This window comes from Sorghum bicolor, chromosome 1, assembly GCF_000003195.3.
Source record: "Sorghum bicolor cultivar BTx623 chromosome 1, Sorghum_bicolor_NCBIv3, whole genome shotgun sequence".
NCBI classification, from domain to species: domain Eukaryota; kingdom Viridiplantae; phylum Streptophyta; class Magnoliopsida; order Poales; family Poaceae; genus Sorghum; species Sorghum bicolor.
In genome coordinates, this window is record NC_012870.2 from 18,677,486 (window position 1) to 18,749,574 (window position 72,089).

The 72,089-nt window shown below is 42.1% G+C and overlaps 4 protein-coding genes across 4 annotated transcripts; 2 read left to right on the forward strand and 2 right to left on the reverse strand.

Moving 5' to 3' along the window:
• Positions 5,473-9,820, forward strand: LOC8065796. Its single transcript, XM_002464382.2, has 2 exons — positions 5,473-5,742; positions 8,931-9,820. The coding sequence occupies exons 1-2, from the start codon at positions 5,533-5,535 to the stop codon at positions 9,327-9,329; spliced, it is 609 nt and encodes a 202-aa protein (XP_002464427.1). The 5' UTR covers positions 5,473-5,532; the 3' UTR covers positions 9,330-9,820.
• LOC8065798 (CBS domain-containing protein CBSX5) lies at positions 24,848-27,096 on the reverse strand. Its single transcript, XM_002466953.2, has 2 exons — positions 26,608-27,096; positions 24,848-25,876 (listed from the first exon to the last, which is right to left on the reverse strand). Exons 1-2 carry the CDS (start codon positions 26,928-26,930, stop codon positions 25,054-25,056), a joined length of 1,146 nt encoding a protein of 381 aa, XP_002466998.2. The 5' UTR covers positions 26,931-27,096; the 3' UTR covers positions 24,848-25,053.
• Positions 46,042-48,388, forward strand: LOC8065799 (microtubule-associated protein RP/EB family member 1C). Its single transcript, XM_002464383.2, has 6 exons — positions 46,042-46,250; positions 46,441-46,596; positions 47,077-47,183; positions 47,353-47,584; positions 47,679-47,792; positions 47,900-48,388. Exons 1-6 carry the CDS (start codon positions 46,140-46,142, stop codon positions 48,131-48,133), a joined length of 954 nt encoding a protein of 317 aa, XP_002464428.1. The 5' UTR covers positions 46,042-46,139; the 3' UTR covers positions 48,134-48,388.
• LOC8067094 (trafficking protein particle complex subunit 13) lies at positions 49,720-55,930 on the reverse strand. The gene is made up of 12 exons (XM_002466954.2): positions 55,477-55,930; positions 55,293-55,377; positions 54,282-54,412; positions 54,085-54,187; positions 53,952-53,966; positions 53,107-53,252; positions 52,471-52,666; positions 52,237-52,311; positions 51,137-51,253; positions 50,634-50,678; positions 50,309-50,407; positions 49,720-50,119 (listed from the first exon to the last, which is right to left on the reverse strand). Exons 1-12 carry the CDS (start codon positions 55,827-55,829, stop codon positions 50,099-50,101), a joined length of 1,386 nt encoding a protein of 461 aa, XP_002466999.1. The 5' UTR covers positions 55,830-55,930; the 3' UTR covers positions 49,720-50,098.

The following is a 72,089-nucleotide window of genomic DNA, read 5'->3' on the forward strand; positions in this document are numbered from 1 at the left end:
CCGGTTGCAAGATTGGAAGCAATTAGGATCTTGTTGGCCTATGCTTGTGCTCATAACACCAAGTTATACCAAATGGATGTTAAAAGTGCATTTCTCAATGGCTATATCAATGAAGAAGTATATGTTGAGCAACCACCCGATTTTGAAGATGACAAGAAACCCAACCATGTTTACAAGCTAAGAAAGACATTGTATGGTTTGAAGCAAGCTTAGAGCATGGTATGAGAGATTGAGAGATTTCTTACTCTCTAAAGGTTTCAAGATGGGCAAGGTTGACACCACTCTCTTCACCAAGAAGATTGGCAAGGATTTGTTTGTGTTGCAAATCTATGTTGATGATATCATATTTGGATCAACCAATCAAGAATTTCATGAGGAGTTTGGAAACATGATGGGTAATGAGTTTGAGATGTCAATGATTGGAGATCTTAGTTACTTCCTTGGTCTTCAAATCAAGCAATTGAAGAATGGCACATTTGTGAGTCAAGGCAAGTACATAAAAGACATGCTCAAGAAGTTTGGTATGGATAATGCAAAATCAATTAGCACACCAATGGGAACAAATGGAAGCCTAGATAGTGATACAAGTGGAAATATGGTGGATCAAAAGTTGTATCGGTCTATGATTGGAAGCCTAATCTATGTGACCGCATCAAGACCGGGTGTCATGTTTAGTGTATGCATGTGTGCAAGATTCCAAGCCTCAACAAGAGAAAGTCATTTGAAAGCAACAAAGAGAATATTGAGGTACTTGTAGCATACACAAAATGTTGGTTTGTGGTATCCCAAAGGTGCAAAGTTTGAACTTGTTGGATATTCCGATTTAGACTATGCGGGATGCAAAGTTGAGAGAAGAAGCACATCGGGCACATGTCAACTATTGGGAAGATCACTTGTCTCATGGTCATCCAAGAAACAAAATAGTGTTGCACTATCAACCGCCGAAGCGGAGTACATTGTACATTGTGGCCGGTAGTTGTTGTGCACAAATCCTATGGATGAAGGCAACTTTGAAGGATTTTGGAATCAACTTCAAGCATGTGCCATTGCTATGTGACAATGAAAGTGCCGTGAAGCTCACCAACAATCCGGTTCAACATTCAAGAACAAAGCATATAGTTGTCCGCCATCACTTCATAAGAGATCACCAACAAAAAGGGGACATTTGCATTGAGAGTATAGGCACCGATGATCAACTTGCCGATATATTCACCAAGCCACTTGATGAGAAGAGGTTTTGCAAGGTAAGGAATGAATTGAACATACTTGACTTCTCAAATATGTGTTGATGCACCACCACTATATGACATGTCTCTCCTTCGAGCAAAGCAAGGTAAAATTGTTTGACATGTCATCCATCCTATGCTAAGGACTTGATTAGTGCATCTAGTCATTCCTCCCATGTCTTAGGCTCATTCATGAAAATCAAATGAATTTGATGCTTGTATGGTACCACTATTGCTTCTATGCTTGACTTGATCTAGTGGTAGCATATAACATGTTTGTGGGCTTGCAATCCTAGTGTTTGATCTAGAATATGAGCTATAAGTGTTTAACTCAACATGGTACAAGATAACCCTTATTTGGAGGTGTGAAGAAGCTTGTCCTTGGATCAAACCGAGTTAAATATCTTACGCAAGTAATCTAGATTAGACCAATTTTGGGAAAATGATCTCACTTCACATGGTTTCACACTAACCTATCTAAAATTTGAGCTCACCTTTTGTGGTCTTTGATGACAAAGGGGGAGAGAATTTCTCAAAGATTTGCTAAGATTTGCTTAAGGGGGAGAGAAATCACAAAGAAATACAAAGATAGGGAGTAACATGGTAAAAGAAGGGGATCAATTAAAATTTTGAATTTTGAAGCACACAAGTAGGGGAGCAAGCTCATAAACTTGTTTGTTGCATTTGAATGTGCATCACATATGTTTGCTTGCATTTTCATTAGCTTTAGAAACTTTCTCTCCCATACCTTGCTAGTTATAGGTTTGATTGATGAAATGAAGAACTAGCATGCATAGATAGTGTAACTAGACCTTTATTTGCTTCACAAGTGGTACTAGAACCTTGTTTATAATGTTGTTTTCACGGGATGTTCTAGTTTTGTGAATGTCTAGTTACTAATGGTGCTAAGGATGAGAAGGAGGTAGAGTTTGAAGGGTAGAGAGAGGATGGGTTCCTCTCTCCTTCCCGCCGAACTTGCAAGGCGAGATTCGGTGCTTTTTGAGAAAATGAAATGTATATTTTCTATTGCGCCGGTGGGAAATTTGGAGAAGTCGCGAGAGTGTTCACCGGACGTTGGCCCAGAAGCACCGGACGCTGTGTCTGTGCGTCCGGTGTGCAGGCTGCCTAGCTCAGCTAGGGTTAGGCACCGGACGCAGGCTGGAGTGTCCAGTGTTCTGAGTCCGGTGTCCGCGCGTTTTGCATTGCTCCCTGGGTCTAAGTCCGGTGAGCACCGGACGGTCCGGTGCTCAGCGTCCGGTGATCGTGCGAGTTTGCAGACCTCCCTGAGTTTTAGTCCGATGTGCATCGGACGCGTCCGGTGCCAACTTAGGAGCGTCCGGTGCTCTACAGGTTACCGTTAGACTCTGACGCGTGAAATTCAAAAGCTGACACGTGGCTGACTTTGGAGCACCGGACGCAGGTTTTGAGCGTCCGGTGCCCCCTGAAGAGCGTCCGGTGACTCCGAGTTTTGCCTAGTGAGAGAGCTAATGGCTCTATTTGTTTGAGGGGTCTATAAATACGTGTTGGCCGGCTTAGGGCTCATACTCTTGACATTCTTGACTACTAGACATCCTTATGAGCCTAAGCAAACTCCTCCCACTCATCTCCTTCATAGATTAAACATATTTGTGAGATTGCGAGTGATTCCAAGTGCATTTGCTTGAGTGATTGCATCTAGTGGCACTTGGGGATCGTTCTAGCTGCGGTTTTCTTGTTACTCTTGGTGGTTGCCGCCACCTAGACGGTTTGGAGCAGCGGAGGAGCATTGACACGAGTTGGTGAATGTTCATGGCCATCTTCCGGTGATTGTGAGGGGTCTTATACCTTCCCCGGCGGAGAGCCGAAAGGTAACTCTAGTAAAGTGCTCGTGTCATTGAGCTACCTCACTTGTGGGTAGGTTCTTGTGGTGTCCTAGTGAGGACAAGGTTCGTGCTACACCTCTTAGCCACCGAACCACCAAGTGTTGGTCGACACAACGGGGACGTAGCGTGCCGGCAAGCACGTGAACCTCGGGAGAAAAATTGGTGTCTCAATTGTATTTGATTGGCATTCTCCCGTTGCTTGATTGTTTATATTGGTGATTGGTTCATCCCCTATACGGCGGTATAAATATCTCATCCTATCTTTACTTACGCAAACTAGTGTAATTAGTTTAGTTGCTTACTTTGCCTTGTGTAGCATATTTCGCTAGTGTAACTTGTAGAGACTTAGTTCTTGTGTGCATAGTAATTGTAGCAACTAGAATTGTTGGGTAGGTGGCTTGCAAACACTCCTTTAGAGCTAGAGCAAAAAGCTTCGCTTTGTTTCTTACTAACCACTTGCTCTAGTGAGTTCGTAGATGTTTTTTAAATAGGCTATTCACCCCCCTCTAGCCATATTAGGACCTTTCACGTTCATTTGTCGATTGTTCATTTATAGAAGTTGTTCTTTTATTCAGTTTCAGTTCTGTTTTTTAGGGTCAGTGGATTAATATTTATGTTATTTAGAAAGCTTGCTTTATCGGAGTTAAATAACTTGTTACCTAGTACCACCGCCATTTATTTTTCGAGTGTAGTCTTTTGTGTTATCTTTTAAATTTGTCTTGTAGATTTTAGTTGGATGGTTCCATTAACTTGTAGTTTATTTTATGCAGAGGGCAAGTTTTTGGTAATCTGATTCCATTCGTTACTAGTTTTGTCAACAGTTGAGTTTCAAAAGTTGTTTTTTTTTGTTTAGGTCTTGTTTACTTCCACCCAAAAATCCAAAATTTTTCAAGATTTCCTGTCGCATCGAATCTTTAGACGCATGCATGAAGTTTTAAATATAGATGAAAATAAAAACTAATTGCACAGTTTGATCGGAATTGACGAGACGAATCTTTTGAGCCTAGTTAGTCCATGGTTAGATAATAATTACCACAAATAAACGAAAATGCTACAGTATCACGAAATTTTTTTGCTTTAGGAACTAAACAAGGCCTTAGTCAAGTTATTTGTTCAATTCACTTCAATGAGTTTTAAGATTTAGTGTTTCTTTTTATTTTTCATTTTCACTTTTATTTTTATTTTTGATGGGGAGCAGAGGTTTAGCTCTGGGAAGGATCCAACGCCCAACTTATGTAGTTGCCAAGGCAAGAGCTGCAACCCCCTTTGGTCCTTCTATTCCCTCCTCTTCTCTCATCTACTAGAGGCAGACGAAGATGTTGTATTCTTCTATGTTTTATTTTCTTCATCCGAGGTGTTTTTTTAAAAAAAATTAAGAACATGCGACGTCTTTGCAGAAAAGATTAAGGCAAGACTTGCCCCAATAAATCCAATTCATCCTCTAAGTAGAAAAGAAGTTGAGAAGGATGGCATTGATGTTATCAGCGAGGTTTTTTTTCTCTCCTTGTTTTTATTGGTTAGTTCAACCTAATTTAACCTTTTTAAAGTTCTGTGCATTTATCCTAGTTGTTCGGACTTTGAGAAAATTGATTTCATTTTGAATGGTTTGATAATTTATTTGGCTTCATATTGTGTTTATCTTTTAAAAAAATTCTTAGGTTATTCAAAATAACCCCATATATGCACCTGTGAAATATGCTAACAAAATTCTTGGTGGTTTGGATTCTGCTAAATCATTTGTAAGGGTAAGTATAATTTTTAATTTGTTTTGCTTTCAACTATTCTTAATCCTTAAAAGTTTTGTCTTAGTTTTCTTGTTTCATCATTTTTTTCTTGGCGGTCAAGTTGATTTTTTATGTTTCACATGAGGATGTGAGGTGTCTCTTTCCTCTCTCTAAAGTGAATGGATCACATCTTGTGGAGATCGGTAGTAGGATGTGATCTCATTGTTTGAGATCTGGTTGTCAGCGGTTTGTTTTTCAATCACGTTTTTTTACTGTGCTTGGTTGGTTAATTTCTGGTTGTTTTATTGTCCCATATCTTCTACTCCTTCCATTTCAAATTGTAAGTCGTTTGACTTTTTTTACCCCAAGTTTGACTACTCGTCTTATTCAAAAAATTTGTGCAAATATAGTCAAATTTAAGTCATTCTTGAAGAACTTTTATTAATAAACCAATACACAAAAAAAAAGTGATATTTTGTACAAAACTTTGAATAAGACGAGTGGTCAAACTTGATATTAAAAAAGTCAAACGACTTATAATTTGGGATGGATTGAGTAGATTTTATATCAGTTTGATTTGTGACGTGTCAGTCTTTGGTTGGTTGAAAATCTGGTTGATTTAATAAAATAAAATCAACTGAAAGTTGTGTAGTCACTCCCTTAAAAAACCTCAAAACTTAAACCCTAGCCACCGTCCGAAGCGAGAGATTCTTCCCCTCGATGGCATTCGCCGGCAGCGGCGACGACTCGGCGCAGGACTATTCCGCGAAGGCCACCGCGGTGCCCTTCGACCCGCCGCTCCCTCTCCTCCGCGCGCCCGTCCGCTTCCCGGCACCGAGCGGCGAGGACCCCGTCCTTGCCTTCCGCGACGCCGCCAGCTGGCGAGCTGCCTGGGAGGCCGCCGAGGCTAGCCTCGTCTCTCAGTGTGAGGTAAATCCTCCAATCCCCGTCTTTTCACGTCCCCAATCCTACCTGTGTTGGCAACGCGATGGAATTTTTGGGACGCGTGGGAGCAATGCGAGGTCAGGAGTGGCCTAAGAATGCAGCCACGCGAGTAGCATAGGTATAGATCCAGCGTGTAGCTTAGATTGTATTGTAGATTGCTCCAGTGTCTGAGCGTGTCAGCAAGTATGAATGCTGGCCACCGTCTGCCAATTGTGATCATGTTTCGTTCTTGCAGCTGGCCGAGGTGACTCGCGGTAGTCATGCGAGGCAGTAAGTTTTGCAGCTGAAAATATCAAAGAGGGCAAACTATTTCCTGGCTACTGGAGTTTAGTGGTTAGCGCTGACAATGCCCCATAATCATTGGATTATGTTTGCTTTGCTTATGATTTTTACTTTGTGATGGTGCATTCTTTGAGGAATGCAGAATGGTAGTATGGATTCAGTAAAGGAAAGCTAGTTGGGCATTTAAGCTTATTCAGATAGGCTGGCTTTATTCTCTCATGCCCCATTTGTGTTTATCCTTCAATATTGCATTTATATTTGTTTTCTTTCAAATGTGGTTTTCAGTTTTTCCCAGTTGTCAGAGAACAAACCACCTCCTGGCATTTGGAGTTCAGTGGTCGGGGTGGACCATGCTATGTAACATTGGGCTATGTTTTACTTGTGGTTTGTTTGTGATGCTTTCTTTGTGGAGTGACGGTTATGGAGTCAGTAAACCTAGATCAGTCGAGTGCTTTAGCTTATTCAGGTGTCTGATTTTCCATTCTTCCATGCCTATTTGTATTAGTTTTCTTTCAATGTAGTTTTTACTTTATCCCAGCTGTCTTAACTATCATGCTTTTACATGCTGAGCCAAACCACAATCGATTTTGTCTGACGATGATTAGTTGTTAGCTGATAACTGGATGCTAGTGCTCTGTCTTTTGGAAAAACAGCCTCCCCTACATTTTTCTCCACAACCTTAACTATAATACACAAAAAAAAATATATAACTTTTAATCAGCTGAGTTATGTTCTCTTCAATGTAGCTTCCCAAGAATGTGAACTTATGTTCTCTTCTTCTAGTGAAAATCTACTTTTACTTATGTTCTATCTCAAATGCTATTGATCATTGATTTTGTCACCGAGACAGATCCCCCATCCCTTCTTTTTTTTTTCTCTTGTCCTCTCTTACTTTTCCTACCTAAAGTGCAAAGGGTTTGATCTCAAGTGTGCCAGTCAGTAAGTATAGCAGCTGCATACATTAAAGAGGGCAAACCAGCTCATGGCTACTTAACTTTAGTTGGTGTGGTTGACACTGCTCCACAGTACATGTCAAATCCACTTCTTGTATCAATATCTGCATCTAATATTATTTATTCGTATCAAGGCTGAAACAGAGTGTGGTTGACAAGTGGCAAGCACAGTTCACACTAACAATATGTTTTATAGGATTTAGTGATCCTTCTCTATGATATTAGACATCAAAGAGGGCAAACTAGATCCTGGCTACTAGAGTTGAGTGGTGGGGGTTGACAATGTCCCATTACAGCGGACTATGTTTGTTTTGCTTGTGGTTTCTTACTTTGCGATCATGCGTTCTTTCTGGAATGTCGGTTATGGAATCAGTAAAAGAATGCCAATTGGGGACTTGAGCTTTTTTGTCCTTCCATTCCCCATTTCTGTTTGTTTTTGTGCATTGTGAATTTGTGTTTCTCTTTCAATGTGATTTTCAGTTTATCCCAGATTTCCAGTTGACAAAGAGAGCAAACCATCTCCTGGCATCTCAAAGTCAGTGGTTGGGGTTGAAGTTGTCCATAACATCAGGCTATATGTTTCACCTTGTTTGTTTGTTTTTTTTTAAGTTTTGAATTTTGATGCTTTCTTTGTGGAATGTCGATTATGGAGTCAGTAAATATAGATCAGTTGAATGGTTTGGTTTATTCTGATGGACTTCCTTTCATGCCCCCCAATTGTTTCTGTTTTCTCTCAATATACTTTTCTGTTTATCCCATGTCTCAGCTATGATGCTTTTACACACTGTGCCAAATCACTTTCTAGTCTTATCTGACAGTGATTAGTTAGCTTATTAATCAAACGCCGGCGCCCTGTCTTCTGGGAAAACATCCTGCGATTTTTTAGACAACATTAGCTAGAATCTAATATGCATGCTTTTACATACAAAAATATTTTTTTTTAGATGAGCTATGTTTTCTATTATTATTCAGTACATTTTGTCAATTATTTTCTTAATTGAAAACCTATGTTCACATCTGTTTTGTCTGGAATACTATTCATCATTGGTTTCACTACTGAGGCAGAGGAGTTTATTGTCTTTTTTTCCCCTTCTTATCTCCTACCTGAAGTGCAAGGGATTTATTTATATGTTATTGCAGCTGGCCGAGTTGCCTGGCTCAAGTTCTGCCAGTCAGTAAGTAAAACAGCTGCATACATTAAAGAGGGCAAACCAGCTCATGGCTACTTAGCTTTAGTTGTTGTGGTTGACAACTGCTCCATACTACACATGACAAAGCTGCTTCTTGTATTGATAGTCATCTAATAACAATATAACATCAAGGCTAAACCAAGAATTTGTGATTATATGTTCTCTTAATATAATGATTATAATGATATGCAGCTTTCCTGCGTGTTTGAGAAAAAAGAACTTGTTGTACAGGATTTAGCTATCTTCTGTATGATATCAGCCTTTATAAAATATGATTGTGCTTTTGTTGTGTGTTGTTGTTGTTGTTGTTGTCAAATTTGATGTGGTCTTATGAAGAGCAGCGAGGAAAGTTTGTCAAAGTTCATGGCTTACTGTTGCTTTTTCTAAGAGCTATGCATGTCAATAAATGATCTCAGAAGTAAATTCAATTTCTCCCAAATCTATTTATTATGGCACACCGAACTGGTCTGGTTTGAACTGTGATTTCGGGTTTTTCACTGGTTCTTGCTCAATTTGTTTCAGCATCTTTTCAGCTCCTTTTGAAAGATCAGACTGTATTTCCTGTTATATGTTACTTCCTGCAGACCTGAAAGATTGAGCTTGCCATATTTCATTTGTATTGCATATTATACCATTAACATTTGACACATGCATTTGTGCACTGTACTTAGTATTAGATTCTGTTTCATAAGAGTTCCTTTGTCCTCCTCAAAATCCAACAGCATGATGGTGATACACTTCTTTGCAGGTTGGTGCACGATCAGGGTGCTCAATCGGTGCATCACGCAAATGCAAGCCTCCCTGGTGGAAAGGCTTATTTGTAGCTGCCCCGACTGATTATGAAGAAAGAGAGAGATGTGAAGAGCGAGAGATGGCTGCTTGTCTCGAAGCAGCAAAGGAGGCTTGCATCAAGTTTGCAAAGGGAAAGTGCACTGGACCATTCGGAGATGCAAGGATTGCCTCTGAGGGTCTCCTGGAAAATACAGACTTTGATGTCTGGGGCGCTGCCGTTGACAAAAGTTCCTCAACGTCAGGGTGTGCTCTGAACAATCGGCAGTCGTTTAGCCCTGATCCCGGTGTGACAAACTACAGAGGAAGTGATGTGCTTGATAGCTTGTCATCAAAAGAAAACAACAGATCTGGATGATGATTGCCAAAGGCGTTGCTATGGTGAAGACATCGCCATGGATTTCAGAATCAGACTGAATAATCAAATAATGACATACATGAGGTCTGATGGTGGTGGTTTTATGTCATGCTTGCAGATCTGTTACCGAAGCAGTCCAGTTATTGGGGAAGGTGAAAGAAATAATTTTTGGGAATGAATACAGAAGATTAATAAAGAGAAGAAAATACTAGAGGCCTGGTGGCCGAGAGCAATCTGGTGCTTTTGGGATTGTTTCAGATCACTGGACGAATCTGGCAATAGTACATTTGTGATGTGCTCAATACAGGAGTATGTACATAACGGTTAGGTTATGAAGGATTGATTTATCTGCAGAGGTTCAGTTCCATAGAACTCGTTGCAGTATTCCTTTCAGAGTTCCAGTGCAATTTGTTAAAAGTGAATGTAAATGAACAGTGATTTTGGGAACAACTAGTGTCTTTCATTGATCTCATAGAATATATACAAGTGAAGGGGGGCATGTCCGTACGGACACAACCGTTCAGTTTACAGAACCACCGAAGGGACATGCCCCTTCGGAGATTACTAACTGCTAATCCACTTCTCTAATCTTGTTGTATCAACGGATGAGATCATTAGTGATAAGGTGTCTATTCACCAACAGACACCGTTTCACAACACTCCCCCTTGATCGAATCTTCCTTTGAGATCAATGTAGCTGTAAGCTTAGATTCCTCAAAAAACCCTGTGGGAAAAATCTGAGGAATATGTATATACGGATATGCTGTAAAACTCCTTTAAACCTTTATAGGAAAACAAGGAGAAGGTAGCATATACTTGTGTGATTTAAACAAACCACTATGTCATTGGCATTCCAATTAAAAACCCCAGTGGGGAAAAATATTGGAGATACGACATAAAGATAACTCCTCTAAAAACCGTTTAGGAAAAATGTGAGGAGCCATATTAAGAGATATGTCGCTAAAACTCCTATAAAAACCCAGTGGGAAAATCAGGAGAAAAATATGACGACATACTATAAGTATTGCCTCTTGAAATAACTCTCATGAAAAACCTTTTTCAGGGAGAAACCCATGGAGAGTTGGGAGGGCAATGTGTGTCTTTGATATTTCCCACAAAAACCCCGGTGGGGAAAATAGAAAATATGACACATGCTTATGTTAATATTACCTCATTAAAAACTTTAACAAGAAACCTTTTTGAGTAAAACTTGTGAAAGAAAAGAGTATAATATGATGCTGGTACAGGTGGCATCTAGGAGATGTCTCCCCCTGATTCTGGCAAATCTCGAAGTCGCCTCATACCAATTCCATGTACCAATTTTTTGAAACACAGAAGTTGGTAAGGACTTAGTAAATAGGTCAGCGAGGTTATCACATGACTTGATTTGCAAGATGTTTATTTCCCCACTTTCTTGTAATTCATGGGGATAAAACAATTTAGGAACAATATGCTTAGTGATATTGCTCTTTATGTAACCTGTTTGCATCTGTGTAACACAAGCGGAATTATCTTCATAGATAATTGTTGGTGATTCAATTGAACCAATACCACATGTCTGTTGTATGTGGTTAATCATTCTGCGAAGCCACACATATTCTCGTGATGCCTCGTATAGAGCAATAATTTCATAATGATTAGTAGAGGTGGCTGTCAGAGTCTGCTTAGAAGACTTCCATGAAATAGCTGTACCTCCATGTAGGAATACAAATCCTGTTTGGGATTTTCCGTTATGAGGATCAGATAAGTAACCAGCATCTGTATAGCCAATCATATTGGAATCATGATTTTTCTTGAAGAATAAACCAAGATCCTTTGTGCCATTAAGGTATCTGAGGATACACTTTGCTCCCGTCCAATGACGGTGAGTCGGGTCCGCACTATGTCTAGCTAGTAAGTTTATTGCAAATGCGATATCAGGCCTGGTGCAATTTGCAAGATACATAAGTGCGCCAATGACACTGAGATATGGGATTTCAGGTTCCAACGTCTTCTCCCCAACGTCCCGTGGTCTAAATGGATCTTTCCCTAATTCTAAGGAACGAACAACCATCGAGGTTTTATTAGGGTATGATTTATCCATATTGAATTTCTCTAATATTTTCTGGATATAGGCTGATTGATGCACTAAAATCCCTAAAGGACGGTGCTCAATTTGTAAGCCTAGGCAATATTTGGTCTTTCCCAAATCCTTCATCTCGAATTCCGTCTTTAGATGTTTGCGTGCTTCTTCTATATCCTTTGGGCTGCCAATGATATTTAAATCATCAACATATACAGATATAATACAAAATCCCGTTTGAGATTTCTTAATGAAAACACATGGGCAATCATCATTATTGGTGTATCCTTTGTTTAAAAGGAATTCACTCAGTCGTTTGTACCACATTCGTCCCGACTGCTTCAAGCCATATAATGACTTTTGTAGTTTTACACAATACATGTTACGATTTGCGTTTGGATTCGGAATTTGGATTCCATCGGGAACCTTCATATATATGTCCGAATCAAGTGACCCATATAAATATGCTGTCACCACATCCATCATCTGCATAGATAGATGATTTTGAACTGCCAATGATATTAAGTATCGGAAAGTAATTCCACTCATTACTGGAGAATAAGTTTCATTATAATCAATGCCGGGTCTCTGCGTGAACCCTTGTGCTACGAGCCTTGCTTTATATCTCACCACCTCATTGTTCTCATTCCGTTTCCGAACGAAAACCCATTTAAAGCCTACAGGAAAGACTTTGGAGGGTGTGGGCATAGCTTTTGTGAATACCCCTCTTTTAGTGAGCGAGGCTATCTCAGCTTGAATTGCTTCTTTCCATTGAGCCCAGTCTGAGCGCTTTTTGCACTCTGCCATGGTCTTAGGATCTGGATCATTGAGAAAGATTTCTGCAATTGCTGCGGAGAAATACATGTCTACAACAGTAGTCTTACGATCGTATGATTCACCAGAATCAATATAATTGATGGAAATTTCTCTCACCCCATTATTTGACTCAACATTTCCCAAAACTATGGAGTCAGGGTGTTCCGATGTCCCAGGATCAGAATTTGGATGCACCGTTGATCCGGGTTGTGGATTAGGTCCTAGTGTTGGACTTTCATCCACTATTGGGTGTCTAGCAACATGAGGTTGGCTTGGATTTACTGATTTGGATGATCTAGTCCTCGGTATCCTCGGACGCTTGCTTTGAGCATTATCCTTCGGTGCGGCCGTACTTCTCCCCCTCTTCTTTGGAAGTGGGAGTTGAATGGTTTTTATTGGTACCTCCACTCTTTCAGGCGCATTGCGAGCAGGATAAGAGGATTTAGTGACACCCTTATAATCAGTAAATGCTTCTGGCAGGTTATTTGCAATATGTTGCAAGTTTATGATTTTCTGAACTTGTTGTTTAGTTTCTTGAGTACGTGGATCTGAGGGGGAATTGCCTTGGGCATTCCAGTTGATTTCCTGGCATTCACTTTGGTACTTGAAATCTCCCCCTAATGCTGGGAAATGGTCCTCATTGAATATGCAGTCAGCATACCGGGCCGTGAATAAGTCCCCTGTAAGAGGCTCGAGGTATTTGATAATCGATGGGGATTGATATCCCACGTAGATACCAAGTTTCCTATGTGGACCCATAGAGGTACGCTTAGGTAGTGAGATCGGTACGTATACAGCGCAACCGAATTTTCGCAGATGGGAAATATTTGGCATATTCCCACGTACTAATTGCAATGGGGAGACAACATGGTATGCAGTTGGACGCAATTGAATTAAGTCAGCAGCGTGTAAGACTGCATGACCCCAACATGAAGTTGGTAGATTGCAATTTTGTAGTAGTGGTCTTGCAATGAGTTTAATTCTTTTAATAAGAGATTCTGCTAAACTATTTTGTGTATGGACATATGGGACAGAGTGCTGAACTTGAATTCCTAAAGCCATACAATAATCATTGAAAGCCTTTGAGGAAAATTCAGCAGCATTGTCCATTCGAATTGATTGAATTTGATGTTCAGGATTATGTGCTCTAAGTTTAATAACTTGAGCAATAATTTTTGCGAAAGCATGATTACGTGTGGACAAAAGACACACATGAGACCATCTAGTAGATGCGTCTATTAGAACCATGAAATACCTGAATGGTCCAGATGTTGGTTGTATAGGGCCACAAATATCTCCTTGAATGCGTTCAAGAAATTTTAGTGGCTCATTTTGGATCTTGACGGGCGATGGACGCAAGATCAATTTTCTTGTAGCGCATGAAGCGCACATAAAATCTGAAGATTTCGGAAATTTAGCAGTATTTAACTCATGACCATTTGAATTGCTGATAATTTTCCGCATCATCCCTATACCAGGATGACCAAGGCGATCATGCCAAGTTTTGAATGCATCAACATTCTGAAAAATTACCTTGTACGCAACATGTGGCACGGGTTTGATGTATGTGTAGTACAATCCGGACGGAAAAGAGGGAATTTTCTCAACAATTTGTTTGCCATATCCATTGTTTTTAGTAACAAGGAGAATTTCCTCATTATTGTCATCAAGGGTTTCTATATGGAAACCATTTTGACGGATATCTCTATAACTTAATAAGGTACGCTTTGAATCGGGATACAATAATGCATCCTCAATTGTAATTTGGGTACCCATAGGGAGTACGATAATGGCACGACCTGAACCAATTATCGTAGCATCGCGCCCAGCGATTGTCAAAACATTTCCTTGTCTTTTAGTAAGAGTTTGGAAATATTTTGTTTCCCTAAGAATGCCGTTGGATGCATATTCCACGATCATATTCCCTGTATCAGCAAGATCCTCGCCTCCTCGTATGATGTTGTTGCTTGGTTCCTCGGGAACTTGTTGCGAACAACCAGCCTCTTCCCTGGTGGTGTCAGGTCGAAGATTGAAATGGGCTTCATACTTCTGTCCTGGTGCAGCTCGTCCACGACCCACAGACTTTAAGTAAAGATCAACTAGATGACTTGGGGTACGACATTTCTTTGTAGTATGGTTATAACAACCACATTTTTGACACACAGGTTTATCATCCCTGTTCTTGGAAATGTTCTTACCCTTTTTGTAAGATTTACCTTTGTTGGAGACACCTTTTTGGGGCTTCTTATTGCGTCTGTGCTTGTTTTTACCCTTCTTGGAGTTTCCTTGTTGATAGTTCTTTTCAGATCTATCGTTAGACATGGGTTTATTCTGAGTATATGCATGTACTTCAGGCAATGGAGCAGACCCAACAGGGCGCTGCTGATTATTCCAAACCATAAGTTCAGAATGTTTTTCGGCCTCAAGTAAAGTTTGGATAAGCTCCGAATAAACCTGGAAACGTCTTTCACGGTATTGTTGTTGAAGAATCCTTTCAAAGGGAAGCATAGTAGACAAAGTCTTTTCTATCTTATCCGCATCAGTAGGTTCTTTCTCGCAGAATTGCAATTTTGAGCAAATCCTATGGACAGCATGATTGTAGTCACTCACAGTTTTGAAATCCTGTAAGCGAAGTTGCGTCCACTCATAGTTGGCCGCGGGCAAGACAAGTGCCTTTTGCTGTTCATAGCGTTGCTTAAGTGAAGTGCATAGATTGTGTGGATTTTCTTCCAACAAATATTCAACCTTAAAATCAGGGTGAATGTGGCTCCTAATAAGGTATAGGGCTGTATAAACGTGTTGATCTTCAAGCGGTGCAACCCCATCTTCGGGTGGTAACACAGCTCGATAAAGTCCACAGGACGAAAGACTAACTTTTATGTCTATAGCCCATGTGGGATAATTGTGGCCGTCTAGAGCTAGTAATTCAAACTCTTTGACAGTCATTGATCCTACATGATATAAAAACCATCGAAACATTTTAAGTTATTAAAATGTTGAGGTGTGTTGTAATTATGGGATGCAAATTAAAAACAAGATAAATCTTGTATCGGTAATGGTGTAAAATTCTTATATGCATAATAAAATAATGGAGGTAGTCACCAAAGAAAAGGGTGTAGACCTCTAATTGGGCATATTATGTGTAAATAATAGATGCCAATTAATTATGCAAGTTGTATAACGCGTCTGAAGGTAGTCATCAAGAATTGATGTAGACCTTAATTTAATTTGCAAACGAATTGGGTACGCACGTTGAGGATAGTCACTAAGTAGTATACTTATTGTAGATCCCACAGTAGCAACAATGGTGCTACCTTGTGTATGGCCAATAGGGATGCAAATTAATGGTAGTCATCTTTGGAAAAAGATGTAGACCAAATGTTCTAAGTGTAATGTTGGGTACGCACGTTGAGAATAGTCACTAAGTATTGCTTAGTGTAGATCCCGCAGCAGCAACTATGGTGCTACCTTGTGGAGTGGCCAACAAAACGACTCTAGAACATGCGTGTTATATAATTGTTAAGAAAATTACACATAAATTGTCGTTAAGAAAATTACACATAAATTGTCGCATCCATTATTTAAGCGCGTAGTGCTTTAAAGTTAAAAGCGTAAAGGAACTTAAATAAAAAAATGATCGATTGCGAAATAAATAAATAATTGCAAGATCATAGTCACAATAACAAGGATATTATTTATTGGATTTGTCATTCATACCAGGACAAACACTTTGAATAATATCACAAACAGACATTTTATAACAATATAAAGTATCACAAGTACAATTATAAATGTCAACGACTAAGCATAATTAGTACTTATATTTTACAGCACATAATTATAGGAGACTAACAGAGTCTTATACGAATTAATGCTGAAAATATAAATTGACAAGAACAGTAAATAGCTTGTTTTGCCAAATTGCAATTCGTTGACATTCTGGATTGGGCCCATGCAGTTCCGTGCGGGCAGGCACAAAGGAAATGGAGGGGATGGTCAGGCTCAGGCTGTAAGCCGGCCCAATTGCAGTCGCAGGCCTTTAAAAGGGGCTCAGCCGGTGGTTAGGGTAACCACTCGCCGCCGTTGCCAACCGAAAGCCGCCGCCGCCGCATATCACCACATCTCCACATTCCTTTGCGCTGCTGCAGCTGCTGTTCTTCAGTTCGAGGAAGACTCCCCCTCATCAGGAGAGTAGAAGCCGCTGCCGTTCACCAACTCGTTGAGGGTCGCCGCATACGGGAGGCCGTGCGTCGCCGGGTTTCGCGATCCTCTGCGGATCCCAGGGCGTCGGTCCTCCACTGCAGCCACGCTGCGACCCAGAAGGCGCCGGATCGACGGAGTTGTTGTGGTTGTGCCTTCGGTCAGAGTTGGGGGCGCCGCCGGGAGAGCCTGCGCAGCCATGCGTGCCGCAGCCTCCGCACGTGTCGCTGGTGGAGGAGGAGCCGAGGGCACCGGAGGTGGAGCCGAGGGCCCGACCCTGTCGAGGAAGAAGTACAGCGAGATGCCGGTCCTCGCAGCGGTGTTGAAGATGTCGTCGAGATTGAAGAGGTTGCCGACGCCGGGCGCAGCCACAACATCGACCTCGTCCTCGACCTTCACTGCATCGAGCGCAGGGGCAGCCTGCGTGTTCAGGAACCACGGATCCAGTGGGGGAACGCCATTGCCTGGCGCCACTGGAGTCGGAGGAGTGGGCGTCGGCATCGAGTAGGCGTACTCGAGCGTGTGCGGGATCGACGTGTACTCCTTGCAGAAGTCGCACCAGTAGCGCGGCAGTGCCGGTACTGGCGACATGGGCTCCATCGGCATGTAGGATGGAGTTGGAGCAGCGGCGGGCATCATCTCCACGGCTTCAGCAAGCGGCATCGGGGCTTCGACGACTGGCGGCGCCGCGACTTCAACAGCGGGCGGCGCCGTGTTGCTGGGGCCGGCACCGTCCGTGCCAAGGCAAGGAGACGGTGGCTGGCTCTGCAGAGGGCGATCTTGCGGCGAAGCGAGGCGGCCACGACGAATCGGGGACCAACGGCGACGGCGAACATCTGCACGGACGTCACGAACAGCGGAGTCGAAGATGCGGCCGTATGGACCATGGCCATGGCCATGGGCAGCAGTGCGGCGGAGACGAGGCCCAAGACGCTCGAAAACACTGCGGCGCTGTCCATGGTGGCCGTGGTGACGGATCGGGCCACGACGGACTCCACCAACGCGACGAAGAGCGAAGAACAATCCACGAGCAACATGTGAAGGTAAATCGACATTGATTCGCGCCATAGGGCTTACCGGTGGTCGGTACAGAGGCATGAATTGCCTCTGTTCGTTGTTCTTCTTCCTCAGTTCCTGAGAGCAACGTGTCTGATAACGTGTTAAAAGTGAATGTAAATGAACAGTGATTTTGGGAACAACTAGTGTCTTTCATTGATCTCATAGAATATATACAAGTGAAGGGGGGCATGTCCGTACGGACACAACCGTTCAGTTTACAGAACCACCGAAGGGACATGCCCCTTCGGAGACTACTAACTGCTAATCCTATAATTAACTGCTAATCCACTTCTCTAATCTTGTTGTATCAACGGATGAAATCATTAGTGATAAGGTGTCTATTCACCAACAGACACCGTTTCGCAACACAATTCATTGATGTCCAGACGAGTACGTACACTGTAAATAGTTTTTTTTATGGCAATGGATGGAGTAATACATTTTAACCGTTTAGGTATAGCAGCCAAAATATACGTGTACATTGTGGTGTTGAACAAGCTTTGCCCACATTGCTGACATAACAAACTGACGGCAGCTGATTTATTTATCTAGAAACAATGCTGTTTCCCTTCTGCAGTTTCCGTGATTTGTACGATGATGATCCTTGGGCTGCTTGACACTCGGTTGATGTAAGGAATGTGGGTGGGATTTGTTTGTCAGTTGCAGTGGAGACGGCGCCCACACGAATGGTCAGCCGGAATGGATGCTGTTGAAAATGGGATTTTTAACTATTTGTCATTCTTATATATAACACTTCTTTATTTGTCAGTTTTATACAGGTTATTATAGATTTGCCACGTGAAATAGTAAACCTCCTATATTTTTGCCACTTTGGCAGATGTAGGGGTCTACCAGTACGTATGGCAACGGACTAGAAGTCTAGTAGTAGTAGTTTTATAAAGTACTCTATCTGCTCTTGCTCGTGTCTTCTCTTCTGGAGTTTTGGACTTCTGGTGCGTGCGTCAGCCGTGATCCGTGAGCGTGAGCACAGACGAGGCCCACGTGACCGCTGTCGCCGGCTGCCAGTGGCTGTGGCCCACGTGCGCGGTCTACTTGCCAGGTAGCAGCTGCCTGTAGGATGAAAATGGTACGGATATTTTCCAACCGTATTCGAGACCGAATTCGTTTAGAGAGGTTGAGATCTGTCCGTATCCGAGTTCGAATGTTTAATATCCGATATCGTATCCGTATCCGAATATTTAAATCGTATATTTATGATGTCGACATCCAATCATATCTTATCCGACATTGTTGATATTATTCGTATTCGAATTCGAATCCAACTAAAAATATGAAAATAAATATGATATCAGTGATATCCGTTCGTATCCGATCCGTTTTTATCCCTACCCCTGCCTGGTGGATGGCTTCAACCTCCTCGTGACAGTCCGCCCCGTGAACGGGCGCGGCAGCAGCTGCAGCTCGGCGACTTGCGCGAGCGTGGCGGGAGGTTTAGGGGTGTTTCAAAATGTTTGGATATATACATGAAGTGCTAAATATAGATTATTTATGAAATTAAAAAACATAGCTAAAGAGTAATTTGTGAGACGGATTTTTTAAATTTAATTAGTCTATGATTGGATAATACTTTTCAAATAAAACAAAAATACTACAATACCTGTTAAACTTTACCAATCCCAACCAAACACCACCTTAGGCCTTGTTTAGTTCCTAAAAAATTTTACAAAATTTTTCAGATTCTCCGTCACATCGAATCTTTAGACGCATGCATGGAGTATGAAATATAGACGAAAATAAAAACTAATTGCACAGTTTGATCGGAATTGACGAGACGAATCTTTTAAGCCTAGTTAGTCCATGATAGGACAATATTTATCAAATACAAACGAAAATGCTACAGTACACATTTTGCAAAAATTTTTGCAACTAAACAAGGCATAGAAGAAACTGACACGTGGGACTTTCATGTTAGGGCCTGTTTAGATTGCGAACGAAAATTTTTTGAGTGTCACATCGGATGTATCGGAAGGATGTCGAGAGGTGTTTTAAGAAACTAATAAAAAAACAAATTACATAGCTCGTCAGGAAACTGCAAGACAAATTTATTAAGCATAATTAATCTGTCATTAGCATATGTGGGTTACTGTAACACTTAAGGCTAATCATGGAGTAACTAGGCTTAAAAGATTCGTCTCGCGATTCTCAAAATTAGTTTATTTTTTTATCTACATTTAATATTCCATGTATGTGTCCAAAGATTCGATGGGATGGATGAAAAATTTTTGGACGGGGAACTAAACAGGGCCTTAGTGAGTAGATGGAGAGAAACAACAGGGGCAAATAGATCTTTTCTCGTATCAAGTTGGGTCTCCCAACAACGCTGTCGTGCTGGCTCGCCAACGTAGCGTGCCACATCAGCCAAAGTGGCAAAAACGTAGGAGGTTTACTGTTTCGTGTGGCAATTCTGTAGGAGCTCATATAAAACTAGCAAATGGAGGAGTATCATCCATAAGGATGGCAAATAGTTAAAATCGCATTGAAAATGGACTAGAATCCAATCCTAAACCCACTACAGCCCAAAAATTCTAAGAAATGGCCCTAATTCAATTCAGCCTGTTCGTTTGTCTTATAAGCCGTATTTTTTTTGCAGTCAACAGTGTTTTACTCTCACAATAAATCAGCAAACAACTACCTAAATCCAATCTCACCCTACACTTACACTTAGCTTATCTGCCGAATTTGCTAGCTAAAATCGGCTAGCTATTCAGCAGTGATTTTCTCTCACAATAAATCAGTGAACATTACTTTCAGTCATGACTTTTCAGCCAACCGAACAGGTTCAACAGTCTAGAAATGGTTCCCAAACGGGATTAGAACCCCAAACGGGATTAGAACCTGGCATGGTTTCAGTGATTCCATGTGTGTCACTCAAACTCGGCCTAGGTGCCATTCCATGAGGTTTAATGCCCGTACATAAAAAGCTAGGTGCCATTCCATGAGGCTCATGCGACCTATTTTAATTTTAAACCTTAACTGAACGACCAAACCTAGCCTGATCTAACTTCGAACCGGGCCATGCCAATCCAGACGAATCAGGCCATATTCCGGAGCATTCTAGGCCAAGACAAACCAGGCCTAAGGGCTCGTTCGTTTTGGCCTGGAAAGACTGGGATCGTGGCCTGATCCACCCGGATCGAATAGGCCCGTTTCAAAACCAGGCCAGATGAAGAATGGTCGTTCGGTTAGAAATGGCGCAGAATACAAACCGGCCAATTTGGGCCTTTTCCCCCCATTTTGGCCCGGAACGGAGACGGGACCTCTTAGGTCCGGAATCTATCCTGGCGACGCGGGCTGACAAAGCTACGAGCAGAAGCGAGCAGCAAGCGACGGCATGGCGCATCCGAGGAACGCGACGGCGACACGACGAATGCTTCCCATAGAAGGTCCTCGCTCTCCGCCACCTTCTCACCGGTAAGGCATCGCCCTTGTCTTCCTCGCTCTCGTCTCTCTCGGTGCTACGGTTCTCGTCAGCGCTAGGGTTCTTTTTTTTGAAAGGGCGCTAGGTTTCTTGTTCTTGAGAAACACCGGAAGTTGGCCCAGGAGCGGGTCTGTGGCGAGGCCGGGATAGCGGTGGCGCAGCTCTATCCCAGATTCGTCTCCTAGCATGATGTCGACGGGCGACGGGATCTGGCATGTGGATGTGGTCGGTGGAACTGCGGCTAGTGCATCCACGGCGCAGCGCAGGCGCACGTCTCCCCTCCCCCAGCACGCACATGGACGGGAGAGACGGTCCAGGGGCAGCCAAGCAGGCATGTCGCACGAGTGCGTTCCTGATTTACACTATGAACATATGTCACTCCTCGCTTGATGTCCACAACAAGGAGGCACGCCGTCTAGCAGCTGCTTACCTTTTGTCAACAGTCTAATGAGCCTAGTTGATAAGACTTCTTTTTAGTTTATCCTAAGCAGAAGCACACTTGAGCTGTGCTGCTCATGATAGCCTATGGAATAACACCACGTGCCTAGGGCCTTTAGTCTTGTTAATGCTCATGGATTTGTGTAAAGTATGAATTACTACTAGTATATAAGCTAGCCTGGCTGATGTCACGTATCTGTTTATAAAATTCAGTGGACAATGGATTCAGTTTCTTGAGCTTTTCTTATTTGGATAATAAGACGCTTTTCTTATTTGGATAATAAGACAATATATGACTGCATTAATGGAAGAGCAAATTGAGTAGTAATATTAAATTTTTAGTCTAATGTTTTTAGTCATTCAGAGAAACTGCTATTTCATTTTCAAATTCACAACCCCAACCAGAGCAATTTCTCCAAGTATCCAACTTTAGAATGACAAGCTGGGTACAAGCTAGCATACGCCATTTATTTTATATATCTAGATTGAGTTTAGATTCAGTGTTCTTAATATTTCTATGCATCTATGCACCTCTATCATAGTTCTCACTTGTTCTCGTACAGTAATGTGGCATATGTTCAGAGTTTTAAACTGTCCATTAGAAATCCAAGACATATTGGGTGCTTTTGTTCTATACCTAAGTTAGCTCTGTACCAACGTATTGGATGCTTGAGATAATTTTTAGGCTTTACAACCATGCTAGCTGATATATATGTCCCAGGGAGTGAGAGGCAGCGATGGGCCTAATGCTCAGTGCAGTCACTATATATTTCTTTTATAAGGCACTGAAGATGTTCTGCAAACTTTTGCAGGTACTGGTACCCACCTGATTATCCATACCAACAGGCAAGCAAGCTAGTCTCCATTTCATCTCCTTGCCTTCAATGTCATTTTTGTTCCTTTTGCAGTAATTGGCATTATGATATGAATTAGTGGCTAAATCACATTGTTTACTTGCCATGATCTGAAACTTCTCATCTTTGAATACATGAAACCTGAAAATGTCTGCATGATAGGGCCTTTGTTTATTGGTCATCAAACTCATCATGCATTTTGTACCATGTAGTACCCTTTCAGATTCTTTTTAGAGAGGTTACATTCCATGTTGATGCTTGGTAAAAAAAATCTCACTCATTTCAAGATTGTTTTCCATTCTGTGACGATTCTCAAGATTTGCTTGGTTTCTGCGCACATAACTTTGATAGTTCTTGAAAGTTATTGTTGGGAGCTGCTATTTTGCTTCATACAATCATGAAGAATGAGTATTTCAACACTGAAATTGTAATGGAAGACTAGAATGTGTTCTTTCTTGATTTTTGTATTCAACGGAGTTTTGATTTGGTTATTGTTATCTTTGGTTTTGTAATTTATGTTTTAGATCTAAGAACCATTTTCATGTTTAAACATGGTATTAGCACTTTGGGTCTGAGTGCCGTGCACTTTTTTTGAAAAAAATGAGTGACCATGCACATGTATGCGCTTTTGAGCTGGTGATCAGACCATGCAATCCCTGGTTTAATTCCGAGTCAAACCGAATGCAGTTTTTGAAGAGGTGGATTGGAGGAAAGGAGTGGATTCAATCCAGAAGTGGTTCCAGTGACTGACCCGGATTCATTGGATCCTGGTCTGGATCGAATGTTGGTCTGGCATCAATACGGTGCTACCGAACGAGGCCTAAATGAAATCAGTATGATTGAAATCCCTCCCATGCACCATGGCCTCCACTCCTACCTAGTGTGTACATAATAAATTATATAGAAAAGGAATTTAAATGAGGACAGAACCTATAGCACATTGAAATTTGAAAGAGTGAGCAGTAATCAGACCTTTAAGGTACAAGATTATAGAATGATTCAGGCATAATGTAACCTCTGAGTTGACTCAATTCCGATAGCTCAAGCTAGAGAAGAATGTGATGATACAAATGTGAAACATAACATGCAACAAACTGAATCACCTTATAAAACCATTTTGGGTAGTGTACAAATTGCAGTGATGCTAAGGAGGGAGCTCAATAGAGAGCCAAATGCTGGCCGTAGATCATGGTCAATCATGTAGAAGCTAATCATGTTAGGAGTAAAAAACAAAAATGATGGCAGCTTACCTCTGAAACCATGGCAACGTTTAATCACAAAATTGGTAACAATGCCTATCAGTATAATGCAGAGTAATGCCGACGTTGAAAATCCAGGTTTTCTTTTTTTGTAAACCACATATTTATATATTGTATCACTGAAATACACATTACATAGAAATTAGTAAAGGAAACTAAATTTGGGTAAATCAGCGCTACTGCTTGAATAGTATGCAATGAATTAGTGGCAGTGCATGATACCTAAGAAATAAAGGATAACGTCACATGGCAGCACAACAGAGAAAGCTGGAGCAGTATTCGAGCAAGGAAAAATAAGAAACAATCTTTGTGCAGCCCAAAAATTAGCAAAACAAAAACGCTAGCATTCATTACTGAAACACAATACTAATCGCAGCAGAATAGGCTCAACACGGTGCAGCGATTGTGCTTAGGCCTTGTTTAGTTCCGAAAACTGAAAAGTTTTCGGAACTGTAGCACTTTCGTTTGTTTGTGGTAAATATTATCCAATCATAGACTAACTAAGGTCAAAAGATTTGTCTCGCGATTTACAGTCAAACTGTGTGATTAGTTTTTATTTTCGTCTATATTTAATGCTTCATGCATGTGCCGCAAGATTCGATGTGACAGGGAATCTTGAAAACTTTTTGGATTTCGGGGTGAACTAAACAATGCCTTACTTATGGGCTTCAAAACCGGACGACAGAGTCAGCTGTACTGTACTAGCGGTGCCAAACTCAAATCTGCTCTATCTTGGCGGACCCAGGCCAATCCACTCAGTCTAGGAAGGATAATTCGAGGAGCTCCCTTAGTTTCTCTTATATTCACTCATGTTCTTCGTTGTACTGTCATATGAGACAGAGCTTTTCTATTGTACCTTGTAGCTCTTTTGAATGAGCTTTGCATGTGAGATGTTTCTAAATTCAGTTTCTTTAAAAAAATTAATTGTGCTTTGTCAAATTTCTAAAGCAGATCACATCACATACACAATTATATGCACTAACCATCCGGCCATTATTTGTAGTGTAGAACGAAGGGGCTGATCATATTGAGCACCTCGTTCAGAAGGCAGAGCCTGTTCGCCATGTGAAGGAACACAACACTCAAGTACTGAACCATGGAATGTTCATGACTAATTTTTTCACTCATCAAGATCCACTTTTAAGCACAATAACCACAAGCATCAATCAAAATGCTGTCTTATTATTAAAGTAAAAGCTAAACCTCACTCGTGTGATTTAGCAACTTCCCTCGCTCGAATATTTTCTACCCGATGAGCGAGCTCACCGAAGCTAGAGAAGATAGTATTAGCGTGATGAAAGGAACCCTAGCATCCGCGGCAGAGTGGTGATCGCGTCCAGCGGCGGTGAGCAGCGGGAGGTGAAAGAAGAACTGTTCAAACAAAAATCGTGTGAAGGCTCACACAGGTGAGCTAGACGGATCCATTATTAAAGCACATCAAGGTCAACCAAGCAAGCAAACACATACTTCAACATGATGAAATCAAAATGTTTCAGAAAACCAAGGCACTTGGTCCATGACAACAGCTCATGCTCTTTCTACATATTTCATTACACCACAAAATGCGAGCGAGGAAACAGCAAACACTCTTCAGATCTCACAGCAGCTGCTCCCGGAACACCCTCAGCACGTCCGCGAACGTGACGATGCCAGCGAGGCGGCAGTCGTTGTCCTCGTCGAGGACCCACACGTAGCTCACCCGGTGCGCGAGGGCCTGCACCATGACGGCCACCAGTGAGCTCGCGGGGCTGCACACCACCGGCTCCTCAGCCGACCGCCGCCCGTAGCTCCCCGACGACGGGCGCCTCAGCTGCGCCCGGCCCGCCGCCTCCTCGTCGGAGGACGAGGACGCGGAGGAGAACGACGACAGCGTCTCGTCCTCGATCAGCGCGAGCATGGCATCGAGGCCCTTGTCCTTCAGCCCGGCCTTGACGGCGCGCAAGATGTGCTCCGGCGGCGACCCGAAGTAGTCGACGTAGGCCATGAGGTCCGCCGCCGAGAGCGTGGCGATGGCTGCGGCCGCCGTCTCGTCGCAGGCCGCGAGAAGGGCCGGGGAGATCTCGCCGACGAGGTGGCCGTCCTCGGTGACCACGGCGACGGCCGTCTCCGTGGCGACGGCGCGGCGGATGAGGGGCACGGCGGACAGGGCCGACTCGCCGGGGCGCACCGAGAGGTAGTCGGTGCGCACGAGTCCCAGGGAGGACACGGAGCGCGCGGCCACATGGTAGAAGAGGCCGATGGAGTTGAGGAAGTAGCGCACGAGGTCCTCCTGCGTGAGCCAGCAGAAGTCGCCGGCGGCGGCGCCACCGCCTCCGCCTCCGCCGCCGCCGCCAACGAGCTGCTTCCTGCGCCCGCCAGCGCGGAGTGGCACGGCGAGCACCTGCGCCCCGCTCAGAACCGCATCAAGCGCCTCCAAGATACTGCAGAAAGAAGAGAAACCTCACACTGGTCAGCTCAAAACGAACCGAATCTATGCCGTGAATCCCGTGATTAAAAATAGGCAAGACGCGAGACACGGAGACAGGATCCCAAAAGAATCACCACTATTTTCAAGAAAGATTCGATTAAGACGCACAATTTTTCGAACCACATGCCGAGATCCTCCTTTCATTCCGAGACTCGATCAAGCGGCGCCGTTTTCTAGCCACAAGCAGGCCCCCCAAAAGAAGCAGCTGATCCTATCCTATCAAGCATCTCGCAAGGAGACATGCATGGGTGCATGTCACAATCTCCGGGCACCCACACCGAGCAGCGCCACAAGATTGTCTCCGCTGAGTCGGACGATCTGACCCGAATGCGGCTTTTTCTTCACCACCACGAGTACTGACAGTCAATTGCTCGAATCGGGTCGCATATTCCAAGCAGGAAAGTAGACATCAAACTCTCCAAGTAACTACGATGAGGATGAACGCTCGTCTGTCTTGACTTGGACCCAAAATATAAAATGACACTAGCCAGCAAACCAATTTATTCTACTAATAACGCTGCCTCATAGAATCATTTTTTTTCGCAGCTTTTATGGGGATTTTTGACCAAAAATCGTGTTTCCTCGTGACGAGCCTTAGCAAACGTCCAATCTTGAAAGAATCCCACGCGTCGTTTGCACAGGAGACCCAAAAGAGAGGAAGAGGGAAAGGGGTTGAGCCTTTACCTGGAGCGGGGATCGACGCGGCGGACCTCTCCGGCGCCGTCCTTGGGCAGGAGGGCGGAGACTGGCTTGGAGAACACGGCGGCGGGGCGCGCGAGCGCCTCGGGGTCGGTGCAGAGGAAGCAGAGCACGTCCGCGAGGCCGACCCGGCCGACGACGGCGCGCGCTGGTCCGGTCACCGCGACGCAGGCTGCGGCGCCAGAGCGGGCCACCCTCCGGAGCGCGGCGGCAAGGTCGCCGGCGGCGGCGGAGAGCGGGAGCGACCTCACGGCCGGCTTGCCGATGCACAGGTCCGACACCTCATTGGCCAGGAAGCTCACTGCCATGCACTTGCGGGGCGAGCCCTGGGCGGTTTCGAGATCGAAACCTCCTTCAAAGATTTCAAGGGGGAGGGGGAGGGGGAGGGGGAGAGGGAGCGGCGAGGAACCGGGAGGCGTTTCTTGGTGGGATTTGGGAGGAAGAAGACGAAGGAGGGGGAGGAGGGGATTTTTGTTTCAACCGCGGCTCGCTGGGAGGAGGGCGCTTATATAGGCTTTGCCGCTTTGGGGGCTGGGGAGAGGGGGTTGCGACGCGGTGTGGGTCGTGGTGTCTCAATGACATGTGGGGTCACTAATTCGTGGGCCCTGGAGAGGTGAGAGCTGGGTTGTTTTGGGGTGAGCTGGTGAAAAACCCCGCCGCGGTTTTACGCGGTGGTGGCGTCGAACGGCTAAGCTGTTTTCAAGCCGGCTATGCTGAGCTGACAGCTGAGTCGAGCCGACTGCTGACCTGAGCTGGTTGCTGACTAGGATTTGGAGATCTGTGGAAAGGGATCCGCTGTTGTGCAGGTTTGCCAGTGGAGCAAAACGTTTCCGGATCCTCTGCTCTAGAGTCTAGAGTAGGAGGAGCGCTGCAAAAAAAACTTTGTATAATAAGGCTAGTCTGAATGTATGTTTTATGAGATTGTCATGCACATTAAATAGGGTGTCACATAAGCAAAATTGTTGACTTAGCAGGGTCATTAAATGAAGAAGTTTTATCAGATGAGAGAGAAGTTTCATCCCCATGAAACTCATGTGGCTCGGTTACCTAGTTTATAGTGTTGCTAACTGTGTTATGAAACTATGCATTGAGGGCCTGTTTAGATGCAGCCAAACAGCCAAAACTTTTGGAGAAATGAGCACTTTTTGGAAGAATGGATCTAAACAGGGGCTTGTAAACTTGGCTGTAAAGATTTGGAATTTGGGACCTTAGAGCCTTAAAACTGTGTAAACTTGCTTGGGTACCCGTGTCATGTGTCTTGCAGACCAAAAAATTTGGGAAGCATCTAAACACCTACTTGAATGTAAAGTTTACAGCCAAAAGTTTTGGGATATAAAAAATTTGGATCTAAACAGGCCTGAGACTAGCCTAATAACCTACACGATTCACGAGACGCTTCTTCGTTCAAAAAAGCATCGGTAATTATAGGACACATGCGCAAAAATTCTTCAATTTCGATAATGTGACAAGCTTTACTTCGTATCAAAGTATATATGATGTATATTAAACGTATATATTTTCTTCAGATTTTTTTATTTGAGTAAGTTTTCAAAAGAAAAGGTAAAAAGATGCAGCTAAACAGTGCTTAGTTGGCATATATTAAACAAATATTAGGTCTACTATATACCATATACAGTGCTTAGTTTGCAAATTAAATGTTCATTATGGTATCGACCATATTAAACAAATATTATTGTACACTAGGATTCATCAATCAAATATGTTCTAAAAAAAGACATAAAATTAGGTTGATGTTTCTGTATTTCTCTCGATGGTACTCATATATCATCTTGAATTTAACTGTTCTAAGTTATATAAGTTATATTTATAGTATTTTATTTTTTTATGTTAAATATATATTACGTGTAGATTTATAAAAAGATCATGTACCAAGAAAAAAAGGCTGTGTTGTTGTTGTGGATGAAATAAATATGATTAATGTCTACTTTTCTTACTTTGATTGAGTTATTTATTTACATAGAAATAAATGTGAGATACTCTTGGCTGGCATGCTGGTCCACTTCGGCGGGCAGCAGTGCAGCGAAGTAGTGGTAGGGGTAACTTTTTGGACTTCCGTTTGACCACCATGTGCGCATCCATCCACAGTGCAGACATTTTGGACATGTGCTGCTTTAGCTGCCTGGCAGTGGGCCAACGTCTTTCTCTTAACCTTTCGTTATCAACTTTTAACCCCGTCATTCCTTTTAGAAAAAAGCGTGTGGATTGGTAAAATGACGACGCTTTACCGTGGCTTCAATTCGCGGCCACACACTCGCACATAAAAAAGAAAAGAAAATGCATATCAATATATCACGCGTTTCGTACGCAAAAAAAAAAACAAAACAAAACCAAAAAAAAATCTCCTCGCGTGATCCATGTTTTGTCTCCGAGATCAACTTGGTCACGTCTGGAGAATTTCCATTCCCGTGCTGGCTATGCCACCGCTCAATCTTGACCGTGGATGCACCATTGCAGATCGAATTGGCATGTGGTTTTCGTATTGCTGTCTAGCTCGTAAGGCACGCATCCATGAGAAAATGAATGCAAGAACGTACAAGAAATCTACTCACATAAGGATCGCATTCACATCATTATAGGGACAAGAGATACGGAAAACTTGGATCAATAATCCTAAAAACTTCATTATGGACAAAAACAGTGACGCACGAGCTGATTAGTGTGTGAAAGTGAAAGAATGTGTTGCCGAAACCAGATTACAGTAGTAGCTGCAAGTAGATCCCAATATTTTTTCTTCTTGAAACATATAATTAACACATGTGCTTACGAATATACAAGTGCACATCATTAGCTAACTTCTCTCCTTGGATGCACTGATTTTAAAAGTCATCTTCAATGATATTGTAACCTCACAGTTTCTCTGTCATTGACGTTGACGACGATGTGCAGTAGCTTGTCGTACGTCCATCTTTTCTCTAGAAAAATACAAATTCCTGAAATATTATTATGAATAAATATATATGAACAACACTACAACAATTAATGCCGTACACTTTAAGGTTTAAACAATTTTTTGTAGAAAAAAAAATGAGCTGTATCCTTGAATCATTCAATGTTAGACCAAGGATCCAGGATTAATTGGTTTGTTATTATTGTAAATGTTATAGTTTGAAAATAGTCCGTTTGGCACAGATAGCTTCATGAGTAACTTTTATGTGAAGTTGAGATATGTTTGGAAAAGTGTTTGGTAAAAACAAGTTTACCAACAGGTTCATACATAGATAAGAAAAAGAAAAAGAGAAAGAGTTGGAATAAGCTGTTGGTGAGTTAAGAAAAAAACAGTTTTACCCATAAACTATTATAAACTTTGTCAAATAGGCTTTAAATTGCTACTATTCATCTATTTAGAAACCGCCATTACAGACCACTTTATACTTCTAACCTGGCTCTAAGCCATATATATATTAAACAATCGATCCCAGTTCGATGGCAATAACTCCCAAAGTTTCTTTTAGTATCACTCAATATTAAACAGTGTAAAAAAGGGATTTGTGCAGCTATTTAACTTATATATATATATATATATATATATATATATATATATATATATAAGTGCTATTCTACACCCTAGGTTATACTGAGCAAAAATTCAGTATCACTCAGTATTCGTGTTTTAGTATTGTTCAATATTTCGTGGTCCTGAGTGTTGGCCAAGTTGATACTGAACACTCTCCAGTACTGCTCAGTATTTTTTCTACTCAGTTGTGACTTGCGGTGTACAATAGCGTTGCCGTATATATATATATATATATATATATATATATATATATATATATATATATATATATATATATACACACACACAAGGATTTGTTTGCATATTGTTTTTCCATATGATGAGGCCCATGCCGTCGTCCCCTTGTCTTCTTCGTTCTTCTCTCCCACGCAATGAATCCTTGCAGTATATATTTATGATAATATAATAATAACAATAATGTAAATAATAGACATAAATAGCACGTGAACCTGAACAATTCGACGACGCCCGCCCTTGTTTACGCTTTTTATCGCAGGGGTGTGGTGTGAAATTAGCCGCCGGGGACAGCGATCTCCAGAAAAGCGACTTCGTGGAACGAGCGCTGGCGACTGGTGTGGTGAAACGGACGGGGCACAAAAAAAGCGAAACGGGAACGGATAAACGTTGCTGGTAAAATCCGTCGCCGTCGCCGGTCTCGTGCGCCGAACCAGAAAAGGCACGCCGGGGCTTAGCCGAGGAGCCGAGCCGAGCCAAGCCGAGACGGAGAGCCGGGGCCGCTTCCGGAAGTGGAAGGCCGAGGACGAGACGTGGAGACAGTCCCCACCACGTGGTAGCTTCTCGGGATCGTCTCTCTCGCTGTACGCGTGGGCCCCAGGGGACGTGGTGGCCGGATGCCCGGATCTTCTACGGCGGACTGGATTCCGCAGATCGGCTCTATATACACTGTCACTGGCGTGCAAGCTAGCCAGCCGGCCACTAGTAATGGTAATCATGCATGCTGGCTCTAATATGTAGGCAAATCCCCAGCTTTTCCTTTGTTGTTGTGGCGAGCCGTATCATTGCAGGCAGCGCACCAGGCAGTACTAGCTTTGTTTGTTGACCCGAGCACGCGTAAATCACGGCGACCAAACCTTATTTGGATTTGTGGAAGAACAATAATTTTGGAGTAGTTTAATTGTCTCTACGTCATCGTGTGCGTGGGTTTTTGTGTACTTGTGTGATCTATCGAGACCGAGATGAACGGAAAAATCACGGCCACACGTAGTACTTCGTTACGTAATTACTAGTGCTCTATGTACTCGTCGCACTGCACATATGGATCGCGATTGCATGCACAGTGCACACGTCCGTCGTCGGTCTTGACCATCATCATCGTCCACTCGAAACGAGGGGTACATTCTCTGTGACACGGCGCAGGCGCGCAGCAGTCAAAGACAGATGGGTCTTGTTTAGTTTCGAAAAGATTTCGGATTAGCATTTTCGTTTGTTTGTGACAAATATTATCCAATTATGGACTAACTAGGTTCAAAAGATTTGTCTCGCGATTTTCAGCTAAATTGTGTAATTAGTTTTTGCTTTCGTCTATATTTAATGGTTCATGCATGTGCCGCAAGATTCGATGAGACGGGGAATTTTGAAAACTTTTTGCTTTTTGGGTGAACTAAACAAGGCCATGATCATACTCTTTCTGTCCGTCCGGTGAGGCCCGCATGATAGCGACCTGTGTGTGTATGCATGGCTGGCTGCGTGCCGTACTGGTGTGTGTGTGTGGGGCCCGCGTGCGTGCATCATCACGCGATGGTACAATCAGCATCAAATTAATTAAAGATTAAAGACAGCGAGCTGCGACTGCGATCGACAAAACCATTACGCCTTGGAGCAGGGTTACCCACCCGGGACCTGGATCGGCCGGTCGCCACGGTCACGCACAGGCACAGACCGAGCGACGAGCCGTTCCGCATCCGCATGCGCGTTTGATCGTGGTTTTGGACGGGCGCGACAGGACAGGGATGCAGGTTACAGCCGCCCGGGCGTCGCTGTCCGCCAGGCCGTCGCGGGTGGGCAACTTGGCATGGCATAGAATACGATACGGGCTGATGAGTGAGTCGGCTCCACCTCAGGTGACCTCGTCGGGTACATACATGTAGTACGGGTACGGCGGTGCGTGAATTCATGGCGCTGAACGGACGTTGGATTCCACTGCGCTCTGGGAGTTTTTGGTTGGACCCGGCCGGTACGAGAATAAATTTCCATGCGTGCCTGGCTGCCTGCATACGCTGCGCGTCTCGATCGGAATCGGAAGCGAGGAAATTCCATGGGCATACCATACCAAAGGGGAGCTACAGCTTTGTCGGATCCGCGAGAAATCAGAGAGTTCTCACCAGGCTCTGCTATTTTGCTACGGGCTACATCACCAACGCAACGCCTCTGTTTTTTTTTTACTTTATTAATTATTACTGATCTATCTATGCTCCATTTTCCCCCTTGCCTTGTGTTCATGCACTTCCGGGCTACTCCTTGGGCAGTTGGGCCGCAGCGATCTTGACAGTATTACTCGAGTGTGTGTTCCTCACGACGGCTATTTGTAGTTTAATTCATTTCCACAAGTCCAGTGTCGTGAGAGGTTTTTGGCGACCTATTACATCGTATTTTTAAGTTAATATAGGACAATGCTCTAGTCTTAGCATTAAGCAAGAAGACACAAGTTCAAATACAGCGTTCAGGTAGAATACACATGTCTAGAAAGTACCAAACGAAAACAGGTACCAGAACCAAAAAAAAAAAAACAGCTAACACTCAACCTTCCGTCCCACAGGAAGCACACGGAGTCAACAAACTAAGGTCATGTTTGGATGTTGTCGGATTCACCTAAATCTACATGTGTTGGAGTGGATTGGGGTAAAATTCAGTTCAAGATCCACTCCAATCTATCCAAACATATGTGGATTGATGCGAATCCGACTATATTCAAACAAGGCTAAAGTTGTGTATTCTACTGCACATTCAAAAAAGAGATGGTGAACTGATTCATTCTCTGTACAAAAGAGACAAGTCTTATCTTTTACTTTCTTTCTATCTCTAGTTAACAATTCATTCCTAGCTAGAGAGTAGCCATAGGGGGGAAAGGGTACTCTAGAGGGATTATTCTTAAGATTTCAAAACTGCTGGCCGTACATGCACAGGAATGATACCAGTTCAGCGTATTACAGTCACCGATGATCTTGTGTCTTTTTCTAAGTTCACGTCTTCACCGATGATCTTGCTTGTTTTACCTTATAATATGGTAGCTCCTTTAATTTCGATGCTACACTACTCGTGAAGAGCATGCATCTGCCCAAACACTTGTGTATTTGGCTTAACAACGGGAAATAGGCATCGTTAACTCTCTACCGTCGCCACCCGGCAGTCCTCATCCTCGCCACCCGGCTGGCTCCTGGGTCCTGGTACTGGTACGTCCTGGCCTCGCAAAGCGTTGGCAGCGCGGCGCCGCACTCTGCTGCGTGGTTCTGTACTCCCCTGTCCTCAAGGCCTGGCTTAGTTAACCCTAAAAATAAAAAAATAAGATTTTCTGTCACATTAAATCTTACGACACATATATATGAAACATTAAATATAAATGAAAACAAAAATTAATTGTACAATTTGCCTGTAAATCGTGAGACGAATCTTTCATCCTAGTTACTCTATGATTAAATAATATTTATTAAATAAAAACGAAAGTATTACAGTGTCAAAATCTAAAAAAAATAGATCTAAACAAAGTTTTCCGATATATAACTTTGGTTAAATATATATTAAAAGTATTAATACATAGGATATATAATTAGTATTATTAAAAAAATCTTTAAATTTAGTTTTTTAATAAATTTATTTGAAGATACAAAAGAGATATATATATATATATATTAAATTAAGTTAAATTTATAACATATATCATCTGCGACAATTATTTAGAGAGCAAGGCTGCAAGAGAGTATAGCAAACAGCTGCTGGCTCCTTCACATCGAGGGCCTATAAAAGAGCAACCTGACGAGACATGGCACATACGAGTACTAGGGTCTTGTTTAGTTCCGTAAAGATTTTGAATTTCGGTACTGTAGTATTTTTGTTTTTATTTAACAAACATTATTCAATCATGAACTAACTAGGCTTAAGATTTATCTCGTGATTTACAAGCAAACTGTGTAATTATATTTTATTTTCATCTATATTTAATGCTTTATGCATGTAGACCAAGATTCGATGTGACAGAGAATCTTGAAAATATTTTGGTTTTAAACTAGTGTATACGGTGTCCCGACAACTCGTGACAACGCCCACTTTACCAAACAGACACTGATGCGCCGGCCCAGTGAGCAGGGGCAGTCTACTTCCTCTTCCTTTATGGCCAAAGGGAGCCTTGCCCCCCACCCCCCGCTGTACAAGCAAACAATTTTTTAAGTAAGGTTTTGTTTAGTTTACCCTAAAAATCAAAAACTTTTTAAAATTCTCCATCACGTTGAATCTTTCGACACGTACACAAAACATTAAAAATAGTTAAAAATAAAAACTAATTATACAGTTTGCCTGTAAATCGTAAAATGAAACTTTTGAGCCCAATTATTTCATAATTGAATAATATTTGCCATAAGCAAACAAAAGTGCTACAGTGGTCGAATTTTTTTTATTTCGCCAACTGAACAAGGCCTAAATATTGAATTCCGCTATCATGCAGTTGACAACAAAATGTTATGTCGTTTGTTTAAGTGTATCTGTCAAATCTATTAATCATTCAGAAATATTTTTCTTTGATAATAAATCAGTAAACGGTAATATTGTTGACTAATTTGTTGTGAGATAAAAACACTATTGAATTTGAATGACTGCCAACAAAGCTTTGGACCACGCATGCATGCATGCATACAGACGGCAACAAGGATGATTTTTGACAAAGCAGTACGAGTATTTAACAGAAGTGTTGTGTTCGACGTCGAAGTTTTCCACAAGTTAATATAAGATTTAGATATCGTTTTGGATAAGGTTTAGATCAAACATTTGGAATATAAATCATCAATAACTTTTAAATTGTTGAGTTTGCAAATATGAAAATTATATGAATAGATTTATCTTAAAAAAATACCTTCATATATATATATCATTTTTTAAATATTTTTATAAAAGAAGGTTAAAATTGTGTTTTGGAGACCGTATTGCTGTCCTAAGTGACATCTAAATCCTATACAGAGGGAGTACTTGTATACACGGGAAGATCTCTGACAGCACAGTATAGTATTAGTGGTGATTTTGTCGACTTCTCCGTGATATATATATACTATGATCTAGTTTCTAGTATTCCATTTCCAAGCACCTTTCATGATACGGACCGAGAGAAAGCGACTGTCACTGGCAATAGCTGGGTACTGCCAAAGTGCCAAACTGTCATCTCCAGCTAACAGACAATGAGCTGGTTGAGTATTTAATTCCTTGTTAGCTAAACCAACACGAAAATTGATTAGTTGGATTTTCAGCAACGCAAATGGATCTACGGAATTAAGGTGATGGCAGGAGGGGCCACTGACGGAGTGCCGGACCCGGCTCACGCGGTGGTCTCCCCTCTCCTACGTACCCGGCCGGCCTCGGCCTCCCAAAACGTTGGCACTTGGCGGCGCCGCGCGCTGTGGACCTGTGGGCTGTGGTGAGTGGTGGCGGTGGGCGACAGCTGCTCCCCGCTGTGTGCGCATGTAGTACAAGTACAGCCACATGGAATGGAACGGGCATGGCAAGAGAAGAGGCGATGGCACGCACGTAGTACCAACACACACGTACAGTAGTATCACTGCCGCGCCGCTGTTGTTGATACACAATACTCTACGCAATGCGTGTCCGCTTCAGCATATATTGTACTGTATTATTACTTAGGGGTGTTTAGTTAAAAAAATATAAAATACAAAATATCAACTACTGTACTTTAGAATGATGAAATACAAAGTTTTTAAGGTTATGTTTAATTTCATCTAAAATACAAAATTTATTACCCTTATAAGGGTCTCCTGTGGCTCTTTTGGGTTTTTTAGCCTCTTCAAGCCAAAATCTAAAATGGAGAATAATCATCTTTTTGTTAAAAAATTTATATGATATTTAGTTCTATTATGCAAAATGATAGACTAAAACTCCCCTTACTTTATTTAGTCCGTAAAAACCTAGCACGCTGGGGTAAGCATGCATGGCAAACCAACACTGAATATTATAGTGTGAGACTCTCTCTTTAGTCCACGTTAATCTCTTATCTTTGGCGCTATTTAATGATTATAAAACTTATGAGCTCGCTCTGCACTGCGCACGATTATGTGCACACGAGATTACCTGATCTTCGCAGTGGCTTGCATACGGTCGAAAAGGACAGTGACAAAAGGGTTACAATAGATGAAACGGATCGATCAATTGGATGGGATCTCTCCGTCTCTGTCTCGCCTCCCACACCTCCTAGTTGTATATACATATATACGGATACTCGTTTTAACTTTTACCAGCGTCATCGGCTGGATCATGGTGGTTCCTCATAGAGTATTTGTGACCTCGCTCTCAGCTGAAGGATCCCGTGTACGTGCATGCAACAGAGTCACACATGGAGCAGACGACAACGCCCGCCGTCGTGCCCATCCGATCCAATGCCGATCCCACGAGTTTGGGCGGGTTCACGCGCGTCCAGCCCTGGCGTACGTCGCGGGTGCCGGATCGGAGACTTCCCGCCGCGGGGTGTAACGTGTACACGCGTGGTTGCATTGGTGACACGTTTTTCATTTTTCATTTTCAGGCACTTGTTAATTTCTACGGCACCAAAGAGGTGGTAGCGCATATCTCAACCAGCGTTGGATTCACCCAACTAAAGTATATATATATATATATATATATATATATATAATCAAAGCTAAACTTTAGCTAGCTACAATTTAACTAGGGTGTTTAGATTCTCTAGCTCATAGGCCTTGTTTAGTTCCGAAAACTGAAAAGTTTTCGGAACTGTAGCACTTTCGTTTGTTTGTGGTAAATATTGTCTAATCATAGACTAACTAGGATCAAAAGATTCGTCTCGTGATTTACAGTCAAACTGTGTGATTAATTTTTATTTTCGTCTATATTTAATGCTTCATGCATGTGCCGCAAGATTCGATGTGATAGGGAATCTTAAAAACTTTTTGGATTTCAGGGTGAACTAAACAAGGCCATAGCCTCGAATAAACTCTTTTTAAGGTCACTTAGCCAAACTCTAGCTAGGGCTAGCTAAGCTGAAGTAGCTCTACAATTTTTGTTTGTTTTTTAGTTTGGCCGTTTGAACACTCAATAGTTAAATTTAGCCGGTTAAAGTTTAGTTGGTGGATCTGAACAGGTCCTAAATATTCTGTCCTTGTCTGAAATTATTCATAGATAGATCGTTAAATCTAGTTTTACAGTAAACTTATTCTACTTTCTAATTTTATTTTTTTTAAATATAGTTGAACTTAAAAATAAAGGTAAAAGCATTTTATAATATTTGTATTTTATAAAAACATAGGGCTCGGCTGCAGGTGACCAATCACATACGATCTGCACCGCGATCACGAGTACTCCTATGAAACAACAGATCTTTGCGAGAGCCATCAAGGCCTTGTTTAGTTCCAAAATATTTTGCAAAATTGACACTGTATCTATTTCGTTTGTATTTGACAAATATTATCCAACCATAGACTAACTAGGCTTAAAAGATTTGTTTCGTCAATTTCGACCAAACTGTGTAATTAGTTTTTATTTTTATTTATATTTAATACTTCATGCATGTGTCTAAAGATTCGATGTGACGGGGAATCTGAAAAATTTTGCAAAATTTTTTGGGAAGTAAACAAGGCCCAATTGGATTGGATCGCGATTGCAACAAAACAAGCTAGGTCTACCTCTGGATGATGAATGGTCACCAGTTGCACATTATGGCACGTTTCGATTTTAATCTATCTGGGCCTTGTATACTTCCACCTAAAAACCTAAAATTTTTCAAGATTTCCCGTCACATCGAATCTTTAGACGTATGCATGGAGTATTTAATATAGACGAAAATAAAAACTAATAGCACAGTTTGGTCGAAATTGACGAGATGAATCTTTTGAACCTAATTAGTCTATGGTTAGACAATAATTACCACAAACAAACGAAAGTACTACAGTGTCGTAAAATATTTTCCTTCGCGAACTAAACAAGACCCTGTTTGCACTTCTCTCTCATGAAGCAGATCAATAATCTGTTTGTCGTATACATGGCCTTGTTTAGTTGCGAAAAATTTTGCAAAATCGACACTGTAGTACTTTCGTTTGTATTTGACAAATATTGTCCAATCATACACTAACTAGGCTCAAAAGATTCGTTTCGTCAATTCCGACCAAACTGTGCAATCTGTTTTTATTTTCGTCTATATTTAATACTCCATGCATGCGTCTAAAGATTCGATGTGACGGGAAATGTGAAAAATTTTGCAAAATTTTCTGGGAACTAAACAAGGCCGCGGGCGTATTAGCGTGACCGCTCACCCACTGAATAATAGTGCGCACACACACGGCCAATCGTTTGCCACAAGAACGCCTAGCTAGCTAGTACTCTCACGAGTCACGAGGACGGGTACTTGGAGATGACGTCGTGGCATCGGATGCCGTGACGTGTCAGCCTGGCAGGAAAAGTCAAGAGGTGGCCTGTGCCTGCCTAGCCATGATGTTGGGTCACGATACACGGTCCCTGAGAAACCAGAGGCGGTCCCGTTCCGTTCCGCCGCTGTCCCTGCCTGCATGGCATGTGGACCACGCATGCATGCAAATGGATCGGAACGAACAAAGGATCCAAAACGTTGGCAGCGCTGTGTGGTGACCCTCGGTGAGCGACGTACAGCTGCTCCCTGCTGTGTGCGCACAGCCACATGGAACGGGACAGGCGACGACGGCACGTACCGACAGACACGACAACGCGACGCACTGTACTGTACTGTACGTGCCGTACCAGTACGTATCACCAACCGCCGGCCATTGCCACATGCCGACTCGGGCTAATTAATCACATTGCTATTGATCTATGAAATCGTAGTATACTCCTACTCAATAATACGCAATGCGTGTCCGCTTTTTTCAACGGTACTCCGTATATGGACGGACGGAGTACGCTGGAGTAGCATGCAAGGCACTATATATATGGCTGGCCAGTGATCGCACTGACTTGTCATGATTATTGGCATCGATTATCAAAGGACGCAATGATATAGTATATGGATGGAGTACGTATACACGAGATTACCGGATCTTCGATTTGTCCTATAGCTTGTTCCAAAACCTAGGTCTTGTTTAGACCTTGTTTAGTTCCGAAAAGATTTCGGATTTCAATACTGTAGCACTTTCGTTTGTTTGTGATAAATATTATCCAATTATGGACTAACTAGGATCAAAACATTCGTCTCACGATTTCCAACTCAACTGTGTAATTAGTTTTTGCTTTCGTCTATATTTAATGTTTCATGCATGTGCCACAAGATTCGATGTGACGGAGAATCTTGAAAACTTTTTGCTTTTTGGGGTGAACTAAACAAGGCCTGTTCGCAAAAATTTTCAAGATTCCCCATCACATCGAATCTTTGGTCGCATGCATGAAACATTAAATATAGACGAAAATAAAAACTAATTGCACAGTTTATCTGTAATTTATGAGATGAATCTTTTAAGCCTAGTTAATCTGTGATTGGACAATGTTTGTCAAATAAAAACGAAAGTGCTACAGTAGCAAAAAAAAAACCAAAATTTTTGCAAACAAGGCTCTAGTATAGTATTACCATGTCAGGCCGCCCAGTGATCGACGCATACCGTCTGTCGAAAAGGACAGTGAGAGCGGTTATGACAGATTCGTTCACGGATCAATTCGACAACATCTCTCTCTCTGTGTCTCTGTCTCGCCTACCACACCTCGTGGATTTATACTTGTTTAACCTTTGCCAGCGTTCATGGGCTGGATCATCATGGAGAGCAATTTGTCATCATCTGTGTCTGTGCATCAGAAGAACGGACCGTACTGCATGCGCCAGAGAAGACAGCCGCCGTCGTCGCGCCCATGCCGCGCCGACTCACGAGCGAGTTTCACGTCGCGGGCTGCGAGAACTTCCTCCCCGCATCGGCCTGGATATCCAAGGCCCATTCCACGCAAGTCCGGATCGGACTGCGACTGCCTGCCGGGGTGTGTACCGTGTACCACATCGAGTCATCGAGAGCTAACGGTACTGCTGGGCCAATGCATCGCAGGCCCATTTCTATTTGGGCCTTTGGAAGACCAACCACTCTTTTTTATTAGTTGTTTCCTTCCACTCAAAAAAAAAAGAAAGCTGTTTCCTGTTCTTTTTTTTTTGTTTCCATTGTTCCTGTCATTTTAATAGATTATAAACAAAAGAACCATTACATTGAATTCAAATTAACAGTGTTACGTATGCTTCGTCCGTCCCACCTTATGTTTTCAAGGAATTTTATAGTACATTCTAATACCACTTATTTTTTTTCAAACAAGTTTTTATTAAAATACATTGCATATCTATATATATACAATGCTTATTACACGTCATGAATATTAATACTTTAGGGAACTTTTATATTTTGGTGCTAAATAACGAATTGCGTCATTTTGTGATGCTAAATAAGGAATCTTCTCAAACAAAAACCTGTTCAACTCGCTCAAATCTCAAAGCTGAATGAAACATGTTTGTCTATTGAATCGTAAAAGAAACTATGGATACACATTTCACCAAGTCATGGTGTATTGTACCAAATCCGATAATGGCAAAACCACACACTAAGGACAACTTCAAATAGTTTCTTAAGAGCTAGATCATAGAATATTTTATTCAATAGGAAGAACAGAATGGTAAGCTAGCTCTTTATGAAGAACTAAGCTCACTTTTTTTTTCTATGATTCATGTGTCAATATATGTTTACATATTTTCTATACAACATATTAAGTTATCTTTATTCTTATATTTTTAAGTCCATACAAATTAAACTACGGTACTGCTAGCGCCCGGACGTCCGGCGCCAGCAGCGCGTCCGGACGTCGAGCTTCCTACGAAAAAAACCGTCAGCTCCCCAACCAACTCGCCCCGTGTAAAGGACCACCTTTCGTCCGCTCTCCGCACAAGGAGCTCATCCCCACCCCAACGAGCACGGGATCCGCCCGCCCCTCACCCCGCCGCACCCTAGCATATCCGTCTGCCGCCAACTCGTTCCCCACCGAAAACGACTCCTGCCCCGCGCCCGCACAGAGAAGAAAGGCGACCCCACGTGCACAGATCTGTCCGCCCACAACCTCGCCAACCCAACACCTCTGACCTAACCACCAGCTCACCACCATAGTCTGTCCTCTAGCTATAAGTATTGCAAACATCGAAAGACATCTAAAATGCAACACAAAGAGAAAACACTGCTAAAACAAACGGAAAAAGCTATTGAAACATTGGAAACCATCTAATGCAACAAAAAAAAACTTCAACATAAAAAAAAGTCTATTGCAACATCGAGGGAAATATACTAAAACATTTTATAAAAACTTATTACAACATCTCAAGCACTACTAATGCAACATTCAAAAAAACGTATGTTGCAACAAAAAATCTACTGCAACAATGAGAAAAAACTATTACAACATCTCAATCACTACTAATGCAACATCGAAAAAGAACACATGTTGCAACAAAAAAAATCTTCTGCAACATCGGAGGAGAATCTGGTGCAACAACAAAAAAACAAAATAAAACATCTTAAGAACTGCTCTGCAACATCAGAGAAATACGTGTTGCAACAACCAAAAAAAGTACCGTTGCAACATTCCACATCATCTGTTGCAACATTGAAAATGAACCATTACAAAACAGCGACGAGATCTAACTCACTGGAACACTAGCTACCACAAAAATCCTTAGATCGAGAAGGGGAAGAAGAGGAGGAGGAGGAGGTGTAGCATAAGGGAGCCAGATCTAGGTCCAGTGGGAGAAAGGAGAGGGAGAGAGACCTCAGATCTAGATCCCTCTCTACCTACCTCGTCGGAGTCACAGCACACGAGGATGCGAGAGCAGGGAGGGAGGGAGGGTGCGCGGCTCACTAGAAGCCACCCGTCGTGGCCCCCACTCTGATGGCCATGGATGTCGCAGGGAAGGAAGAGAGAGAGGCTCATCTTCGGTGGCGTGGAGGTCACATGGAGGAGGGAGGCAGAGATGGTGCGGCTCGCTAGAAGTCGCTGCCATCGCCCTCCTCTTCGTGTGACCTGGAGGTCAGAGGGAGGGAAGAAGGGAGAGGGAACAAGCGAGCTGGATCTGACTGTGTCTCTGTATTAATGAGCAGCAGGGAAGGCAGCGCAAGCAGTGGGCGTCGAATGAATGGATAAGAAGCCAGGGCGCGTCAGGTGGATAAAGAAGCCACGAGGTGCGTCGTGTCCTTTCCCTGGTTCGCTTGGTGGAGTGGATCCGTCCGATGCGGACGGACGCTCGACAAGTAGCATTACCGATTAAACTAGCAAGTTCACTATTGTTTAAGGCGCCCTAACACTTTCAGTTAAAACCACTTGCTGCCCATTCGTAGGCATGGCCACGGATGACCAAACCGCGGCAAGAGGTTGGCCACTGTGTATCGAGCGCCGACACCTCACAAATAAGGATGTTAAAGGTGTACACTACTACCAAAACCCAGAAACCATTTTTGGAGGTGCTGCCCTTTTTGTTTAGAGGCGGCTATATGTCAAGAACTGCCTCTAAAAATAGCTTCTGAACTAGCCCATCTCTAGAAGTCAGACTTTTAGAGGTAGATGGCAAACACACTAAAAATGCCATCTAGTATTTTTTTGCGACGAAAGAATAATTATATTAGATAATAGCTGGATACATGAATACATTACAAGCACTCTAGAATACACAAATATCTAGAAAAAATCATCTAAATTATACCCAAGCTGTGAATAGCTTCAGATCTTAAAATCAAACATGTACGACGCTTTGCATTATGGATGATCGCACAGGCAAACACTCGGCAAAAGGCCTGAGAAGAGATGCCCAACGAACGACGGCAAATATTCATGTAGGCAGAGTTGAGAAACTTCTTCTTTCTGGTGTCTTTCTTCTTCTTCTTTCTACAACCAAAGAATGAGAAAGACTGATCTAAAACTTATTCTCCCTAGTCCTTCATCATGGCTAGATGTAACCACGATAAAACAGACACCATTTCCGTCTTGATGTCGTGGTCCGGAAATAAAAGTATCCATGTTGTCAAATCGATGAGGATGTCGACGTCGTAGTTGTTGCCCACATCTTCAATGGAGCCGCTATGGAGAAAACGGTTCCACCCTACCATCTCTCCGTCGCCGGAGAAGAGAAGGAGGAAATAAATCCCCAAAACTAAGAAACTTGGCATGGAGAGACCCTAACCCTAAAGACTCGATCTAGTGGATAAACTTTTTAAAAACGATGGATCTCCAGTCCCTTCGGCCTCCAGTGATTATCACCGGAGAGGGGAGGGAGGGGGACCAATGTTGATGGAGGTAGGAGCGGCGGCGGCGCTGAGACACACCCTAGTGGCTTTCCCCAATACGAGAGAAAAAACTTTCCATTTGCCTCTAAAAATACTTTTGCCCATGTTTTATTTAGGTGCATCAATTGTGAAAGTGGGTCTTCAGGTCCATAAACTTTTTATGTTATGCATCTCTAGTCCATACCACTTTGTTTCTATTTTTGATCTGACGTGGCTCTAAGAAAAGTTTGTTCTAAGTCAAACTAACCTAAATTTGACCAGGTTAGTATAGAAGAATGTTTACATGTACCACATCAAAGAGGTAAAATGTGAAACTATATTTCATGATGTATTAATGATGCTAACATGTTGTTATAACTATGATTGTTATCTTGTCTGAACTTGGTCAAACTTATGATAGTTCAACTTAGAACAATTTTAAATCCTTTTACAAGGTGGTTGAGTATATTATTTATCAGTAGTAATACAATTATTGTGTTGTGAAACTATTCTCAGTTGTAGATTTAGGACATATAGAGAACCTTAATTACTTATAAAGTACCAATGACAAAAAAAAGTTTGTTTGAAAGCACGGTTGAATGACTTATTCTTCTTTTCAAAATCAGAGCATTTCCTTATTTGACTAGGGGCGAAGGTATATAATGCACCACCTAAAAATATAGAAACAATGGTTATATCTAAAATTGCACCATATATGCATCCTTATGACACATGTCTATGCACACATAAGGTAAACACATGTCCTCTAATTTTCTTTAGCTTCGTTACTGATTTGGCAGTTTAGACTTTTGGCACTGAGTATAAAGTATATACTAGAAGATTAAAATAACATAGATACCCAAGCGTAAAATTGAATGATACAGTCACATATGAGATTGAGAGTGGATAAGTTGGTAAAATCCCATAGCTTCACTTTTATTTAGGAGTACAAAGTAAGAAAAAATGAGCAAGATATTGTATGATATCTAACTTCTACCCAAAACCTTAGAAGCGAATGCAGTCAAAAGCACCGCACTGACCCATCAGGGCTACTCATCAAGGAACATAATAGGGTAATCTAGCAACTTTCCTATTTTGGGAAGAAAATATTTCCATAATCTTTTTAATTTCGGAAGCTACAAAGTTATACACATAACTTTTGTGCATAATATTTTATAGGACACAACTCATAATCACAATTTTGTCAAGATACTTTTTAGTATTTTTAGACAACTTATCATGATAATTTTTCTATGTAATATTTGAAATCCAACTTTTGTTCATAACTATCAATCAAAAAAAAATGTTCATAACAATTTTTCAATATAATTTTTATAGCACGACTTAACATAATAAATTATATGAATAGCATAACTTATACACATCAGTTATTGTTGTCTAACATATCTCGAAAAAATATACACAACTTATCAAGCATAATTTTTCTATGTAATTTCTTTGGAGCTAATTTCTCATATAGAAGAAACAGAAAATAAAAAAGGAAAGAAAAAACAAAAGGAGAAAAAAGAAGTGAGAAAATAAAATACACGTTCCAAGCGTATGGTGAAAGAAATGAAAAGAAAAGAAAGAAAATATCAAGACGCACGAGGTACGGCGGATAAAAAGACACTTCCATACTTGCCACAATCGGAAAATCACTAAACTAGAGTCCGGTATAAATATAGACAAGTGATTTATACCCAGCCATTCACTATGTCTAGATGCTCTAATTTATAAACTATTTTCTTCATTCTAAACTACTATAACACATTTTGTTTTTTAATACGTTATTTTTATTATGCATCTAGACAAAGAATATATCTAAGTGCTAGTAAAAGTTATGAATCTTAAAAAAAATTAAACATCTTATAATTTAGAATGAAATGAAGTGGGTATTTATCATTATATGTTATAAAAAAGGAACATGATAGGTTACTGGCTAATCATCAAGAAACATAAAATCCATGTGGCGGTGGAAGAAGATTCGATTGCAACGAACGTCCGTCCAATTAGAGTTGAGTCTCCCCATTTTCGTTGCTGCAAAAATGGAATCGGAACGCGAATGGTAAAACAAAAAAAAAACTATCACCAGTAATTCGATCCAGCCCACATCGAACTCACTAGAAACCCCATGAGCAACGGGAAAAAAAGAGAATCCCAAAAATTCACACGGTTTTACACTGGCACCAGCTACACTGCCTAGGCCAATGACGGAGATCTCCCCGACGCGCCCGTCCCAACGGTCGACCAGATCCAGCCGTCCACCAGACCCCCGCGCGCCCCATCCCACCGTTCAGATCGCCCTCTCCTGGGCCGCACCGAGGGCAGAATCGTCCGACGCGAAGCCTCGTCTCCCCCATTTAATCACGGCAGGGGCCGCGGGGCGCCGCCCAGTTTGAAATCTCAAATCAAAATCCTCCTCGCGTTTTCGTTTCCCTTCCCCCAAACCGGGTACCCCGCTCCACCCCCACCAACCCCCGGGCCTTCGCGAGCGGCGGCCGGCGATGGCGGCGAGCAACATCGGGATGATGGACGGCGCCTACTTCGTCGGGCGCAACGAGATCCTCGCGTGGATCAACACCACGCTGCAGCTCGGCCTCTCCAAGGTGGAGGAGGTAAGCGGCGCCCGCCCGTGGCCCCTCTTCTCGATCTGTGCTGTTCGCGTTAGTGGTGGATCCGAGGCTTCGCGAATCTGTGGGGAGGATGCCCTGTTCGTGCGGGCTAAGCTAAGCTGCTGGGTTGGGTTCTGTGCGAGTTGTGAGTCACTGAAAGGCTGAAACCAGTGTTCGATGTCGTGTTCTGCAGGCTGCGTCGGGCGCGGTTGCGTGCCAATTGATGGACGCGGCTCATCCTGGTGCCGTGCCGATGCATAAGGTGAACTTCGACGCCAAGACGGAGTACGAGATGATCCAGAACTATAAGGTGCTGCAGGATGTGTTCAACAAACTCAAGATCACTAAGGTGAGACGCGAATGGGTTTCTGGGGATTCCAACCCCCTCCCTCGTTTCGTGCTGTGATTGTTCAGAGCTGGTGAGAGTTTATTCCTATGTGATCCGACATCTGCAAATGTTATGCAGTCGCGTTAGTTTCTGGCCAAGCATTTGTTATGCAGTGGCATTAAGGCATTGTAGGATCCTAATTTGTCTTGTTTCCTTTGCTAATTCGTCAGTTTGATGATGCTGTACTTCTTGTACTTTAATTTATGCACGCCATGGTTTTTGGTTGCTTTAGAATCTGATGAGAACAATGAAACACAATGCAATCTGCATTGCTTTGTTGGTCTCAAGTAGAAAAATATTCAACAAATCATGAGTTAGGCTGTTATACTTTGTAAAAGTAGTTTTCCTTGTTTAGGTTACTACTTACTAGTTGCTGTTATAAATAGGCTTTCACTGCTACTATGATCTTATTTTTGTTGTTTCCTTTGTTAATTGTTGCAGCACATTGAGGTGAACAAACTTATCAAAGCAAGACCCCTTGACAATCTGGAGTTCATGCAATGGCTTAAACGATACTGTGATTCTGTGAATGGTGGCTTCATGACCAAGTAATCACTGACCTGGTTACTGGAATTTTAGACTGTAGCTCAGATAAGGATTTGAGTGATTCTCAGTATTATATTAACTTTATTGCCATCAATTTGTAAGTAAACTGTATTAAAAGAAATTCTCTGAATGCTTACATTTCATTGTCCTGTTCTTTCTTGACATACACAGCTACAATGCTTCTGAGAGAAGGGAAAGCAGCAAAGGGGGAAAGGATACCAACAGAAGGGCATCGGTGCCCTCTCACACCCCGGCCAAGTCTGCAACCACAGGTCACAAGGCTCAAACTTCACATGGTGCTAAGCGGGCAAGTGGGCAGACGGCTAGTGCACCACCACCACGCAGTGCTAAGCCGTCACCTGCCGCCAACTCTGGTGGACCAGCACCAGCTTATGATGAACAAGTGAGCCTTATTAGGCAGTCTGTGTGAATGTTTCTACTAATTTCTTCTCAATTTCCAAAATTATGACGACTTGTGTGAATGCCATGGTTTGCAGATAACTGAGCTGAAGCTCCTTGTTGATAGCCTGGAGAAGGAGAGAGATTTCTACTTCACCAAGCTGCGGGACATTGAGATGCTGTCCCAGAACCCTGAGGTTGAGCACGTTTCGGTGAGTACTTGTCGAGCGGCTACCATCTGAAATCCTTCTGAACAGTACTGTTTTCCATTCTTCAGAGCCGTGTCGTGATGATGATGGTGGTTGCCTTCTTGTCTCAGGTCCAAACTATCCAGAACATACTCTACGCATCAGAGGAGGACGCTCAGCAGCTGCCTCCGGCCCTGAGCCCCATCATGGAGGCGTCCGAGGAGAGGCCGAAGCAAGAGATGGCGAACAAGAGGAAGAGCATCTCGGACCTGGACGAGTTTGGTATGTCATCCAGCTCAAGGCAGAGGCTCTCCGACATCTCGGACGTGCAGCTGTGCGGTTCGCCACTGACGAGTTTCAGCTGAAGGAACTTAACTGTCATTGCTACAAAATGGGGCTTGTCATTGCTGTCATGACTTGGTCCTTCTGAACTTGGGTGTCTCGTCTAGCTTTTGGATTGGTTTGTGGTTTAGTCTTTCATGTGTTGTGTGGTGATGTGTAATGTCGTTTGCGCTTCGCAAGGTATATTGATCCAAGTTACCTGCCACAGAATTTGTGGCCATTTGCTACCCATTCCTGCTACGATGCTCTGTTGGATAGAACTGTTTGTCTGGTGGTGTGATGGTCAGGCCCTGTGCAACTTTCCAAAATTAAGAGCCTGCTCTAGTAATTTCCGCTAGCACCCGCGATCCCCAAACGGCAATGTGCAAGCAAGCATCAAAGTGGGGCACTCCGACGGTTTCCAATTTCTCGAGCTGTGATGCACGTGCCACATTTCTCTCTCTGCATAAAAAACAATGGAAGCTTACACAGCATTTCGTAGTTACACACCAAGTAATTTTGTACTTGACTGAAAATCACGAGGAAAACAAGAAGAGCAACCGGCTACAATCCCTACGAATTTTACACCAAAATTTCGTATGGACTTGCTCTTCCCTTGTGCTTTGCATCGTATACTCTTCTCATCGATTGACGACCCCGAGCTAGTGCCAGAAGCTGAGCCGATGTCTGACAGAGTGACAGCAGCAGTTGTTGCCGACGCTGGGCGAGAGGCCTTAGGCCCTGTTTAGTTCCCCACTAAAAAATTTTTCATCCATCCCATCGAATCTTTGGACACATGCATGGAACATTAAACGTAGATAAAAAAATAAACTAATTACACAGTTTAGTTAAGAATCACGAGACGAATCTTTTAAGCCTAGTTACTCCATGATTAGCCTTAAGTGCTACAGTAACCCACATATGCTAATGACAGATTAATTATGCTTAATAAATTTGTCTTGCAGTTTCCTGACGAGCTATGTAATTTGTTTTTTTATTAGTTTCTAAAAACCCCTCCCGACATCCTTCCGACACATCCGATGTGACACCCAAAAAATTTTCATCCACAATCTAAACAGGCCCTATAGGAGAAACATTTTATCCGTTGCAACTTTTCTATATGCTGAAATATTTTTACAGTGTCCGATAAAGCAATTTGTAACAAACATTATATACTTATATAAAAGATATGATTGAGTTGATCTCCGTGAAAAGGAGTTTTTTTTTTTTGACAATTACCGTGAAAAGGAGTTTGAGATCTCCGTGAAAAGGAGTTGATCTCCGACTTTCAGAGCTACGTGGATCCCTTCTGACGAGTTTCAACTAAGGCTGCGATCGGTTATCCTGGATTTGAGCCAGGAACTATTCCCACTTATCAAAACTATATAATTTAGTGAAGCAAATCCAGATGGAATAATTCCAAAGACTCAATCCACGTCTAACGAACGAGCCCTAAAGGAGTTGTCTTACTAGTTAGACCAAACAAGCTTGAAGCCACAGCCGCTGCCGCTGCTCTTCAGGCCTCTACCAAGTAGAGTAGTTAGAATTGAAAACGCTGCAGCAAACGGGTCAATATTTTCTCACCTCTCCCATCTATACTAGAACATGGAGGTAACCACATGCAAAACAATACAACCAACCAAAACAATCTTACTTTGCGTTTGCATATTGCATATATTTATGTTGCATAAGACCTAATACAGGCAACCTACTGTAGGAAACCAATTACACCCATAGAGGCAGTTAGCAGAATTGGAGGATCATGTAATGCAATGCATGACATGACTAAAACTAAATGTCTGGAAAGAGTACAAGCGAAATCCTGAGGGGATAAGGAACTCTTATATGACATCCGATAGAAGCCAATTTGACATCAATATGCATTTAATTACAATCGCATGTATCAGTTGTTCAGTGAGCAATATTACATCAGCCAGTGCTTTATGTAAACTATGCAGAGCTCCCATGGTAAGGAAAAGGACATAAAGGCGGGTCCCCATTTGGTGTTGCTATTCTGCATCAACAAAAATCTGAAAGGGGACACCCGACACCATGTAAGCAATCACGCAGAAGGGTTTCAGCAGATTCAACGAAGGAGAGGGGGGGGGGGGGGGGGGGGGTGGTGACAACAGGAAGTGAATTCATACTTAACAATTCAAAGTGCTATTGTGTTAATGCTCAACAGAATAAACATGATTTGATGAAAAGCAGACATTTACCTCTATGTCGGGCAAAGGTTCATAGTACTTCTTTTCCTGCACGGCGTACATTGTAATTCCGGAAATCTTTTGCACTCCAAGCTGGGTGGCTACCATGCTCTGCACCAAGGGTATTCCAAAGATGGTAAAAATGGTCACCTAACTGACCTAAATATCTAGACTTCTGAATTTCAGTAAGCACCCAACTGATCCATAAATACCATCAGTTTTCAAACTAATAAACACAGAAATTGTTGAAATACAATGTAACAACGGGCAGACATTTGATTTTGGAAAGCCAGGAGATATGTACAGAACATAAGTTGAGTCCAAATAACTTCCTCACCAGATTAAATTTCATAGACTCAAAAGCCTCCACCAAAGGTAAAATCTGTGCACAGTTAAAGCAGAAATAAGAAAAGATGCTACAAGCATTATGTTCAATATAAAACAGGGAGAAAAATGTCCCCACTCAAGCTAATAGCTGTCATCAGCTGGTAGTGTCCTCTAATATAATGATTGTTTTTGGCTTTTGAGTATTTGTAACAACTTGTGATAAACAAGTTTAATAATGTGAAATAATTATCATCAGCGTTGGGGGGAAACAAGTTATTATACAAGGCGCACCTACTCTGCACTCCTATGTACTCCCTCTGTTCTAAAAGCTATGTATCTAGATATAGCGTAGTATCTAGGTGCATAACAAAAGCTATGTATTCAGAAAAGCCAAAACGACATAATTTGGAAAGGAAGGAGTAAAAAACATTGTGTTCTAATGAGTTCAACCACCACCTAGTCTAGAGTTGTACCAAGATAGGTATAAAATAACATGCAAGTGAAGCTACCAACCAACTTCTGTGGTCCATTGACTAGAACAGCTCTGTCTTCACCCGACATGCTTGGAGCTAGAAATACTTCAAAAGGGCCCACAGTTTTGTCCGTTTGATTTGTAAGGCACAGATTGACCTGAAGATACTCGCGTATATTAGACAACAGCTGTAGAAATATAAAAAACTAAGAATGTATGGACCTGCAGTATTAAGACAATGATCACATATAACGCAAATGCATCTAATCCACTGGGCAGACAATCATGGATATGCAAAAAGGGGACTATTTCAAGTCCCTTCAAATGGCACTGAAAGTCTGGAACCAACAAAGCCAATGTATGGACCTGCAGTAACTATTGCTGGTTGCCAACTTGCCATACAAATCAAACCATAACAAACTCCTAACTGATTCAACAAGACAACAGTAAATACCCAGGGCAAGTGCTAAGGCTGTAATACATATACACACCACTGCACTTCTAACAATATTGCTAGGAAGCAGACAACTGTGGCTTCATCCAGAAAAATAGGAGTAATAGCAAAAACAGGATTGGATCCAGGGACCATGAGGCCGAACACCAACATCAACCTTGTGGTAATGAAAAGGAAATGAGAAGACAATACAAGTAAACTTAAAAGTGGGATGAATTGAAAGGGGCAAAATAGCGAAGGAAAAGAATTCTTGATGTCCTACTGCATAGCTTGCCTGCTGGAAGGTAAAGTATGGTACAGTGGCAATTAATTGTGAAAATATTAACGTGAAAATTTATTCAGATCGGATTAACTATATAACAAGAAGCTGGATAACAGGATAAGCTAAGAGCATAAGAGGATCTAGCTAGTAGCTACATTAGAACAGGAGGACAAGAAAGGAATTCAGGCGTCACTGACCTATCCACCTAATATTTTCTTGAAAACACTGGACAAGAGAATACAAAAACAGATATCTTCCAATTTAGTTCTTAAAGAACACAAGAATCTGAAAAGGACCCCCTCAGTAAAGGAAAATAAATCGTTGCCAAAGTAAATTTATCATGCATGAAATTGCATGAGATGACTATCTCAGCAATAGTAATAGTATGCCCAATCTTAGAAGAAATACCAATCAGGATTGTTTACCATGAATGCTCTTTCCACATATATGATAGGTGGAACTTTCACAGCACGGAGATCAACATCTTTGCTTGCAGTCGGCTGCCAGAAAAAAGACTTGCAAATATTAAATGCAATGGAAGCAATTCAATAATAAGGGAGCAAAAAGATAACCTTAGGCTCAATATCACAGTAATTAAGAACAGAAAAGTTCAACACAAAATATAAGATAATTAAATCAGAAGCAGGAATGTCACTAACAGTGCTATGAATGTTCTGAGTCTGCAAACGGCCTGGTTCACCCAGGTTCGTACGCCATGTTATCTGAAATTTACCAAGTATACTGCTTCCCTCGGACTTTGTTTGACCGGCTTCATCAGATGATGATCTTAGCTGATAAAGGTAATTGTATATTCCTCCCCCCGCTCTGATGAGGATCGGTTGTTTACAGAGGTCCCTGCATGAGAATGGAACCCAGACCAGATATTTGGCATAGTCAACCATCCATTTCATTCACATATTAAATTGCAACAGATAAAATGCCAGTATATTAGGGACATATGTGCCACTCAGCATGCTCGCATAACCAAAGAGTGTTCTTATAAAAATCAAATGTACTCCCTCCGGTCCATTTTATCTGGCGCACACGTATATCAAGATTCAAACTTTAAAAACTTTGACCAATAATTAGGCTAATAATTTTTAACTATTATAATACAAACTTTATATGATTAGATTTGTAGGGAATTATACTATCCAATGATTATAAGTTTATAAGCATAAACAATATAATATAAAGTAAATGAATGGTCAAAGTGTAATCTAGGAGACCGTGCCATTCTAAGTTGCGCTAGATAAAATGGACTAGAGGGAGTAGTCTTTAAGCGCTTGAATTACCCTATTGCAGACTTCACTGCTGAGGGATGTTCATCAGCCTCCAATCTTGTAGCACTCCATTGTTGGGCAGGCTCAAAATCAACTTGATCCATGTAAAGATTAGATTTTGTATGGTTCTCTATGCAGGCTTCCAGATATGTGATGTCCTGTCAGCATGGGCTAACTATATAGAGTTGAAGACTTCCATGGTGAATCAACAGGTGTGCAACAAGTGAATAAACAACAACCACTACATGTTTTTTGAAATATATCTGCTTTCTTGATGGAAACTATAATTTGTTAAAAACAGAATGCAGATAAACTAAAGTTGAAATGAGGCTTCTGCATTTGTTAAGAAATTCAAGTTGGCTAAGGCAAATGTGAAGATTCATTATATGAAAAGCCTAAAGCACTGTATTGACAACTACAGAAGCACAACAAATGGGATGGTAAGAAAAAAAAACTAGATCAACCTAGGAGGATATAGGTGGCTTTTATATTAAGAAGAAAACAGGCACCCAAAGTCGCCTCGATGAGGACTTGAACCTGGGTGATCTGAGTGTGCATCCACACCCTTAATCACTGAGTTAGCTCAGCTTCCATGGGATGGCAAGAAATACTAAAGAAAATCTTGGTAAATATTATTAAGAAAAAAATAGGAGAGCTGTTAGTTCATACAACAAAACATAAGCATCTATATGAAACACAAAAACTACTTACCTAATCACAAATCATTTTTTAAGTTATAATTGTCAATCTATAATGACCTTGAATATACACCTGTTAAGATTTCTAAAGATGGCATCTACAACTAACCAAAGAACCAACAATTGTTGTTTACACTTGCACATCAACAGGTGACCTACCTTGATGGTGCGAACCTGAAAAAGAAAAGGATGTACACAAATTATGATAAGACTTCTGTATAATCTTGGTCCGCTTCTTCTATCAACTACGAGATTAGATTAGAAGGTAGAAAGTAGAATGAAAACTGGTTACCTTTGTCCTAACAGATAATGGGTTTGAAACAGAGAACTTAAAGAACTGGGGAAGATATTTACGCTCTCCATCACCATCATTATATAAAGCAGTACATACAAGCCTGGATTCAATTACTAAATGAGCAAATCAACAAAAAGGATTGTTTTTAGCAAAGGAATAATATATGAATAATATTAAAATGAAAAGGAACATACGTATGTGCTCCTAGTTCTTTGACATCATGCTCCACGATGAAATCATATCTACCCCCTGATCTAATTGACTCGACAGGGGACTTTGATGTATCCAGAAGAAGTATTCTCTGTCTCTCTGTTTGTATTTCCGCCTAGTGTAAGTAAGGTACCAGTCAAACTTTATGTTGAAATAAGCAGCAGTAAATGCATCTAGCATTAGATATTTAAAAAGAGGGAGAATACATACATTTTTCTAGTCTATCCACACTGAGAAAAAACATTATGGATATTGATGAAAGTAAGGAACTAAGGATTTGGCTGCAATGATTATATCAATGCAAATTATTTTATTTCAAATATGTCCACAAATTATCATTGAAAAAACATATAGAACTTTATAGTTTACAAGCATCCATAAATAGCATAAAGTAATAATTTATGAATCAAACAAGGTGAGATATGCTTAAAAAGGATTCTTGATCATAAGGGGCATGAAATTGCACAAATATTAGTTTCCCATGTATCCATCAGATGGTTGATTGCTTTACTAGCTCACGACTCATATGTATACAAAAATGTTGCCCTACTGAATCCAGTTATAGCTTGTAAACCTCAAGGTAACTGTGTACCACAAGTTTTGACATATAGAGAAACTTGCCAATGCATCATCAGAACTATACTTATTCCAGCAGAAAATGAATAGACCATCTGGAATAAATTCTTAACTAAATTTCTTACTGAATTTATAATCATTTCAACTGATTGTACTTACCAAGTGCACTGACTAATCTAGTGACTGATGATCCAAACTTTGGCTCATGACATAATGACAACAAGCACCAGTGCAGCACCACTCATATTGGATCCAACACTAGAACAAATGCAGTAACCTAGACGTTTAATCAGCTGTAATCGCACTTATCAGTTATCACTAATCACTAACGAATTTAATCCAGTTTGCCAGAATGACCCAAGAGTTCAAATGCATTTTTAAATTTGTCAGATAAAAAGAGGTTTCGCTCGATAGAACACCTTGATGACGACGTCCCTGGCCTCAAAGCTGGAGCTATTGTTGATGCTGATGTAACTGCAGAAGGTCTCGCCCAAATAGATCGCACTAGCCACGCACACACAAGAACAACACCAAAATCAGCGATCGCTGCACTGGAGCAGGACAGGACACCGGAATCATGATTTGGGAGGGGGAGAAGCGAACCCGAACGACTGGGGCAGGACGAGGAGGCCCGGCAGAGCGAGTGCGTCGGCTGGGTCGCGGAGGAGGAAGCGGTCGCGGAAGGTGAAGTCTCCAGGGACGGCGGTGGCGGAGTCCGAAGGGTGGAGAAGACCGTCGAGGAAGTTGGCGGCGGCGGACGGGTCGGAGCCGGTGAGCGCGTCCTCAGGGAGGAAGACGTCGCGTGGGTCGAAGCGGAGCAGCGCGGCCAGGTCTGGCTGGAGTGAGGGGCGAGACAGCCGCATCACGCGGAACGCCAGAGAGTGGTTCTGCTGCTGCTGCTGCACCGCCGCAGCGGGAGAAGGAGGCTGCACGCCGCCGGCGTAAGGCGAAGCCATCGCCGGAGCTGGGTGAGAGGAGAGATCTGGAGTTCTGGACCCTGCTTGGTCTCGTTCGGTCCGGGAGTCTGCGCGCTCGCGGCAGCCGAGCTGAACCTCGAAGTGTTAATAAAATGGACGGCTCTGATTCGATCGCTCTCAAATTGGAGCGTGATGAACTCTTTGGGCATCCTATTTAGATGTGCCAAGTAGTTAAATCTCTACATAGTTTTGATCGCCGGAAAACTGACGAAGAGCCTTCCGCAAGAATGAATTCCAAAAATCAGTTCATTTTTCACAGAAAAAATTCTTGTATTTCAAAAAGACCGAAGCCATATACACAACTGGACTTTTACTTATGATGTCTCAAAAGTATCTATAGCAGGCTACTAACAGCTACAAGGCTTGCAAATGAAGCGTGTCTACAGTTATGCAACGAGAAGCGCAAAATTCCTCGGATGGAGTCGTTGTCATTTCATACATCTTATTACAAGCCTTTTTCTTTTTCTAGTTCGAAAATGGCAATGACAATTTATCATGAAGTGCAAACCAAATTAATTTTCTCAAAATCCTTCCAAGGGAGTACGCTCCTATCTCTCACAAATCTGCATGATGTTTCTAGAGGTACAGAAGGGTGCCTATGCTGACTAATAACCATATTCCATGATTTGCCTTCAGCTAGAAGATGCTCTCACAGAATCCCTAATCAAAGTTCCATTGAGCCACAGGCATGTGCTGAAACTTCCATGAAAAATAATAATGACATGTGCAAAGTATAAATTGCTATGTAAAAAACATGGCATGGAAATTCTCTGTAAAGGACCACAGGTGTATGAACAATGTGGTGCTACATAATAAAGTGGCGGATCTATAGGGTATGCCGCTACGAGCCCAAAAAACCTTACTGTATCCGTACATATTTTTGAAAAAAGAAAAAGAAAAATATTACCTGAACGCTCGCCCATTGGTCGCTGGCTCGCTCGCAATATGTCCCCACGGCCCGAGTGGGAGGCCATGACCGCGTGATGGGAGGCCCACGCGGCCCAATGCGGGCACAACTACATTCATGTCTTGCCATTATGGTTCTACAAGTCAGTCAATATGTTACCCACGTGGCCACGACATATCGTTGCGTTGCCTGATGTGGCAGAACCTCCTGAATTAAGTGGCCCACATGCACACATCATTGTCCCAAAGACTTCTGATCGACGTGCACGAGTTCCAAATGACTCAAGAAGTCTGTCGGGTGTCCTCGGGAAACCCGAATCATCCACGTAACATTCTTTTCAGGAATTCCCTCATCAAGCATCACAGTATTACAACATTTCATAGATAAGAGAAATCAGAGTAAAAGCGGAAAGGTTACATAACGTAGATTGAAACTTAAGTTCATAGTTTACAAACCATAAGTATTTGATACATAAAAGCTTCGGAACTTTATATTACATAAACCATAGATCACACAACGAATTTTACTTGCCCAAAGTCACTCATCAAATTCATCATCATCATAACTCTCCTCCACAAGAGTAAAGTAACCATGACCATCAAAAGGATTATCAAAGGGTTCACCTGCAACAGGGGTTAATAAACCCTGAGTACAAAAGTACTCAACAAGACTTAACCGACTAATAAAGAGGTGGAGACTCAGGTATGCAGGCTATAGGGGTTTAAGGTAAAGCTTTATCAAGATCAAGTATTTCTTTTGCATAAAAGCTTACTAAGAGTAAAGCCTACTTTCAAATTTTAACTCAAGATTATCACTTATAACTAGCCAAGATCATTATCCAACTTTCATAAACAAATCACCTCTTTCTTATACCAAAGATTCACTTATTACTACGATGATGGGGTGAGGATTGAGGCTCCATATCCGAGGAAACACGGCGATTCGAATCGATTAAACCCAGCTGGGGATTCAGTACCACACGACATATGTAGAACTTAATCTTGCATATGTCAACCTTTTCTATAGATCCTCCCATACAAGAACGGGTCCAGCGTCACCCGAGAGTACAGTACACCACCATCCTACAGTCAATCTAGATGTTTCCCGGTCATCTCAGATCCGTAAGGTGGGTACACGCTACTCTCGCCATCTCTCCACTCCCAGTACGCGGTTAGCCGTTCTCAAGTATTGGAATAGCTATAGGTAAGGCTTACCAGCGCATGTGGGCTGTACTCAAAGGTCTCAATCACAACAGGCCAACAACGGTACGGTCCTTAATCGACACAGTTGGAGACACTACTTTAAGACTCCATTCTTAAAGCAAGTCCACCAACCGGTCTCAAATTGAAACATTATTGACCATAAAAGTATGCCACAACAACCCTTCAAACTTTCTCATTTGAAAACCTATCTAATAAGCAGGGCTAAGCATACTAAGCATTTTCATAAAGCAAGTACCAAGGTTAATATTGAAATCATCAAGGTAGATAATGCAGCAAATAGGATTCACTCAACTCCTATTCACCTAATGCATCATATTAACTCAAGTGATATAAATAACTTTATGAAAATACAAGGATAGGGTTTAATGTCCGGGGCTTGCCTTGACCGGAAGGGACGTTCGACAATTCAGCAAAACCCGCAGGATCCACAAACTCGGAAGCAACCCACTGAGGATCAGATTCTTCCGGAGTGTATTCTATACGTAAAAGTGCATATGCATGATTATGATACACTCATGGCATGATAAAGACAGGTTACATGTTCTTGGATGACAACAACAAACATGACTACCTCGAGTACAATTTACCTTCATGGTAAAGAAATGAACTAATCTAGCTATCAAAGCATGGGTTATTATTAAATCAATTTTATTATTTTTATTAAACAATGTTGTGAATCCATCATACCACAAAGATCATTTATATGAAAATAAACCATAACCAGGGAGTATATTATGTTAAGTAACCACTGGTTGTCAATCAATCCAAAATATCACACAAAGCCTAAAGGAATAATTATTTCTATTTCTTTTATAATTATTTTAAATAGCTTTATTAAGAGACAGAGCATACTTTATCAAACAGAGTTGAAATTATTCTTGAAGCTAGATAATAGTAACATAAAATCACATATTAAATTTCATGATTTTTGGATATACCCATAATTTACTAAAAATCATGGAAGGTTTATTCATTAATAAACAGAGGCAATTTATGTATACCTGAAAATTACCAGAAAACAAAACCTAACATTTTTATTATGCTCTATCCATTTTATGGAAGCTATACAAAAATTTTCACAATTTTTGAACCAGCACATGATTTAATACATAAAATCAAACATAACTCAAAAACTGCAGAAAAAGAAAAAGAAAACGCTACTGTGCCACTGCGGCCCAGAAGCTCGGCCCAGGCTCACGCGAAGACTTGGCCCAGCCGGCCTCCCCCCGCGCGCGCTGACGGTTTAGCAGAAAAGCCCTCGGCTTTCTTTGAAACCAACCCGCAGACCAGCCAACTATTCACATGAGTCTACGGCTTTGCAAACAAACCCCTCCCCTTTCTCATCTTTACAACCACGAGGTCCCCGACGCCCCGGCCGTCCAGAACGCGACACCGCGCGGCGGCGCGGCTTACGCCGGCCAACTCCGGCCACCCCGAACCAAACGGAGGCGAGCACAAGCACCAGCAAGCAACCCGCAACCGAAAGAGCCAGAAAACCCTAACTCTACTGTTCTAGCGAACTCTGGCCACGAGCGGCGGCAGACATGGCCGCGGCGGTGCCCACCCGATGGCTCTAGACCGGTAGAGATAGGAATAAGAGGTCAGGAAGCATCGGCGTCTCACCCTGGGTGTGCTGACACAGATAGAAGGAGCGGAGAACAACCGGGTGATACTCGCCCACGCGACCAGTGACTCCGGCGGCGAGCTCCGACGAAGAAGAAGATGTCCCGGTGACAGCTGCGAAGCAAAGGAGAAAAGAGCGAGCCGATGAGCATCACAAGGTCATGACGAAGCAAAGACGAGAGAAAGAGAGAGCAGAAAGTTGCCCGGATGGGCTGACCACGACGAGCTTGACCACGGTGGCGCTCTGTCGCCGGCGGAAAGGAGAATGGTGAATTCCGGTGCTCTGGTGCGAATGAGGAAAGAAGGGTGGGTTCTGGAGATGCGCAAGGAAGTAACGAAGATATGCCCACGGTGAATTTAGATATGGATCAACCGTGGCGGTGAATTTTGGATTGGAGTGGAAAGCTGTCTGTCGGTGCTCCGGTGGCAATCGACGTCGGTGAGCGCGAAAGGAAAGGACACGTCGCGCTCCACTTCGCCAGCAGCTGCTTCACCTTGCCACGGACGCGAGCACGTGCTTGGACGAGGTGAAACGGTGGTTCACGCGCTGGCAAACGCCGATCAACGCTCGGCTGTCCACCGCCATGAACAGGGCTAGAACTTATCCCCCCCTTCCCCATTTACCCCTTTCTGTCTTTTTGCAAAAATCGACCAAAAGTTGAACTGAAGTCAAATTTTCACCAAAAAGAAACTTGTGCAAAATTTTGTGAGCTACAAAACATATTTAGGTGTCCCAAGCTGATTCTGAGTGGAAACTAGCCAATTTGGCCAAACAGTTTTGAAATTCAAACTCAATTCAAAGAAATTCTAAATTTTTGAATTGGGGCAAATCAGAAATTCCAAAATTACTTTTGATTTTTCATAACAACTTGAAAAACTACCAACATGAAAGTTGTTCAACTTTTCAAGCTCTACAACTTTCATGTTGACCACTTTTCAAAATTCCAAATAAATTTTGAATTGGAGATTCAATTTAGAAAAGGGGACACTTTCCGGAAATCTGTATTTTCAAAATTACTTTGAATTTGGTACTGAAACTTTGAAAACTCAAAACATCAAAGTTGTACATCTTGACCAGATCTACAACTTTGCTTTTGGACTCAACTTCAAATTGTGCTTGGTTTTTGAATTGCACAAAAAGGGGCAAATCTAGGGTTTTTAAACTAGGGTTTCCCCCCTAAGCTTCTCGGAAAACTTCCACCCAAGGTTTTTAAACTCCAAAACAAGCATCCAAACATAAATTAAACACACTTTAAATTCCTAAACACATTCATCCAAATTAAACTTATTTTAAGTTAATGCATCAGGGTTTACTTAACAATAAACTATGCAATGCTCATGATGACATGTCATGTTTTAGTTCACTTAACACGAGAGTGTTACAGCTCTTTCCCCCTTAAAGAAATCTCGTCCCGAGATTTGACTTGAAGGCTAACTAATGGAAAAGGAAGTTTATCAAGCACTTCCAAAACCACCTTTACAAAAACAGGGGTAGATCATAACACTATAGATTACAAGGATAAGACAGAAGAAAGAAACTCAGGAAAACTTTCTAAGAGAAACTCTTCGGACTCCCACGTGGCTTCATCTTCGGTATGTTGATTCCATTGCACCTTGTAGTATTTGATAGTTCTTCTACGAGTGACTCGATCTTTTTGATCCAGAATTTTGATAGGATACTCTGAATATGTCAGATCAGGCTTTAACTCAATTTCTTCAACATGAATGATATGATCAGGCACTTGAAGACATTTCTTTAATTGAGAGACATGGAACACATTGTGAACTAATAACAACTGTGGTGGTAAATCTAGACGATATGCCACTTTTCCACACCTTTCAAGGATTTGATATGGACCTATATATCGAGGTGCCAATTTTCCTTTTACTCCAAAACGAGTGACTCCTTTCATAGGTGACACTTTGAGGTATACATAATCACCAACCTCAAAGCTAAGAGATCGACGTCTCTTATCAGCATAACTCTTTTGCCTGGACTGCGCTATCTTCATGTTATCTCGAATGAGCCTGACTTTCTCTTCGGCTTCTTTGACTAAGTCAACCCCGAAGAGACTATGTTCTCCAGGTTCGGACCAATTCAAAGGTGTCCTGCACCTTCTGCCATATAGAGCTTCGAATGGTGCCATCTTAATGCTTTCTTGATAACTATTATTGTAAGAGAATTCTGCTAGTGGCAAACATTCATCCCATTTCTCTGAATAACTGAGCACACAAGATCTTAACATATCTTCTAAGATCTGATTGACTCTTTCAGTCTGACCTCCAGTCTGTGGATGATAAGCTGTACTATGCAAAAGTTTAGTACCCAAGGACTTATGTAGGTGCTTCCAGAAAGCATTTACAAACTGTGTCCCTCTATCAGATACGATAGTCTTTGGAATACCATGTAAACTTACAATTCTGTTAAAGTATATCTTAGCATAGATGGAAGCTCGATACTTCTTTCTTACGGGAATGAAATGAGCTGATTTGGTCAGACGATCAACAATGACCCATATGGAATCAAACCCTTTCAATGTTCTGGGTAAACCCACTATGAAATCCATACTGATGTCATCCCACTTCCAAGATGGAATTGGCAATGGTTGCAATTCTCCAGCAGACCTAAGATGAACTGCTTTCACTTTTTGACAAGTATCACACCTAGCCACATAACTAGCAATTTCAAGCTTCATCTTAGTCCACCAGAATCTTTGTTTTAGATCATGATACATCTTATTACTACCTAGATGGATTGAAAGTCTTGTTGCATGAGCTTCATCAAGAATTTGTTTTCTGAGTTCAGGGACTTTTGGAACTACTAAACGATCCTTGAACCAAATCACTCCAGCTTCATCTATTCTGAATTTGGAATTTGGTTCAGACTGAACCTTTCTTTTCAAAAAGATTATACCCTTATTTTCTTGCTGGGCTGTAATAATCTGATCTTTGATAGATGACTGAACTGTCATATTTGTCAAACTCCCTTGTGGAATCATCTCAAGACCTAACTTTTCAAATTCATAACATAAGGTAAGGTCTATAGGCTTGACTTCTAGACAATTGCAATGACTCTTTCGACTGAGTGCATCTGCCACTACATTGGCTTTGCCTGGGTGATAGTGTACTTCAATATCATAATCTTTTATCAGTTCTAACCACCTTCTCTGACGCATATTCAACTCTGACTGAGTAAAGATGTATTTCAAACTCTTATGATCAGTATATATGTGACAAGTATTGCCCAATAGATAATGTCGCCAGACCTTCAGAGCATGGACTACAGCTGCCAACTCTAGATCATGGGTTGGATAATGCTCTTCATGACGCTTAAGTTGTCGTGAAGCATATGCAATGACTCTGCCTTCTTGCATTAGTACACACCCAATGCCTTTGCCTGAAGCATCACAATACACATCAAAAGATTTTTCAATATCAGGTTGAGCTAGCACTGGTGCAGTGGTCAACAACTTTTTCAAAGTCCGAAAAGCTTCTTCACACTCGGATGACCACACAAACTTGGTATCATTCTTCAGCAGTGTTGTCATTGGTTTAGAGATCTTGGAGAAGTCAGGGATAAACCTGCGATAATACCCCGCTAATCCTAAGAAACTCCGAACTTGATGTACTGAAGTTGGTGACTTCCAGTCAAGAACTTCCTGAACTTTGCTTGGATCTACTGCAACACCTTCAGCTGACAGGACATGACCCAAAAATTGAACTTCATCTATCCAGAATTCAGACTTGCTAAACTTAGCATATAACTGATGTTCTCTCAGGCGAGTCAACACTATCCTGAGATGCTCTTTATGTTCTTCTTTAGTTTTGGAATAGATGAGAATGTCATCAATGAATACCACCACGAATTTATCTAACTCTGGCATGAACACTGAATTCATCAAGTACATAAAATGTGCTGGGGCATTTGTCAGACCAAAAGACATGACCAGATATTCATACAGACCATATCGGGTAGTGAATGCTGTTTTCGGAACATCTTTTGGCTTGATCTTAATTTGATGATACCCAGATCTCAAGTCTATCTTCGAAAATACTTTAGCACCAGTTAGTTGATCAAAGAGAAGGTCAATACGGGGCAAAGGATACTTATTTTTGATTGTTACTTCATTCAAAGGACGATAGTCCACACATAACTTCAAGGTATTGTCCTTTTTCTTCACAAAGATTGCCGGACAACCCCATGGTGATGAACTAGGTCGAATGAAACCTTTATCCATCAATTCTTGCAACTGAGTTTTTAGTTCTGCTAATTCTTTTGGTGGCATTCTATAAGCTCTTCTGGATATTGGTGCTGTCCCTGGCTTGAGCTCTATTTCAAACTCCACATCACGATCAGGTGGCAGACCAGGTAAATCCTCTGGAAACACATCAGGAAACTCACAGACCACTGGAATATCCTTGATTTCCTTAACAGAGATAGCACACACTTGCTCAACTGTTCTCTTAAGGGTAGGAAGATGGATAAGAAGTTGAGACTTGCTATTAGGTAAGCTGACCTTGATGGTTCTATTTAAGGTGTCTATAACTGCACCTCTCTGACTCATCCAGTTCATACCCAAGATCACATCTATACTCGGATCTTTTAACACTATCATGGATGTTGGAAATATATATCCACCCAAGTCTGTTGGCACCTGATGTACCATTTCCTTAGTGCATAGTCGACCCCCAGGTGACTGTATAAAGAACTCATCTTTGGTTGCACCAATAGGTATATTATACTTTTCCGCAAATGTTCTATTCATGAAAGTATGTGATGCACCAGAATCAAAAAGTGTAAGTGCTGGGTGTTGGGCAACAGGGAACATACCAAGCATCACTGGCTCTCCCTCAGGTATAGCTTCAACTTGAGTATGGAAAACCCTTCCTGTTTTCTGAGTACCCTTACCCTTCTGCTGATTCTGGGCATTACCTTTGTTTTGATTTGCTTGCTGATTTCCAACTGGTCTTGGTGCATTGACATTTGGAACATTTTGTCTTGGATATGGACATTCACGAGCAAAATGTCCACTCTTCCCACAATTGTAACAAGGGTTGCTGGCAACTTGTGGCACTGGCGGACGAATGGCAGGAGCATTCGGTTGACGCTGAGCATTGAATGGCATTGTCGGCTTTGCAAAATTCCTCTGCATATTCTGCTGCTGAGGCGGCTGATAAGAAGGACGATAAGATGGGCGGAACTGCTGAGCTGGATGATATACGAGTCTCTGGCGCTTCTTGTTGCCGCCAGATGATCCAGACCCTGAGACAAACCCCTTCTTCTTCTTAGCCTCCTTATGTTTGCGGTTCTTTTCTTCACTGGAAATAGCGATGTTCACTGCCTCATGATAAGATATATTGCCACATGCTGCCATCATTAGCTGGAGCTTCGTATTTAAGCCTCTCATGAAACATTCCTTCTTCTTTTCATCAGTGTTGACTTGCTCAATTGCATATTGGGACAGATGATTAAACTTTCCAATATACTGCATAACTGGTTCATCCCCCTGACGGAGAGCTAAGAACTCTTCGAGCTTCATTTTCATAACTCCCTTGGGAATGTAATGAGCCCTGAAGGCTTCCTTGAACTCTCCCCAAGTGATTCGGTGGCGGGCTGGTTGAACAGCCAGTAAGTTTTCCCACCAAACCCCTGCTGCTCCTCTCAGCTGCTGAGCGGCGAAAGCTGGCTTCTAGGTTTCAGTACAGTTGATGAGACTGAACTTTTGCTCTATAGTACGAAGCCAATCCTCAGCTTCAAGAGGTTCATCAGCTTTTGTGAATACTGGGGGACGGGTATCGGTGAAGTCAACATATGTGGTTTCTTCTCGATTATTGCGACCACGGCCACGCTGACCAACATTCTGGTTTTGTGCTAACAGAGTTGTTGCATTGACCAATGCTGCAATTGCATCAGCCAAAGAGGGTGGAACTGGTGGTGCATTAGGAAAATCATCCCCACCCTGGGAAGAACTAGCTCCATGGTTGTTAGCAGACATCTGTTTAAAAACACATCACACTTCGATTAACATACTTACTTAAACATCATACATCATGACTTATATAGCACAAACACGTTCATCTTATTTATCATACAAGTCCGCTCCTGGGCAGGACTACCGAAACCACTATCTTACACACTTCCCATACTAGAGGTTTTCTGACTAACTAAGTTACAAAGTCAGAAGATCACACTAGGTCATACTTCTTGCCTTCTCAACACCTAGTCGTCATCCATATCCGACTCACTGGTGGTAACATCCTCATCTGGAGTGGGGGTTCCTGGTTCTTCTGCTTCATCCTCAGAAGTATCACTATCCACTTGGATGACAACTGGTCCTTCCTCTGCTGCTTCAGGAGCCTCGGGTGGGTTGAGAGCATCTTGCAGCTGGTGCACTTCCTCATGGAGGATGTTGGTATAGGCCTCCAGATTGACCACATACCCCGCCATATGGTACAGCTGAATTTCCATATTGATGTTGTCAGTGAGCATCAGGCGCATATCATTCTTCATAAGCCTGTAGGTCCTTGGCGAAGGAGGACCTCCGCTAGTGTCACTCCCGTTTCCATCGCTGGAGTTGTCAGTGCTACTGTCGCTGCTGTCGGAGGGTGGCGGATCCCTTGATGCCAACTGGTGCCTTGGGACACGACCTCCGGTGGACTTGCGAGCGGTTAGGCGGGTACGAGCCATCTGCCAAAATATTTTTATTTTGAATATTAGAACTATATATGTTCCAAGGTTAAAGGATAGAGTTTTACAATTAGATAGACATATTACCTCTAATTATAACAACTTTAAGGAGGAATAGTTAATTACATGTTATCAATAATGATGCATGAAACGTACTTACGAACAAAGCATACATCAAACAATTAATTAGCTTTAAATTAGTCACTTAACATAAAAGTGCATAAACTTTCTTTTCATAATTAGGGCAATATTATAAGCAGTGTTCCTTGTATATAAATATCACCATAATTATACTAAAAACATATCCATTTAGAGAGAAGGATAAGTCTAAAGAATGAATTGAGACAAGTTAGAAGCATACGACAAGCTTAGAAGCAATTTGGACTCAAACTAATTTGAAATTTAGTTTGACTCAAAAGCTTTTGAAGTTTCCAAAATCGAATATTGCTATACTTTCTAAGGGAAACCTGCTCTGATACCAGTTGTGGCAGAACCTCCTGAATTAAGTGGCCCACATGCACACATCATTGTCCCAAAGACTTCTGATCGACGTGCACGAGTTTCAAATGACTCAAGAAGTCTGTCGGGTGTCCTCGGGAAACCCGAATCATCCACGTAACATTTTTTTCAGGAATTCCCTCATCAAGCATCACAGTATTACAACATTTCATAGATAAGAGAAATCAGAGTAAAAGCGGAAAGGTTACATAACGTAGATTGAAACTTAAGTTCATAGTTTACAAACCATAAGTATTTGATACATAAAAGCTTCGGAACTTTATATTACATAAACCATAGATCACACAACAAATTTTACTTGCCCAAAGTCACTCATCAGATTCATCATCATCATAACTCTCCTCCACAAGAGTAAAGTAACCATGACCATCAAAAGGATTATCAAAGGGTTCACCTGCAACAGGGATTAATAAACCCTGAGTACAAAAGTACTCAACAAGACTTAACCGACTAATAAAGAGGTGGAGACTCAGGTATGCAGGCTATAGGGGTTCAAGGTAAAGCTTTATCAAGATCAAGTATTTCTTTTGCATAAAAGCTTACTAAGAGTAAAGCCTACTTTCAAGTTTTAACTCAAGATTATCACTTATAACTAGCCAAGATCATTATCCAACTTTCATAAACAAATCACCTCTTTCTTATACCAAAGATTCACTTATTACTACGATGATGGGGTGAGGATTGAGGCTCCATATCCGAGGAAACACGGCGATTCGAATCGATTAAACCCAGCTGGGGATTCAGTACCACACGACATATGTAGAACTTAATCTTGCATATGTCAACCTTTTCTATAGATCCTCCCATACAAGAACGGGTCCAGCGTCACCCGAGAGTACAGTACACCACCATCCTACAGTCAATCTAGATGTTTCCCGGTCATCTCAGATCCGTAAGGTGGGTACACGCTACTCTCGCCATCTCTCCACTCCCAGTACGCGGTTAGCCGTTCTCAAGTATCGGAATAGCTATAGGTAAGGCTTACCAGCGCATGTGGGCTGTACTCAAAGGTCTCAATCACAACAGGCCAACAACGGTACGGTCCTTAATCGACACAGTTGGAGACACTACTTTAAGACTCCATTCTTAAAGCAAGTCCACCGACCGGTCTCAAATTGAAACATTATTGACCATAAAAGTATGCCACAACAACCCTTCAAACTTTCTCATTTGAAAACCTATCTAATAAGCAGGGCTAAGCATACTAAGCATTTTCATAAAGCAAGTACCAAGGTTAATATTGAAATCATCAAGGTAGATAATGCAGCAAATAGGATTCACTCAACTCCTATTCACCTAATGCATCATATTAACTCAAGTGATATAAATAACTTTATGAAAATACAAGGATAGGGTTTAATGTCCGGGGCTTGCCTTGACCGGAAGGGACGTTCGACAATTCAGCAAAACCCGCAGGATCCACAAACTCGGAAGCAACCCACTGAGGATCAGATTCTTCCGGAGTGTATTCTATACGTAAAAGTGCATATGCATGATTATGATACACTCATGGCATGATAAAGACAGGTTACATGTTCTTGGATGACAACAACAAACATGACTACCTCGAGTACAATTTACCTTCATGGTAAAGAAATGAACTAATCTAGCTATCAAAGCATGGGTTATTATTAAATCAATTTTATTATTTTTATTAAACAATGTTGTGAATCCATCATACCACAAAGATCATTTATATGAAAATAAACCATAACCAGGGAGTATATTATGTTAAGTAACCACTGGTTGTCAATCAATCCAAAATATCACACAAAGCCTAAAGGAATAATTATTTCTATTTCTTTTATAATTATTTTAAATAGCTTTATTAAGAGACAGAGCATACTTTATCAAACAGAGTTGAAATTATTCTTGAAGCTAGATAACAGTAACATAAAATCACATATTAAATTTCATGATTTTTGGATATACCCATAATTTACTAAAAATCATGGAAGGTTTATTCATTAATAAACAGAGGCAATTTATGTATACCTGAAAATTACCAGAAAACAAAACCTAACATTTTTCTTATGCTCTATCCATTTTATGGAAGCTATACAAAAATTTTCACAATTTTTGAACCAGCACATGATTTAATACATAAAATCAAACATAACTCAAAAACTGCAGAAAAAGAAAAAGAAAACGCTACTGTGCCACTGCGGCCCAGAAGCTCGGCCCAGGCTCACGCGAAGACTTGGCCCAGCCGGCCTCCCCCCGCGCGCGCTGACGGTTTAGCAGAAAAGCCCTCGGCTTTCTTTGAAACCAACCCGCAGACCAGCCAACTATTCACATGAGTCTACGGCTTTGCAAACAAACCCCTCCCCTTTCTCATCTTTACAACCACGAGGTCCCCGACGCCCCGGCCTGTAACACCCTAGGTGTTAAGCATGCACTTAGCCTTACCAAAGACATGCATAAGCATTTCATCAAGCATAAGCATCATGAGTATGACACTCTTGCCAAATTATGATTTTATGTGCTTCATTTCATAAGTTTAAAATATGTTAAAAATATGATGCTTGCTTCTAAAATTGTGAAAAATTCAAATTAGGTTGCTTTATGTGTAAGAAGAATTTAGAATATTTTTTGTGCAATTTTTGGAGCTATGGAATTTGAGAAATGGAATTTATACAAAAATCTCCAAAAGGTATTTATTTAAAACCTAGAACTGAGTTTTAACTTGTGATTCAAATTCTGTTTGGAATTTGGTCTTGCTTGTTAAAACAAAGTTGTAGAGTTTTTATTTTGGAGCAACTTTGCTTTTGGGTGAAAATGGTGAAAATGATTTGAAAATAGTCAAAATGCTGTTGGAAGAGGATTTGAGAAAAGAATTTTTTTTAAAAAAAAAAAAAAAGGGGAAAAGGGGGCGCTAGCAGGCCGCGGCCTCGCTTCTGGCCCACTGGCCGAAGCCGGCTCGGCCCGCCCGCGCTCTCCCCTCCCCCTTCCCCGCGCCCGCGCTCGCGTCCGCGCGCGGACAGCGCTCGCCGCGGCGCCGTGGCACGCCGGCAGGGCTCGGCCGCCGCGTGGCGGGCATGCGTCGGCGTGGAGACGCCCTGGTCGGCCACCAGGTGCCCCCGGTCGCGCTCGCCTCCGTCCCCTCTCCCATTTGCGCCCCTCAGCTCTCCCTCTCTCTCGCTCTCTCGCCCTCGCCCCGCACGCGCAGAGCGCCACCGTCGCCATTGGAGCCCGAGCTCCGCCTCGGCTGTTCCTCCCCCGTGCGTGCGCCATTCTTCGATTAGTTCTTCCCCGAGCTTCGCCCTCGCTCCGCCGTTGCAGAACGCGCATCTGAGCGCTCGGTAAGGCACGGTGAGCCCCGCTCGCCCTCGCTTTCTTCTCCGGCGAGAGCTCCGCCGCCGCACGCGTGGTCCGCGCATTTCCATGCCTTCCGGTGCTGCGTAGTTGGCGCATCGTGTCCGCCTTGGCACCGCGATGCTCGCAAGCCCTTCCAGCCACGCTCTACCGAGCCGGCGTCCCGCACCGACGACGAGCAGCGCCGCCGCTCCGCCATGGCCGGTGGCGAGCCTGCTCCGGTCCGTTTTAGGCCGCGCAAATGGGTGCCCTAGGTCCGCCGTGAGCCGTAGAACGTGTAGAGCCGCTTGATTCGCCGAAAGGGGTCGCCGACGGTGAGCTCCGGCTCGCCGGAGCTCCTCCCCTCTGCGCTCTGACCAGCGGGCCCGGCTGGTAGGCGGGTCCGCTCGTCAGCGGCCGCGGGTGCACTGCACCGGGTGCACCTAGCAGGTCTCGGGATGGATTTTGTTTTGTTTTCAGAAAAATAATTTCCAGGAAATGATTTAAATGTTTAAAAATCCATATCTTGATGAATATAGCTCCAAAAATGGTGAAATAAATTTTGGTGTGTTCCTTATTTCCAGATCTACATCCTAGTATGATTGCATGTCATGTTTGAGTAACTTTTCTGTGTAAGTATAATTAATTCATGTTTTTGTTAAACTTGGAAAATGCATAGTAAATGAAATATGGCTCAGAAAAATGTGGAACTTGTTTTGCTGGTTCTGCATGTGTGTTTACTCACTGAGAAAATATTGTTACATATTATTTGGTGTATAAATGAATTTATGGCAATTTAAATGCTTGCATGGCAGTGCTTTATGATTTTTAATAATTAATGGAGTCATGCAATAAATCTGGAAAATTTTGTGGATGTTTCTTATGATATTAGGTAAATTGTAAAAATATGAAATCTGTTGTTTGACACTTATATCACAGTAGGGTGATTTTACTTGCCTTATCCATTAATCTTGTGATTTTTGTGACTCAAAATAAGTAACCAAAAATTATGAAAAATTTACAGTAGACTTTATGATTAGCTAGTAGTCTCCTGTAATTTTTCTGGAATTTATTGATGAACAGAGTTGCATGTGATTTTTAATGGGCTTAGGAATGAATAAAGAAAACTATAAATGGTTGTAGATATAGGTGGAATGGAATGAGTTAGGTTTGGTGTATCTTTGAAGCATCATGTAGGTTGCTGATGTCATTTGAAAAATAATTATAGAAGAGAATATAATAGATGTTTGATTCAATTGTTTATTCTTGGATGATGTTGACTACCTTGTAATGAGCATGATCAAGTGCATTACCTATGCATCATAACATGACTCTTTTGGTACTCTCTCATATAAGCATCCACTCGGGCATCTCGCACTCCACTCATGAGCATATATGCATCATACAGGCTCGCAGGAGAACGAAGTGAGACCCGAGGAACCCGAGGAGCTTCAGGAGCAGGAACCTCCGGAAGTACAAGAGCCCGGAGAGGAACTGCAAGAGTGCCCGGATCACCGACCCAGCACGTTTGAGAAAGGCAAGCCCCGGAGCATTCTAAGTCTCCCTAGTCTCGCTAACCTACTAAGTATATTACACTTGTTCTACTATATTGCATATAAGTAATAGGAGTTGCTTGATACCGTTGTTGCATATGTATTCCTTGTTATCCCTACTCGTTTATCCACCTTGTCCTATGTAGATAGGCGCGGAGTCTATGCTTAGCCTGCTTAGTCCGGTAGAAGTCGGGTGATTCCCTGTCACCTGCGAGATATAGGTGGATACCTGTTTGCTTAAGCAATAGTTGCTTGGGGAAGGAAATAACCGAGTGTGGAATGTAATTGGAGACTGGGCAGGGTCTTATGGTGGGTTGCCCATAGTGCCCCTGCCTGTGTCGATTAAGGACCGATCGTTGACGGCCCTCTTGTCATGTTGAACGCATGCCCCACATTTAGCTGGAAGGATAAGTCGTTCCGACCGCGAAGCCT

What these genes read in the sequence shown, in the direction of transcription:
- LOC8067094 (XM_002466954.2), bottom strand. Translation starts at nt 55,829, where the DNA reads ATGGCTTCGCCTTACGCCGGCGGCGTGCAGCCTCCTTCTCCCGCTGCG. An exon ending in GTCCTGCCCCAGTCGTTCGG is followed by an intron (nt 55,378 to 55,476) that starts GTTCGCTTCTCC and finishes GTGCGTGGCTAG; the next exon opens with TGCGATCTATTTGGGCGAGA. An exon ending in TCAATGGACCACAGAAGTTG is followed by an intron (nt 50,679 to 51,136) that starts GTTGGTAGCTTC and finishes AACTGTGCACAG; the next exon opens with ATTTTACCTTTGGTGGAGGC.
- LOC8065796 (XM_002464382.2), top strand. Translation starts at nt 5,533, where the DNA reads ATGGCATTCGCCGGCAGCGGCGACGACTCGGCGCAGGACTATTCCGCG. An exon ending in GCCTCGTCTCTCAGTGTGAG is followed by an intron (nt 5,743 to 8,930) that starts GTAAATCCTCCA and finishes ACTTCTTTGCAG; the next exon opens with GTTGGTGCACGATCAGGGTG.
- LOC8065798 (XM_002466953.2), bottom strand. Translation starts at nt 26,930, where the DNA reads ATGGCAGTGAGCTTCCTGGCCAATGAGGTGTCGGACCTGTGCATCGGC. An exon ending in CGCGTCGATCCCCGCTCCAG is followed by an intron (nt 25,877 to 26,607) that starts GTAAAGGCTCAA and finishes TTCTTTCTGCAG; the next exon opens with TATCTTGGAGGCGCTTGATG.
- LOC8065799 (XM_002464383.2), top strand. Translation starts at nt 46,140, where the DNA reads ATGGCGGCGAGCAACATCGGGATGATGGACGGCGCCTACTTCGTCGGG. An exon ending in ACAAACTCAAGATCACTAAG is followed by an intron (nt 46,597 to 47,076) that starts GTGAGACGCGAA and finishes TAATTGTTGCAG; the next exon opens with CACATTGAGGTGAACAAACT. An exon ending in AATGGTGGCTTCATGACCAA is followed by an intron (nt 47,184 to 47,352) that starts GTAATCACTGAC and finishes TGACATACACAG; the next exon opens with CTACAATGCTTCTGAGAGAA.